Here is a 72,089-nt window from a genome sequence, read left to right as displayed (position 1 = left end):
TCGAGATGGTTGGTAACAAAGTGGTTTGGCATTGATATGAGATGGAGTTCCATATTCATGGTTTGAGAATAATGGGTTGGTATTGATTCACTGGGAATATGAAAGAGATGAATTATGAGGCACTGGTATGTGATATATGTGTGTGTGTGTATATATATATATATATATATATATATATATATATATATATATATATATATATATATATATATATATATGTATGTATGTTCTTACTTAAGCCTTCTTGATTGATTGAGTATGATTGGTCTGTGTCAGTGCGTAATTCCTTGGAATCTCTAGGTGAGATTTTCAGGGTCGTGCTTCAGTGGTCGGGACGTAATTCCATGGCCCTTGTTAGTGGGTGTCCATGGTGGTGCCCCATCTATATAACTTGGTAAGGATTCAAGGTAAGGATTGCATCCTGACACTCTAAGGAGTTAGTTAGTCTCACTTAGAGCGGACTGACTCTTGTGGTGAGAGTAGCAGGAGGCCTGAAACTCATTAAGGGCTAACCTTGTGTGTGAGGGAATTGATTCATTGTAACACTTGTAACACATAGCTCGGGGGTGAGCGGCTCGGGGGTGAGCAGAGGTATCCACCACAAGTGCAAGCATCCGCTGAATCCGACCAGGTTATATGTATCCGGATGAGTCGAGTCAGGTCTTAGTGTATTGTTTTGGAAGGTCATAACATGCTTGGGTGATGTATGTATAATTGATTGTGAAAGTATATCTGATTGCATGATAAAACCACTTTTGGCTCTAGCTTACCCTTCTGTTATTGTTGTGTGTTCTGCTGTGTGGTACTCTCTTTTGCAATGATCATCAACTTGTTGATGTGAGCATATGCGAGGAACACCCGTGGTCAACAGGGAGGTGATGGTTCCGTTGCTTAGCCTTTGGATTGACTTCTGCTTTGGGCTTTTCATTTAGGGCTAAGGCCCCTGTATTGCTTTCTCTGGGAATTTGTTTAAGTCATTATCACTCTCTTACTTTACTTTGTACCTGGCATCGTGGTGTGCCTCTTTTATTCGTCCTTTAAGTAATTGGGATAATTGTAGGAGTGACGTTATACTCTATTATTCTCGCTTCTTATATTATACTGTGTGACATATCCTTTATTTAGTTTTATTCAATAAATGGGGTGTTACATTTAATCTTTACCGTTTTTTACAAATGATGTTAAAATTAGTGTTACATGTCAATCTGTGAATTTTATGTATTTAATATTGTTTGAAAAATAATTAGATAAATCAAATTGAATTATTTTTAAAAAAAAAGACAATTTTTTTTTTGAAGAACCAATTTAACATTTTTGAGAAAAATAAAGATCAAAAGAGTAATTTGGTCAATAATTTAGGTTGCGTGAATTAAGTATTCTTTAGGTAAATGTTTCTATTTTGTTTTGAAGAGAACTTTTTACTCCCCTCACATTTTCTGATTTTGTCTAAACCCTTAAACGATTAATAAGCCTCTCTTCGTACTTAGTTAAAGGATCGTATGATGAGAAATAGAGTATATACTAAGATTGAACACACTATGCAATAAAATGAAACACACTAGTTTTCAGACAACGCAGTAACCTATCATGATAAAATGAAGGAAACACCTTATGATTATGCATAAAATTTAACGTTGTGAATCACAAATAAGCAACCTAAACCTGATTTTACTTGGCATAAACAACCTTTTTAACCAATGATTAGGTAACCCCAGAATCTGAACAAACATTTACAGTTAAAGATAAAATAAAACTCGAAAATTAGAAATAAAATTTATATCTTTAAACAATACTATAACATATTTTCACCGGTAAAAAATATTATAAATAAATAAAGAATAAAACATTTAGAATATTTCAACTCATTTCCACTCTGTAAGACTTTCAGATATTGAATTTATGAATTTTTCTTCTTGTATGGTATTTAACTTTGTTATCTTCACCTAACGTGAAACTTATAAGACTCATACTTAAGTTATTCTCTACAATCTCCTTTCAAGAGTGAATATTTCTCATATGGTATATTTTTCTTATGATGACCAACTATATTTTCCTTGTGATTTTGTTATAGCGATTTAAGTGGTCACCATGAGGAATCATCAACACTAATATCAAAATGCGTTTTTTGTTTTTTTCTTTTATATAGAAGATCATTATTAAGGTGAGGTTATATATATGTGACACAAATTAATATATAAGGTATTTGACACAATTTTTAATAAAAAATCTCAAACATTAAGTTTATAGGTATTTTCTTTTATATGATATTTAATTTTATTATTTTTATTCAATGTGAGACTTAGACTCACAATTGAATTATTTTCAATATACAAATACATTCCAGATATATAATAATAAACTTTTTGTTCTTCTTCTACACAAGTAGACACACTCACTCTTACAAATTTCTTATTCTTCTTATTGAACAAAAGGGTATAGTGTAAACACAAAAGTAAACCCAAAACAACACATAGCAATTTTGATTATGCTCGATTAGGTTATTTAGAGAGCTTTATGAGCTTAGCTAAGTCTTGTGGCTGAGAGAATGGGAAGACAGCTTCAGGACCTTCTGGACTTGTTTCCTCCAACCTATAAAAAGTGAAAAATAATAAAATAATGAAGAAAAATTTCTGACTATTGAGATATATATACTATCAAAAGGAATCTTTTTGTAAATAACTTTTTTAATTTTATATTTTATGTGATTTTTTTTGGAATTACATTACTTTTACTTTTTAATTGATTATGTATTTAAATTTAATATTTGTAAACTAAAATGATTATTTTACCGTTCTATTTTTTAAAATGTTTGTTTATTTAAATTTAACTGTTTTTTAAATTAAATTAATTATTTACAATAAAAAAAGGAGAAACATTAATTAGAAAGTAGGTTTCCATTGACTTATAAATTATGCTTTCATTAATAGTTATTGAAGAGTGCATGGTATAAATCTAAGATAAAATCATGGAAGATGTTTTTTTTAGAGTTTAGGATTTAGTGGAAGATATTATCTATGGTAAATAACAAAAAGAACTCCTTAAACCAATTTTTATTATATAATATATTATTAGGAACACCTTTTTATTTGGCTAATTAAGAAAAACTTTTAAGAAAGAGAAATTAATAATTAAGAAAAATTAATTTTTTTTCCTAATGTAATTTATAAAAGTTCCTTTTTATATATCTTTTGAACATTATTTTTTTTAATTTATACACAAACTAATTTGATCTTATAAATATTTTTTATTCTCTCTTCTTAAAAATAGGTTTTCACCTTCTGTGACTTTTCTCTTTTCTCTACATGATATTTTTATACTTCTAGTTTCATGGTGACTTGGTGACTAAGATATCTTTTATTTTCTTTTTTTCTGGTGTTTTTATTTGAATAGAAACGTATCACATATTTTTACTGTTGTGACCCTTTTTTTTTCTTTTTTTCTCTTTTGTCAATCCCATTATATACTTATTATCACTCCTTTAATTAAATAAACGTGAAAAATATACCTTTTACCTCACCATAAATAATCTTAAATAAAAGAAATAACAAGAAAATAATACTTACTTGTAATTTAGTAGAAAATAGTGTAAAAATATGGAAATTTCGTATTTGAAAATATGATTTCCTGGACAAAGCCTAGTTCCAGCTCCAAAAGGAAGGAAGGTTGCTGCCCTAGAATTGTTGCCCTGCACATTAAATAATAACTCACAAAAATAAATTATTTTATAAAATTATTTATTCAAAATCACCAAAAAATGTTTGACATAATTAATCATATATTACATCCCATCTTGATGGATTAAATTCTTCTGGATTTGGATAATATTTAGGATTCATATGAATAGCTCTTAACCAAACCAGAACTCTCCACCCTTTTGGTATAATATAACCTGAAAATATTTAGAAATGCTTTATAAAGATTTTATTATCATTTAATAAAAAATAAAATTGAAACCATTCTTTTTTAACATGTTTGAAATAAATATGAACGAACCATTGATATTAACGTCTTTAGTTGCCTCACGAAAAAGAGAAAATGCAATATTGGTACGACGTAACATTTCATCAATTACCTGCATGCAATTATTCACAAAATTCACCATCTTCTCATTTGTTTTCATATTTTTCAATAAATAAACAAGAAGAAAATAAAAAATAAAGTTATTTTGAATTAAAATGAATTGATTTTTTAGACATAAAGTTTATTTTCGTAATATACTGATACGTATATACTTACCTGGGAAAGATAAAGCATTTTCTTAAATTCCGTACGACTTAATTGTTTTTGAGACGATGGTCTTGCCTTCACAATTTCTTCTTGCTCTTTCTGCACCAAAACCATTTATCAGAATTCCATTTTTATGCACAGTCTCGCGTCAAATTTTGTTAATTAACAAAGGTAATTAATTTTTTTTACCAAAACTAAATAATTAAATTCTTAACAAAATTAATAACTATTATAAAAAAAAAAATTTCATCCTAAAAATAAATTATAATATATAATTTACATCAATAAGATACATATAAAAATTGTATTATGATAATATATTTGTACTTAATTTATTATTTGAATTTGAGTTTTTTTTTTCTTCTCAGAGAAATTTTCTACTAATCAAGCCTAACTAAAGGAATTTAACTGTAATTTTTAAACCATGTACTATGTGGTTGTTTCCACGCATGATTTTATTAAATGTTTCTTTTTGGAGAGAAAGAACATTTTCTTAAAATATACTTATTTGTATAAAATAAATGGATTTTAAATATCACTGTCAAAACAATATATATAGCCCAATATTTTAATTTGGTTCTTGTTTTAGAATGATGTATTATTTATTTTTCTTAGGTCTATCTTTAAATTCCACCAAATACAAGGCAAGTTTTATTCATACGCTCCAGCAACACTTATTAACTATATTTAAAGCTTATAAAAATACTAATTTTTCATTCATGCATTGGTTAACAGTTTTTTTTTTTTAAATATGGATTACTCATTGCACATGATTTATGTAAAATTATATGACATAAATAATGGTCCAAAAAAATAATCTTTCAGTGTTTATGAAAGTCTATTTAAAATGAAGATGTGTTAAATGTAGCTGCCATAAATATGATCATAGTTATGTTTGACAAAAAATAACTTGATGAATGTTCAGTAAATCTATTAGTTAAAGTTAAGTGTTTGGTAAATTAATTAATTAATTAAAGTAGTAGATGAAGGTAAATAGATATGTATCTGAATTATATTATGTGTCCTTTTCTATATATTGGTTTTAATTATTTTTCAACTCTTACAATATTTTATTAATAGGTACATCATTTTAATTATAATAGTTTGACTTTCGCTTTATATTAGGGATGGCAACGGGGCGGGGCGGGGACGGGTTTCACTATCCCATACCCATCCCCACAAAAAAAATTCATCCCTATCCCCATACCCAAACCCAACGGGTATCAAACTTTTGTCCCATCCCCATCCCCACCGGGTAACGGGTATAATCTCGTACCCATACCCGTACCCGTGTTCTAACAACTTCAATATTAATTTTTATAAGAGAAAAAAATTACGGTAAAGAAAACATAATATTATCAAATATTCAATATTAGGAGGATGATTGTTTCTTCCATATTTTAAATGTTTGTTTAGTTCAATTTTTTAAATTCTAATGAATCTCTTTTTTATACACTAATAAAAGTTATAATACATCATTTGATCAAAATGACACAAAGAACAAATAATAAACACAATAATAAAATTTTGACATAGATTTTGTATCTTTTAAACTTCAATATATGTTGGATAGTGACAAAAAAATATTCATAGCAATTACATTAAATTTTTATATTGTAGTAAATAAAAGTTATTTATACAATTAAAGTGAAAAAATTACAATATGATTAATAATGAGTTATAAAATAAAAAAAAATAGATAGAATATATCAAAATATTATTCTATATGATGAAAATAAACAATAAATAAAAATATTTAAAAACTAACAAATGTGTGTTTTAGAAATAATTTGAGAGACTATCGAAAGAAATCGCATAAAGGAAATCAAATGTATAATTAAGGTATGATAAGATGAAAAATATCTTAGAGAACAAATTATTAAATTATGTTTGAAGTGGTTAAAATTAAATAGAAATATCATTAGTGACCAAAAAATTTGTCACTAAATTACAAATAAATTAGTAATTAAATTGGTCACTAAATCAAGTACCGATTCAAATTGAATCGGTCACTAATTTAATCATTGATTCAGACAATAAATCAACTACTACAACCAATGACGAAAAATAGTGATTGATATGGGTTAATGACTAAATCAGTCAATATTTCATGTTTTTCTTGTAGTTAATTATCTTATATTATTCCTAAATATCATTATATATATATATATATATATATATATATATATATATAATTTTAACCACTTCAAACATAATTTAAAGTAAAAAAATTACAGTATGATTAATAATGAGTTATAAAATAAAAAATAATTAGATAGAATATATCGAAATATTATTCTACATGATGAAAATAAACAATAAATAAAAATATTAAAAAAACTAACAAATATGTGTTTTAGAAATAATTTGAGAGACTATCGAAAGAAATCACACAAAGGAAATTAAACGTATAATTAAGGTATGATAAGATGAAAAATACCTTAGAAAACAAATTATTAAATTATGTTTGAAGTGGTTAAAATTAAATAGAAATATCATTAGTGCCCAAAAAATTTGTCACTAAATTACAAATAAATTAGTAATTAAATTGGTCACTAAATCAAGTACCGATTCAATAACTAATTTAATCACTTATTCAGTCAATAAATCAACTACTACCACCAATGACGGAAAATAGTGATTCATATGGGTTATTGACTAAATCGGTCACTATTTCATGTTTTTCTTGTAGTGAATTATCATATATTATTCCTAAATATCATTATATATATATATATATATATATATAATTTTAACCACTTCAAACATAATTTAAAGTGAAAAAATTATAGTATGATTAATAATGAGTTATAAAATAAAAAATAATTAGATAAAATATATCGAAATATTATTCTACATGATGAAAATAAACAATAAATAAAAATATTAAAAAACTAACAAATGTGTGTTTTAAAAATAATTTGAGAGACTATCGAAAGAAATCGCACAAAGAAAATCAAATGTATAATTAAGGTATGATCAGATGAAAAATACCTTAGAGAACTAGGAAAACTTTTCAAATATCAACATATATACTCAATAGTTGAAAAATAACGAAAATTATTTTAATGAAACAAAAGAGTTCTTCAAATTAAACAAAAATTAATAATAATAAGTAAATAATTTTTTTTATATTACCTTAAATTGAGAGTATAAACATTCTCATGTGAAAGGAAAATATATAATAAATAAAAATATTAAAAAATAATAGAAATATTCAAATGTGAGGCATAAAAATTTTTTAATTAACATAAATCATTTTAACATAATTACATAAAAGTTATGATAAGATAAAAAATATATTGGAGATGCGAATGAGTTTCATGACAAACCAAATAATTAAAAGAAATAAAAAATAGAAAGTATATATATATATATATATATAGTTACTTAATTAATTATGAATATTTTAATAATTTAAATGGAGATGGAGATATGGCGGAGACGGGTATTATGGCGGGGATATGTACATCCTCATACTCATCCCCATACCCAATTGAAAAAGTCGGGAATTCCCCATACCCATACCCATACCCAGTCAATGCGGGGATTCCCCGTCAAAACATACCCATACCCAGTCAATGCGGGGATTCCCCGTCAAAACGGGGACGGGTTCGGGCAATACCCACGGGGACGGGTATAATTTTTAAATAAATTTTTTTAAATAAATGATAGTTTTGAGATTAATACCTTGGCTTTTGCAAACACTTGTGGATGTCTTGTAAGATGTAAAATTGAAGAAGTCAAAGCCATTGCTGTAGTTTCATGACCAGCAAAGAGAAGCATTAACAACATATCTGCAACATCTTCGTCCGTCAATTCCTCATCATTCTCTCCTTTCGCTTCCAAAACAAGTTCAATCAGATCTTTCTTATTTTCTCCCTTCTTTACCATTTTCATCATTGACCTCCTTTCACCCACAATCGATTCAATGGCCTTCAACAACTTCTTTCGTACCTAAAACCATACCATAAAAAAAAAAAAACAAAAACAAAACAAGTAAAGCTCAAATTAGCCTCCATATATCACTACAAAAAAACATCTTATTAGTAACCAATTTTAGTGATTAAACGTTGTTAGTTACTGAATAATTAAATACCAATTTACAAAGTAAACAATTATTGGTTACTAAAATAGTTATTATTATGAAAAAAATTATAGTTAGTCATTAAATTGGTTTTTAAAATTAGCGGTTTTGACTACCAAAGTAAATTAGTCACTAAAAATTAGTTATCTAGATTTTGACTGCGAAAATGATTTAGTTAGTAAATTGGTTTCTAATTAATTAGTGATCAATTATAATTTTTTATTTATAATAGTGACTATTTCATTAACCAATCATTTTTAATTTTGTAAATTGGTATCTAAATTGGTTACTATAGTGACTAATAAACATTTTGTCACTAAAATTGATTAGTAATAAAATATTTTTTTAATATATATATATATATATATATATTCTTAAAATAGATTCCTTGCATGCGTTTATATTAACATTAATGTGTCAATTAATTTCAAATCATATTAAAACTGTAAAGTTTTTTTTTTTATAAGAAAAAATATGTTTTTAGTCCCTCAAGTTTGACCCAAATTTAAAGATGGTCTCTGATCGAAACTTGATCACTGTTTGGCTGTACTTTCAAAATAATTGTTTTTAGTCCCTATTTTTGGACGGCGTTAAAAATAACAAATGGCGTGTCACGTGTTATTTAATTTTTTTTATAAACAAAAAAACTAGTGTCAGCCGACGCTTTTCACAAAAACTGGAAAAAAATATGTTTTTGGTTCCTGAAGTTTAAACTTAATTTGAAAATAGTTCCTGATTGAAACTTGGTCACTATTTAGTCCTTGCACATGCAAAATCATTATAAAATATAATAATAATACTACTATTAATAATAATAATATTATATAATAAAAATAATATTATTATTCTTTAACTGTTAATAATAATATTATCATATATTAATAATAATTAATAATATTAATATATCAATAATAATATTAATAATACTATTAATAATTATATATCAGTACTATAATTATATTTTTAATAATATTAATATTATTATTATTATATAATCTTATTAATTACTAATATTACTAATATTAAAAAATATTAATAACAAATAATAATAATATATAATAATAATAATTATTATTATATATTATTAATAATAATATTAATAAATAATAATAATCAACTGTATAATTTAATTATATAATATAATTTCTTAAGTAAATTTATAATCAATTGTTAAAAACTTATACATTGTTATGATATTCTAATTAATACTTTTTTCATATTTATTTTTATCATTGTTATTATTTTAACTGTTATTGTGCTTAATGTTATTGTTATCATAATTGTTATTGTATTTATTAGGGTTAGTTATGTTTTTTTTTTCTCTCTCTCAAAATTATGTTAAAAAATGTTGTTTTCCATCCCAAACTTAACTATATACCTATTTTATTATTGTATTTGATAAAAGTAATGTAAAACATCATATCCCGTAAAATACATACCAAATATTTACCACGTGACAAATAGAGCTCTACACAGGAATATAATATAACTTCCACGTGCTTTTGCTAGATAAGATATTTTAAATGACTTTTCGTAAAAATGCAACAACAAAACATTTATATAGGTAGTTTAAGCACGAAACACAATCTTTCAAAATAATTTAAAAATAAATATGTATAGTCCTTCTAACTTAAATGTGTGAAATTTTTTTCAGGTTGATGTTTAAATATATCATTTAATAAGTTCTAACTCAAATACAATCCAGAAATATTGTTTAATATAAAGAAAAGTTGACAATTTTGAGTTAAAATGACTATAAAAACATATTTAGCGCTTGTCATTATTGTGGTTGTCATAGTTTTTGGTGTGATTTTTGTTATGATCGTTTACAATCTTATTAATATCACTCTTAGACACTCAAAAATCCAATTTTGTTGAAATCTTTTAATTTCTCATTATTTTATTTCTTTTTATTTTAGTGAAATTGAACACTATATGTAATATATTACCAAAAAAATATAACAAATAAAAAAAAAGCATATGCAAATTAATTATTGGATCAAAATGGTAAAGTTTTAAAAATGCATAATGCATATTAATTAATAAAAAAAAAGTCAAAATCATAAATATGAAATTGGAAAATAAAATTTATAACAATAACTAGAGTTGTCAATTTAACCCATGGTCCATGGTTCTGGGCCAATAGTAGCCCACTAAGAAAAAACTTGTCCCTAAAGTCTCCTCTCAAGTGGGTTAGGGTCAGGGTTAAGGTGGATTTGACCTCACTATAAAGACTTTAATTAACTTTTAAATATAACACCTTCAGCTTGGGTCAAAGGTCCAGTTGAATCGTTTCGAATCGAAGGTCAAAACAAGTCGGCATAGGTTGAAGGTTGACACAACTTGACATGGCCCTAGGCTGAAGGTTGTGGTAGACCGACTTAATCCAAAGCGCAAGACATGTAGTCTAGGTTGAAGGACGAGAAAAGTCATCATAGATTGAAGGATTAGATGAGTTGGGTCGAGCCAAAGATTGAGACGAGCTGAGTAAGGCCAAATGACAAGACAAGTTGATTTGGGCAAAAAAATGAAACAGGATGAGTTCGATTAAAGGTCGAGATGGACAAGCACAAGTAGAAGGTCAAGACAGGTTGACCTTGGTCGAAAATTGAGATGGCCTAACTAGTCTAAGGGTCGAGATAGGCCTCTTTAGGCTAAAGGTCGAAATGGGTCATCCTGGACCGAAGGTCAAGACATGCCTGTCAAAGACGAAGGTCGAGATGGATTGACCAGAGTTGAAGGTTGAGACGAGCTGACTCGAATCAGAGGTTAAGATGGACAACCCCGAGACGATGGTCGTGAGGGGTTGGTCTAGGCCAAAGGTCGAGATGTGCTAACTAGCATAAGGTCAAGACAGGTCGACCTGGATCGAAGGTGGAGACAGGTTGACCTAGTTCGAGGGTCGAGATAGACCTCTCTAGGCTTAAGGTCGAGACGTGTTTCCTAGACCGAAGGTCAGACACGCCTGTCCAAGACGAAGGTTGAGATGGACTGACTCGAGCCGAAGGTTGAGACAGGCTAAGCCAGATCGAAGGTCGAGATGGACCACCTCGAGACTAAGGTGGTGACCTACTCGTCTAGGCTGAAGGTTGAGATAGGCCAATTGGGGAGAACATCATGATGGGTTAGCCCAAGCCGAAGCTTGAGACAAATTAACCCACGATGAAGGCCAAGACGGGCGTGCTGAATCGAAGGTCGATTCGAGCTGATGTTTTCATTTTCATACTACTTATTGCTTATATATCCAATAGTATATTTAAAAACTTAATATTTTTTCATGTTTAAGAAAAGGTCCATGGGTTGATGCTAGTCCGTAGGACTTTTGTTGATCATTTTGGTCTTGTTAAGGTTTTTAAATGGGAGACTGTTTTGTCCTATGGGCTTATTTAGCCCTAATCCATGTGAGTCGGAGCGAGCCACACGATAGGGGCCAAATTGACAACTTGACAACTTGAACAATAATAATAATGATTATATGATGAACATGGTGATAAGAGGATGAAAAAGAAAAGAAAGTAACCTTGAGTCCTTGATGGAAAGGAAAACCAGGGAAGTTAATGGGAAGAGAATAAATGGGATTGCATTTGGAGAATTGGTGAAACAACTCTGTCAACTTTTCAATGTTGGAATGAATGTGAGAACCCATCAAGATGTGAGCAATGACTTCAAAGGAAATCTTTTCCATCTCTTTGAAAACCTGAACTGGTTGTTCCATTCTGGATAACTCTTCCAGTGAATTAATCACTATCTTTTCCACAATTTCTAGGTTCATGGCTAGCACTTTCTGACCCAAAATTCCAGAACTCACCAACTCTCTTAAACCTTTGTGTTCTGTACTGCACACATTGGTCAAAGCCTTGCTTTTCAACAGCTCACTGGTGGATTTTGGATAGCCTTGCTTGAAGTTGTCATCATCATTCAACACTCTCTTGCACATCTCAGGTGTGCAAATGATGATGCTTGGTTTCCCCAGCAAATGAGTTTTGTAGATACCACTTTCTCCATATCTGAAACATAAACTTTAGTATGCTTTTAACTTTCTAAGATACACATAGAAAGAGATAAAAATAATTTTAATGAAAATTATTCATCACTCAAACTCTTTATATATTTAATATAATGGTTCTACAAGTTAATTATGTTTGGTGGGTCAAAATTATATTGTTAGTAATATATGTAAAGTTTCTCGTAAATAAAAAACTAGCAAGTTGTTTTGAATTCGTTAACTTGTTGCCACACTCAATTATTTAATAAAGGAACGTTGAATTTTTTACTAAAACGTTTACTTGAATTTAGGAAAGTTTAGATCGTCAACTCTCCGACCAAACAATGTATTGGAGAGTACTATTTCATCAGAAGATAAATAAAATATGAAAATCATACTTTTACGAAGCTAAATTCTCATAAACTGAAAACTTTTCTTCTATCAAAAGCTTTCATATAGAATAATATTTCTTAATTAAGAGAGTTACTATTGATCTTTACCTCTCTTGTTCTCCTTAATCTATTGACCACCTTATAACATTAAAATAAAATGAAAGATGAAAAAAAAACTAATGAAATTAATATGTAAAAGTTCCTTGATCCACACATTCCCATTTTATTTTCTTGTATTCTACTCGATGTGAGACTACTCACATAATTCTCATGGATGAATTTTTTAAGAAAAATTACGTAAATATAACATGAACTCAACTCACATGAAAGATTAACATTAATTTTAATTTAAAATTTCAAGACAACGAGTTTATTTTTCTTCTTTATATGATTATTAATTTTTTTCATTTCTACCAATATCAGAATTAATTTCACTTATAACTATCTAAATTGATAAAGCAAAAGAAAATGAAATATGACATTGAAGAAGAGTAAGATTTTATGATATAATGTGCATATATGCATATGTATATATAGATATAATATGAAAAAGAAAAAGAATGGAAGATAAAAGGAAAGATATGAACTTGGAGACTAAGTTGTTGATGAATGAATCAGGATGACCAGAGTTGAAATATTTGATGAAGGGAATTATGTTTCCAATAAGAGGCCAACCCATATGACCAGGAGGCAATAAGCCATGTTTGTTTCCTAATTTCATATCATAATACCACTCATTCGACTTTCTCACTATTTTCTTTACAAAAATGTAACATGCCAATAGAGTAGCAACAATCATCCAAACCCAACTTAACCCCATTTTAGAATTATAGTGATTAATTTTGTTGAATTGATGCATCAATGAATTGCTATACATATATATAGCCTTCTAATGGTTTGTGAAATTAGTTGGCTTTTGAAATGCGGATAAAAACGTTGACCTTGAAATTTGCCATAATTAACTTGCACGGAAGTGAGTTCCTTACAAATTAGTTCATTGTGAATTGTTTTGTGACTTTTAAACTATCTTATAATATCTTGCATGTGAAAAAGTATGCATATATTTTTCATAATATACTCAATGATAAAACTAATCCAACTAATTTTATTGTAAGATCCAAGAAATTATAACAATTTAAAATTAAATACACAAGGTGGTGGTTTGGGAAAATTATAATAAATTAGAAAATATATATTCACGGTGGTTTATTAATTATTGAAATGAAATGATTTATTTTCTTTAAAAATATTAAGATTTGTGTGAAAAGATTTGTTTTATTATAAGATATAAAATGGTTTTCTAAAAGATTTATTTTATTTAAAATATTTTATAAAAGATGAGATTTGGAAAATAATTATTCAATTTAAAAGATATGAGATATTATTAGATATTCAACTAAAAGATTTTATTAATTGCATTACATAGTATTGGTAAGAAAAAGATTCTATTAGAGTTGGTCAAGACGACTCTAACTCGACACAAAATAAAATATAAAAATAAAGTTGGTCAAGCTCGATCTAAACAAACACAAATTACAGGATAAATAAAATATAATAACATTAATTATTATATGGATCAAACCGTTCATTGTAAGGCTCTACATTTTATAATGCCTTTACCAAAAAGGGTTGCCCCAAAATTTGATGGGCCTAAGGGCTGGTCCAAAGGATAAAGTTGAATCCTAAGTCTATCTTAACGTTTTCACTTTCACTCTCTAAGAAAAATCAGCCGTCACCTTTCCTTGCACCTAGAACAGAGCTTTGCTAGGGTTCCAAAGTCCCCTCAGATTCACGTTTGGCTTGGCCTTATTTCTGCTCATGTAAGTGTCCTGTAACTCCTATCGCCATTTCTAGTATAGTTTTCGTGGTCACAGTTGGAGGCCCTGTAATAACTCGTTTCTGTTCGCTGTTCCCAGTCTGTGAGTCTGGTTCTAGAGCTGCTGTGCTCTGTGGTTCAGTGTCGAAGTCCCGTACAAACCCCTTTCCACGTAAGGGAAGCTAGGGTTTCGAGTTTTAAGTTATGTTTGACTTGTTCTTGAGCTTGCTTGATGTTTGTATGGATTGATCGTTGTTTTTGGTGCGTGGAATGTGTTGTGTGATTGCTTGGGTTTGAAAATGCATCTGTTGCAGGTGAGACCAGGGGCGAGAACTGGTAATCTCGCCCAGGCGAGTCAGACTCGCCTAAGCGAGTCTGGTGGAAGTTCGCCCAGGCCTTTTGCGCGAGCTGTCGCCCAGGCGAGTGATTCTGGTTTTGAGGGAAGGACTGCCTCGCTCAGGCGAGGAGAGCTCGCCTAAGCGAGCTAGCGCGTTTGGTCCTGTCCAGTTTTATCAAGCTCCCGCCTAGACGAAGGGGAGCTCGCCTGAGCGAGAGTCCCTCTCTCCTGAGCGAGACCCTTTTGGCCTGAGCGACGAGCTGGGCGAGGGTACACTCTAGTGTGGTGTTTTCTTTCTTGTTCTTTTATGTTTGGCATGTAATTGATGGGGTTATCGTATAATGGCATGAAGGGTATAATATGCATGAGTGGGAGGGTGTATGAGTTATGAATGACAAACTTGAATAAATCCTTGGCATGAAATGAGCATGAAATGGTTGGTTACGAAAGTGGCAATGGTAGTGAGATGGTTTGAGATTCTAATTCATGGATGGAGCATGATGTGCTGGTATTGGTTTGACCTAGAATATGAAAGAGGTTGGTTATGAGAGTTGACATATGTGTATGCATATATGCGCGATAATTTTTAATTAGTTGTTGATTATGTTTGGTTTGTGGTCAGTGCGTAATTCCTTGAAATCTCTAGGTGAGATTCCAGGGTCGTGCTTCAGTGGTCGGGACATAATTCTATGGCCCCTGTTAGTGGGTGTCCATGGTGGTGCCCCATCTATATAACTTGGTAAGGATTCAAGGTAAGGATTGCATCCTGACACTCTAAGGAGTCAGTTAGTCTCACTTAGAGCGGACTGACTCTTGTGGTGAGAGTAGTAGGAGGCTTGAAATTCATTAAGGGCTAACCTTGTGTGTGAGGGAAATTGATTCATTGTAACACTTGTAACACATAGCTCGGGGGTGAGCAGCTCGGGGGTGAGCAGCTCGGGGGTGAGCAGAGGTATCCACCACAAGTGCGAGCATCCGCTGAATTCGACCAAGTTATATGTATCTGGATGAGTCAAGTCAAGTCTTAGTGTATTGATTGAAAGGTCATAACATGCTTGGTTGATATGTATTGTGAAAATATATCTGATGGTATTAATGAAATCTTGTCGGCTCTAGCTTACCCTTTTGCTTGTTGATTGCTTTGTATGTTGTCCTTCTATCCTTGCGATGATAATCAATTTATTGATGGGAGCATATGAGAGAGGTATTCGCGGTCAACAGAGGAGGGATGATTCCGCTGCATAGTCTGCATAGGCTGGACTTCAATTTCGTAATGGGCTTTTTTTAGGGCTATGGCCCATGTACCTGATCGTCCTTGGATTTATATACTTTATGTTAAACTCTTTTTCTAGTTTTCTTTTGGGGCATCTTGGTGTGCCTTAGGTTGTAAGGAGTTAAGTTTAAACTCCAAGACTGCGCTATTACGTTATCTTTATGTGGGTCAAACTCACTTTAAAATGGATGCAAGTTAATCGATGAATAAAAACAATAATATTAAACATTGTGTGAAGTAGGTTGACGCTAAAAAATAAAATTAATAATAGAATGGGTTAATCCCACTTTAAAAATGATGCAAATTTAAAAATATTAACATGAAACATTGTGTGGGCTAGACCAACACTAAGGGAGTTGTATTTATGATTTAAAAATTAAATGAGGAATGCATTTGTTTCAAAATTCACAAATTTTACTTTCTTGTTACCCACGTGAAACATTTCTCTCTTCTTCTTTTTTTCAGTTTTCACGAAATTTGCCATACAAGTGGTATAACTAGGGGTGGTTCAACGATTTGGGAGGCCTAAAGTAAATTTAAAAATGTGGCATTTTATTTAAAATTTATTTTTTAAGCTTTTTATGATGCAAAATTATTTATTAAATTGACATAATTAATTTCATTAAACATTTCTTTTTAAAGTCTCAATTCTTCTTTTCTTTTGAATTTTTGAATAACCTGATTCAATTTTTCTAGTTGACATATAAATATATTTTTATATGAAATAAAAATGATAATATATAAAACACTACTAAAGATAAATATATAGAATGAATGAATTAAAACAATGAAACCTGGTTCTAGTTGTCAAGAAAATAAACTTGGTAGTAGACTTGTAGTATCTTAAAGTCTCAAGTCTCTTTTTCGTTCTTAAATCTCAACTTTTTCACAAACTTGCAAAGTTGTTTATTTTAAGATTAATCATTAATAATAATAATAATAATTAAAGAATATATATTGCTCTTCTAAGCTCGATAGTAAGTCTTTTTTTCCCAAAACTTGAATTATCTTTCTATAGAAAACTTAATTTTGAATTATGCTCAAATTAATCTATTATCCACCAAAAGACAATCATAATCTAATTAATAGTTTTGTAAAAAAAAATTCATTTTCTCCTTAAGATATATCAGAAAAAAAACTCTCGAAACTCGTAAATCTAAAAGTACTGAAAAACAAAACTAGACAAAAGAAACATATTTCTAATTCTAATACAAATCCAAAACAGAATAAAAATAACTACACAAATAAAAAGAAAAAACATACTAACCAGAAATGAGAATGAAAAAATTGGTACACACGGGCCACATGATCCAGATTGATTATAAGAGAATAAAGATGACTAATCATTCTCTTTCTTATAAACAAAATTATAATTCACTAAAAAATGTTTTAACTCATTAATTATCATTTTTACTACCAATCAAAATTAATATACACTAATAATAATTTAATTAAATTTTATTTCCAAACATAAACTTATAATTAATTTAGTAGAGCCATATTAGTAATAAAATATTTTTTGAGGCCTTTTTTTATCTTAAACATATTTTTATAATTAGTTTAATAAAGGTATATTAATTAGTATTAAAAAAATTGTGTGGCCTTTTTTTTCTTAAACATAATTTTATAATTAATTGAATAGAGAAATATTAGTAGTAAAAAACTTTTTTTTAGGGCTTCTTATTCTTGAGACCTAAAGTAAGTGCTTTACTCGCTTCACCCTTGAACCAGTCTTGGGTATAACCACCATCTCTTTCATCTTCTTCCAAATACCAACCAAACCCACTATCACTCCACCTCCATCTCCATTATCTCCTCATCTTTAGCTCTCTTCTTCTCTAATAAATCTCCCCGAAAAAACCCATTCACCCCACACACTTCTAACTATTTTCTTCCTCACATGGATCCACCCTTCTTCTTCAAAACCCCCTATCTCCATTTTTTCTCCACGTACACCTCCACACCTAACGTTGTCTTTGCACACCACCTTTCTCCTTCACGCATAACACACACTCTCCACCCTCTGCTTGTGCTTTTGATTGGACCATTAAAGCCCCACATTGCCAAATTGATTTGTTTAGTGAAGATTCCGGTGACAATCTCCCACTTGACCGACACAGGACATTACAACAATCTCCCACTTGACCGACACTATAATTAATATCTTTTTCTAAAAAAATAAATGTGACTGTCACTATCAATAATATTTTTTCTTTTAAAGAATAAAAAGTGAGCATGGGTTAAACCTATGTTAGTTTAGTTAATTACAATTTTATTTTCTTAGAACGGGTTAGGTCCATGCTAATGCCCTAATTTTTTAGGTTGACACAAACCCTTATAGCTTCTAGTTGTTTAGGATGCGTTTTTGACCCACGCAAAGATGAACACTATTCACGATTAGAGTGAATTTTATTTATTTTGCTTGGACTTTTGCTCGACTCTAACTTTAAGATTTCTATTATTGTTCTTATATATGGTTATTTATTATTAGATATTGTCAAATATTATGGGATATTCTTAGATATTGTTAGCTATTGTGAGGTGTTATTAAAGATATTCTTAGATATTAGTAAGGGAGAATAAAATATTGTACTTTTAGTACAAATAATAAAATATCCTAGTGATATGTATAGCTAGAATGAGGCCACTAAGATATAACTTTAAATGTTATTAATGCAGTAGAGTGAATATAATAGATAATAGATAAATGGTTAAGAGATTTGGTAGTAGTATTAAAATCAATGTGTAATATAATAGATAAAATATATAATATAATAGAGATGAGCTAAATAGTAAGCCAAATTAGTTTTCGTAAGTCGTTAAAAGTTGGTTGTGTCACTAACACCAAAATTGTCATCCACGTCATTGAATTTATGCCTAACATGTAGGCAATAGACGTAAAAAATGCATGATGACATTTTTATAAATGAATGATCAATATTTACGTCTGACATGTAAAGACCAAACATAAAATAGGAATTTTACATCTAACCTTTACATGTTACACGTAAATTTGTTTAAAAAAATTTGCAATGCCCATTTCCCTCTCGCTTTTCTCCCTACACAAAACTTTCTCTCAATGCCAAAGAATATTTTTTACGAGTTAAGGCTTCCATTAGAAACCATAAGATTTTCAGGTTTTGGGTTCTTATCCTTTTCCCCTTTTTTTCTCACCATTGTGCATTCCTTTGACTTTTTTGCTGGCCATGTGTTAGATTAGGGTCGTCATTGACGCTAAAAAAATTGCGATTCATAGATCTTTCATTATGTTAGGTAAAACCCCTTTTGCTTAACTTGTTGCGATTATGTTGCTTTAGGTAGAGTACTTAAATCTTGATACGCTAAAGGTTTGCATTAATGTTGCCAATAACGTAGTCATACGAAGACAAGACATCTAAGATGGGAGACCTCTTACCCCATGCGTGAAGGTACTTTCATTTTTCCATCTTTTGTGGATCCTGCACTTTTGAGTGTTTAATAATTTTTTTTGACAAGTGATTGTGTAGATTAAAAACTTAGTGGTTTTGAGTTGGCTAGTGAGGTTAAATTTTTTGGATTTCTAGATTGGTTCTCTATGTTGAAGCAATAACACTTAATCCCTTTTAGGTTTGTTATTCAACCAATAGGCATAAATTTACGTCAGGGATTTTAATATAAATAAATTTTCATCTCTCGTAATCACCTCTAATGTATAACAAATGTAAAAAGTCTTCTTTATGTTAGTGTGTAGAAGTGAATTTGTTTGATATATATTTATATATGTGTGTGTGTGTCATGTGTTAGTTTTGAAATAGTTGAAAAGCCAAGAAGGGGGGGTTGAATTGGCTAGTTAAAAATTTAGGCTATCTTTGCAAGATAAAAACCACCTTTAATTGAATCAAATAGATCACCAAGTTAGGATGCAAAAGGTGCTAGACAATATACTTTCACTCGATCAAAAACAGAGTTAACAGATTAATTTTACTAAACAGATTCTCTTATGGTATAATCAATCGATTGAAACAGGAAAATAGTCGACTGAAATACTGGGAAAAATACAGAAATGCATATTTAAGATTTAAACCAGAAACAATGCACAAGAATGATCAAGACAGATTCTAAATGATTATACAAAGATGCTCAATGGTGCAAATGTCATGAAAACATGCAAGATCGTGAAAAAGATTATTAAAGCACAAGTTCTTTAAACTTTAAAATGAAAATGCATGAGAGAAAGGTTATAGAAGAGAGGACACCACGAGATTTTTATACTGGTTCACTCAAACCTGGGCTACATCCAGTTTGTCAAGGCAACCTGAGCTTGACTTTGCATTATTTCAAAAGATTTACAAAGTATCCACCCTTACACTTCTAAAATATGCAAAAACACCACAAAAGACTCTTGAATCATATAAGAATCACACCATCACAGCAAGAACCCTCTTGCAGACTTGGAAAACCACCAAGCACACACACAAAGCTTGAGAAATATCAAACCTCAGTGGTAGCACAACCCATCCTACCACAAACCCCTTTCTCCAAGCTTCAAACCAAGCCAAAAGCTCCAAAAATTGATCCAAGATCAATATTCCACTACTGCAAACTGTATGATCACGAAGGAGAGAGTTTCCACAAGTTTCCAGAACAAAATCGTGGTCTAAAATTATCAACTAACCTCTCTTTCGAAATCACAGCTTTTATAGTCAAACTGTTACGAAATTCAACAGGTTGATTTCAAATCAATCGGTTGATTTCACTTGACTTAAGTGAAATCAGTCGATTAAAAACTAAATCAACTGATTAAATTTGTTGCAGTTTAAGACTACTACAGCCAACCTTTTAACCTGTTAAAAAACTATTCAATAGATTAAAAGAGACATTTTAACCTGTTGAAAACCATTCAACATATTAAAAGACACACCTAAGACCAAAAACATCTAATTAATGTTATAAGGTCTATAACATAAATTACAACCTTAAAATACACTTTCTAAATGATGTAACTACATGGAGAGCACACGTTCCAGCCTTGATCAACATGGTTATCATAAACTACATGAAGAATATGTCTTGAGCCACACGAGAAGAACTTCACCATGAAGAAATTTTAAGCACCAAGTTTTGGAGCTTAACCATGGAGGAAATCCACCCTTGAAGGAAACCTTGTGGGCTGAACATCACGAAGAGAGTCTTAACTATAAGCAAGCAAACCTTTTTACAAGTTGGGCACCATGTTTGGAGCTGCAACCAAAACCAAAAATTTTATAAAAACATAGCAGACCCCATATGTAAGACCTGAGAAATTTAAATAATTAAATAAATTATTATTTAATAAATGCGGGTAGTGGGAACCTTTATGGCATTTAATTTGGGGTTTATGATTTGGAATAGTACTAGCTTAAGTGGTAGAGAATATTTAGTTATGTGAGAGTTGGTTGAATGATTGTGCATTGACTTGACAATGGAGTGGTTGTGTGTTCAAACCTTAACTTAAGAAAAATAAGGTTCCTTTTTTCTAAAATTACTTTTGGCATGGATGGGAAGGGTTAGAAACCTTAGTCGTCTTGAGGAGTAGATGGAAGGGTTAGGAAACTACTTGTTAAGGGTGAGGGAAGGAATATGAGTTTGATCAATTGTGATTCAAGAGGACTCTAGCATTTTTCATTTGAGCAAGGAGAACCAGGTTAGAAGAGTTGTACCTCATGCTTAATATTTATTTATTTACGTAATTTTTCATTGTATGATAAGCCTAGATGACTAGTTGTGCATTTTTTTGGGTTATATTGCGTTTTAGGAAATTTTCCAAAATCGCCTGGCAAGCCGTCAAAGCTGCCAGGCGACTCATGTTAAAACAACACAGTTTCTGGGTTTTTGTTAAGAACCACCTAGCGGTGAAGAGTTGCCGTAAGGTGATGGGTGCTGGTGTTCTTTTCATGAAAATACTATTTTTCGTATTTTTGCGCAATAGGAATCGTCGGGCGCTGGTTTTATACTTCTAGGTGCTAGGTCCTTAATTTCTGGTCTGTGTAGTTTTCGGAAAACTGCATTTTCCTGTTTCCTTAACTATTCGATTTAGGTGAAATTTTGGCAGGTGATCCCTAACATGTTGTTCTTTACTTTGAATGGTGGAGATTTGATTTGGAGTTATGTAGCTAGAGATATATGTTACTCATGATTGTTGGTTTGGAAGTCTTTAAAATGCATGAATAATTTCTTGATAATTTAAAGTAACTACTAATGTGGCATGAGTTGGAAGTAGGGATGTCAACGAGGCAGGTAAGATACGAGTAGTAGCTCACCCATACCTTACTTGTTGGATAAATATCTATCTCGTACCTGTCCCCATATCCATTGGGTATCCGTTATGTGGGTACCTGTATATTTTTTTCATATCCGTAGGTATCCACGGGTACTCACGGGTATTTACAAAATTATTTAAAAAATAAATATTTAATCATAAATTCAAATAAAATAAAATAAAATACATCAGTGTCATAAATTTTAAATAAAGTTCAAATAAACTCAAGTTCATACAAGTCCAAATAATTATAAAAATAAATATAAAATAACATTCAATACAATGAAAATTCTTTAATTAGTGGTTTGATCAATAAGCTCATTTTCTTCGATTGATTCCTGAAAATAAACAAATAATAAACCTTAACTGTCACGTGCCAAGTATTCTTATAAAGAAAGGAAAGAGAAGAATGTCAAGGGGTGTACTTGGAAGAAGACAACGTACCAATACTTGAAGCTGGAAGAATGAAGACAGAAGACAAGATAAAATGTGCAACTTAGAAAAAATTAGGTCAGAATGTTTTTTACTAATATATATATATATATATATATATATATATATATATATATATAAAGGTATTTTGTGAATTAAAATTTAGTGGGTACGAGTATCAACGGGCACAGATACTACGACACCCATACTCGCCCCGTTAACATGCGGGTATCAAAAATACCTGTACCCGTGAGTATCCATTTTTAATATTCGTTTCCTACCCATTGCGGGTTTTATCCGCAAATACCCGCGAGTACGAATTTTTTTGACATCCCTAGTAGGAAGCATGATTTGGTTATGTTGTAAGTCTTTTTGAATGTTCCTTTGGGTTAGTCATATGTTGAGAATTAGTTTATTGGTGAATGCATGTGTATCAATATAAATTAAATTGTTGCATAGGAGGTGTGAAGTGCTATATTAATTGGCATTGGTGCATAGAATCATGTGCTTAAGTTGTTAGAGTGTTGTTGCTTTATATTTGATTTGCGCATGCATTATTCATAAGTTGGAACTGAATGCTAGCATGGTTTTAAATGGTGTAGTATATATATGAATATGTAGGGATTGATGCATATGATATATGGTGAAACTTGTGTATGTGTATGCTAAAGCCATCTAAATTGAGATTCTTCATGAGTCATGTTGATTTCTGGAAGCCAATATTCTTGATTATGGATATGCATAATTATAAGAGTAGGATTGATTTTACTTTGTTTTGGGTGATAAAACTAGTAAAGTTTCGCTACTAGTATAGCTCCTAGCGACACATAGGGGCCACCAAGCGATAGGACAATCAGGGATATCCCTGGAGCGCGTGGTGTCGGGCGGAGAGGGGTGACCCGCCAGGCGATAGCCTTAAAAATAGTGGGTCAGGATCTTATTGGCACCTGGCGGTGAGAGGTCTCCGCCAAGTGGTTTGCATTGGAATGTCACCTGGCAGTGCTTAGGTAGTGCTTGGCTTGTGTTTTGCGTGTTTGTGATGTTGGACTTGAACCAGGAGATGCTTGACTATGTCATGAGCAAGTAGGTCCATAATTGGTGGTGAACACATGATAATATGAGTGGAGAGGTTTATATTATGATGCTCTCGTGTGAGGATACGAATGGGGAGGTTTGTATGTTCCTTGATCACACTTGAGGGCTACTACGAGTAGGAAGGTTCATAGTTGTTTGATCACATCAGTTGGACTACGGGTGGGGAGGTCCGTAGAGTTGGGCTATGAGCGGGGAGGTTTGTAGAGGCAAGACCACAAGCGGGCATGTTCATGGAAGCATGTATATCTTGGATCCATGGTCAAGTATTAGTATGGTGTGCTTGGAATAGTAGTTCCAGGTGCATAATGAGACTTAGAGTTTTACACGTCTTGTGGCTTATTTCTTTGGATGTGCGTGGTTTACAAGGCTTTTGGTGATACCTTAATGATGGACTTTGCTGTTGTATCCCTGGAGTTGTGGCTCCGGATAGAGGGTAAACACGTGGCATTCCTTGAGTTATGGTTCGGAATGACTTCCCTTGAGTTGTGGCTCGGGATGGCGGATGGACACGAGCATTCCTTGAGTTGTGGCTCGGATTGGCGAGTATTGCTGGTGTGAGTGTGCGAGTTATGGGTCGTACAAATGGGTCTAGGAAAGATTACTCTCTTTGGAATTAGTTGGCGAGTTTGGTAGTCTTGGGATAAATACGAACTATGGTTCGTATTAGTAACTCCACTTGGTGTTACAGAGTGTGGTCCATAGCAGGTTTCTCACACGTGTTCTACAAGTTGTGACTTGTAGGTGGAGGCAATAAAGGGTATCTTGAGGTTATCATCTAAAGACGTAGAACATGGATAACATGGTGATCGTCGTGTGGTATAGAATCAAAGGATAAATTTCCTTTGATGAGTGTATTCATATATATATATATATATATATATATATATATATATATATATATATTTGAATTGTATTTATAATTTGATACTGTTAGCTCGTCCTATCTGCTTGTGTTTGGCGATGATCGTGTAACGCGTTACACAAGAGCATATGATGTTGCAGGTGGTGCCGGTGAGGCATAAAGCCAGAGCAGGGATGCTTGGGGATTTGATTTTATTGTTTGCTTGATTTACTTTGTAACTTAGATTTTGATTTCCCAGTTTTGGAAATGTAAGCACTTGAAAATAAATTATATTTATTATGAATGACGATTAAGAAGGATTTAATTTTCCGCATTTTGAGAAAGACATTTAAATAAATGTGACTTTATTATTTCTTTTATTTTATATTATTTAAAATTAGTAATATCCGACTAGGATGTTACACCCTGGCTTAGACATCAGATTCCTAGACTTCTCTTTAGGACTTATCTTCCACTTTCACTTGTAATATTTCCTAGATTAGAAGAGACATGGATGAAATGCAGTAACTCCTATGATCCATTATTAGAATCAATATGAGGTTCTAAATTTCCTAGTGTTGAGATTTGATGTAGCTCTCTGAACTTATGTATTAGTACTGTTTTACTATTTTATTTAAGTGTTCTTTAATCTGGTGGTGATTTAATTTGCTTGTTTCTTGATAAAAAAATCATTCATCTACTTCATCTAACTTAAATTTGGTGAAAGCTAGTTTGAGTTATAGATCAAATTAGATCATCTAATGTTTTCAGGTAGCAAATAGGCATATGTATACTTTATTTGGTGATATAGTTTGATCACTAATGCAAAAGTTCTTTCATCAGGAATGGAGAAATCTCACTATGTTTGAATACTTTAGGTCCTAGGGTACAAACATGGGTCTAGGATTACATTAGTGTACTTCCAGGAACAATGAATTAACCTTGGTAATTAGATAAAACAATAATTGTGTTTAAGATCAAAGTAGCAAAATTTGTTCTCAACATGTTTTATTGGAGTTTATTGTTAGAAATGAGTTTTAAGCCTAACTCAACCCCACAAAACCGGCTTGTAAGGTGAGGATTGCTCCCACTTATATATTGTGAATTAGTCTTATCTCTAGTCGATGTAGGACTTCCAACACACCCCCTCACGTCGAGGTATATTCATCTCGTGCGTGGGACAAGAAATTAGCGGGTGGTCCGTTAGCGGCCTGATATCGAGTGGAACAGAATGTCCAAGAAAGTTCGCTAGGATAGACTTTAACTTGGCTCTGATACCATGTTAGAAGTGAGTTTTAAGCCTAACTCAACCCCACAAAATCGGCTTGTAAGGTGAGGATTGCTCCCACTTATATATTGTGAATTAGTCTTATCTCTAATCGATGTGGGACTTCCAACATTTATGGATCAACACTTTTATTCACAACCAATTTGTTTTAATCACAAATCCAAATAAAGTTATAGTTTTTGACAAAGATCGATGAAATCCATATGGATACTTGGTATTACAATTGAACTAGTGCACTTGCTTGTATCATTGCTCGGAGGTCATTATATTAGTAATATACTTGTATTTAGTATTTGTGAATGTATATTTTGAAGTGTCGAATCATGTTAATTTTTTTGTGTGCTTTTATCTAAATTTTATATTTTTAGATGTGAGTATGTTTCCGATTAAAGATATTATTTTCTTATTGTATATTTACAACAATATATATATATATATATATATATATATATATATATATATATATATATATATTATTGTAACTTTAATTATGTTTAAGTTACTGAATTAAATTAAACATATTATTATATCATCTAACTTGATAAAACAACTCTTAACATATTATTAGAAGGTATGTAATCAACTTGGAGATATTTTAATACTAATTTATATGTACTATAGTCAAAACTTTCTACTTATAGATCTTGTATACCTGGCCATTAAATGATTCAGGTTTTGACTAACGCAAACCATATTGTATTTGGTTTAAAGATAGTAAGACCTCTAATCAGCACGTCTTCTGCAATATTAAATAATACAAGCGAAAGTGGGTTTCAATGGTTTGACTTTGGATTGCAGGAAAGATATCCAATAAATAATTACCATTAATGAAGAAGGACATTTTAATAGAATTTAAGAATTTTTATTCTAGGAGAAAAATAAATCTCCAAAACCAAAGGCTTTAAGATTAGAGATGTGAGGAAGTTCTAATCGAGTACGTCAAAGACTTCACACAGCTTCTTTACTTTAATAACAATCTAGCTAAACTTTGTTCAAATTCACGTACGAGTTCGTCATCTCTGATTTCAAGCGGGGCGTCCTCACCACATACATTTTCAATGATGCCCAAACCATGATGAAACAAAACAAATAAGAAATAATAATGGGGACAGAGTAAAATCAATAAAACTACTCACCTACGAGCTATGATAATGAAATAGAAGGCATACCTTTAATCTATCACTTGATATAAACTTGTAATAATGCATGCCTTTTGACTATATAAGCTTATCAGCAAGGATTTCCTTGTCGATAATTGTAGCCTACACGGCTGGTAACTTAATATTTGACTTTGCAAATTACATTCTAATTAATCGGTGATCATACAGAACACCAGTTAGCGATAACAAATAAATCTATTATCGATAACAAATAAATCTATTATCGTGGATATTTCTTGAAATCGTTTCAGTTTAAACTGAGAATCGCCACATTGACTAGGTATGGATATGGGTAAGAGTATGGTAAATACTCGACTTTTTCAATTAGGTATGAGAATGAGGATGTACATATCGTTCCCATTCCCATACCTACCGTAATACTCATCCCTGCCCTATCCGGTTCCCATTTAAATTATTAAAATACTCATAGTCTATTAAGTAACCATATATATATATATATATATATATATATATAATAAACTTTCTATTTTATATTTCTTCTAATTGTTTGACTTGTCATAAAATTCATTCGCAACTCCAAGATATTTTTCTCTTACCACACTTTCTAAATATTTTTTATTTCTCACATTTGAATATTTATACTCTTTTTTAATATTTTTATTTATTTTATTTTATTTGCACATGAGAATGTTTAACACTGTCAATTTAAGTGTTTAATAACATAAATCTTTCATTTACTAGGTAATATAAAAAACTTATCTTTTTTATTATATTATTATTAATTTTTCATTCATTTGGAGAACTATTTTGTTTTGCTAAAACACATTTTATTATCTCTCATTTGTTCGACTATGTTGATATTTGAAAAGTTTTATCAGATCTCTAAGGTCTTTTTCATTTTATCACACCCTTTGTAAGGCCCACTTTTTTTGCATTGTGATATAAGGGCCTAGCCTTGTCTGTTGGGCCTAGGGCCATCCCACCAGCCCTTGTCCAAAGGGAAGGAGACCTTTCATTCCAGCCCTAATTCACTTTTAGTGTCTCATTTTCTAGAAACGGTCCAACTTCCTCCTCCCTCTTAGAACTGCAGCGTGAGGTTTGCTAGGGCACAATCGAAACACCCACTGTTTCACTCGAACGTCCCCTCCAGGTAAGTTGAGCTTGGACTTTACCCCTTCCTTTCCATTCCAGTGTCTGGGTTCTACCTTGGGTTGAATTTGCAACCTTATGCTAGCCTCTATGCGTCTGTTTTCCAGTTTCTTGCACCAGTTGGAGTTACAGTACTCCTTTATTCTCCTAAGACCGCTTTTCTTACGATTTAGCTCCACTCCAGGTAAGGAAACTTAGGGTTTCGTGTTTCTATGCTATTTTGTCTGCTATTGGAATGTTTTGTACTCTTGAATGCTTGTGTGGTGTTGTTGACGATATGGAAAATCTATGGTGTGCTTCTGGTTGTGACGGCATGCGTGAGAGTAGGTGGGTTCTGCTGAACTCGCCCAGGCGAGCTGGGTGATCGCCCAAACGAAAAGCTCTCACTTAAGCGAGGAGCTCTCGCCTGCGCTCACCCTCCTCTATTTTGAGGGCTCGCTTAAGCGAAGGCCCTTCGCCTAAGCGAGAGTGATCTCGCTTGAGCGAGGTGGGCTAGCTTGAGCGAGACCTCATCGTGCCCTCTGTTTGCAACCTCGCCCAGGTAAGAGCTGGTAGCTTGAGCTAGGGGTTCCTCTCGCCTAAGCGAGAGCCTCTTAGCTCAAGTGAGATTGACAGAGTGCTTGCATATCTATGTGTTTCTAATGATTGGTTGGTTTATTGCTTTAAAAAGTTTAAGTATGATGCCTTGTATGTTCTATATGATATAATGGGATTGGAATTGATGAGCTTGATGTGAATAAAGTCATGAATCATGGCTGATTGGTTGGTTGGATATTCGCATGAGATTGTTATGCATAATAAACTCGTGGTTGGTTGGAGAGACATGGTTGTGGTATGAGTTGGATGTAATTCCATGAATCTCTTAGTGAGATTTTAGGGTCGTGCCGTAGTGTATATAATTAGGTAAGGATTCAAGTAAGGATTGCATCCTGAAACTCTAAAGAGTCGGTTAGTCTCACGTAGAGCAGATTGACTCAAGTGGTGAGAGGAGCAAGAGGCCCTAGTCTTTGGTAGGATAATGACCTTAGATATTTGAAGGCTAACCTTGTGCGTGGTAGGGTGAAACCCATTAGCAATGACTCTATAGAGTAGTAGAGGCCACCACAAGCATAGGCATCCGGTGAATCTAACCTATTATATGTATCCGGATAAATTGAGTCTTAGAGTCTTATTGTTTGCTATCACATGCTTGGATGATTGATGTGTTCTTGACTGTAAGTTGCATGCTTAATGGTATGATAAGTCTTTTTACTCTAGCTTACCCTTCTTGCTTTTGTTTGTCTTCTTGTGTGGTTTTCATTTTTGCAATGATCACCAATTCCTTGGTCTGAGTAGATATGGGAACCCTTGGTGATTGTAGTGATGATGGGCACGCTACAGCGTAGTTGGTCATGAGTTGAAGTTTTGCTCACTATTGAGCTGAAGAACCTTTGTTATTTTGTAATATCTTGTTTTATGAGCAATCTTTATGGACATCTGTTGAACTTTTATATTTTGTTCCTGGCATTGTGTAGTGTCTTTGCTTTCCTTTTTGGTATATTTGGATGACTGTAAAATCCTTTATACTATAAGCCTCGTGCTCTTTGGATATTATAAAGTATGCGATGTTTTATTTAATTAGATTTATCTATTAAATGGGATGTTACACCCTTAGCTATCTATTTCTTTTCCTTTGTACGATTTCATTTAACATCTATCAAATTGTTTCCATTTGATCATTTTTTTAATATTTTTATTTGTTGTTTATTTTTATCGTGTAGAATACTATTGTCATCTTATCATACCCTTAACTATAATTTGTTTTCTTTATGTGATTTCATTCAACGGTCTATCAAAATTGTTTCCATTTGATCATTTTTTTAATATTTTTATTTGTTGTTTATTTTTATGATGTAGAATACTATTTTGATGCTTTTTATATAATTATTTTTTATTTTCTAACTCATCATCATTCTTGTAATTTTATACTATAATTATGTAAATAAATTGTATTTATTATAAAATAATAATATAATGTAATTGCCATGAACTTTTTTATCACCATCATATACATAATGAAGTCCAAAAGATGAAAGATCTATGTTAAATTTCAATTATTGTTAGTTTAATATTTGTTGTTCTCTGTGTGATTTTGATCAAGTGATGTATTATAATTTTTATTAGTGTATAAAACAAGATATTTTGTTCCTGCAGAAACAATAACAGAATGTTAGGGAACACAAATCACATCTTACCCCAATCAATAACTTCTTAAACTGGTTTCTCCTTGACTTGGATGCGCCTTCTCCTAGTGTTGGCGGTCTGGACCCTTAAGGGGTTACCTACGGAAAGGGCTTCGACGATCAAGTCAGCAAGGGCTCTTAAAAGTCAAATCTTAGATTAATGAATTAATGAAAGTATACCCCTTAATTGTTGGGGTCCACGTGTAGTTATAGAGTCATTAATTATGTCTGCCTTTTCTTATGGGCTTGACCCCCTTAGTTGCACTAGGCCAATATTCAGATTCTGGATGGGTCTGGGCCAAGCCCAAGTCCTGTGTTAGTGAGTGGACACTAGGACCTCGCTTGCGATTTCCTAAGTTTGGAGTTAGCGACTCTTCATTATGCACTACCCTTTATAGTAGGCAGTCTGAGCCGTCATGTGTGTTATGTTGTCTAGTTAACCATCTGTCTATTCTTTTTATAATAGGACTATACGTAGGCGGTTTAGTCCGGGTAGTTGTATGGGTTTGTCTAGGTATAGTACATATTTCATTATAATATAATAATTTAATGTAATTGTCATGAATCTTTTTTATCACCATCCAACATATATTCAAGTTCAAAATATGAAAGATCTATATTAAATTTCAATTATTATTAGTTTAATCTATTTTTTTTAGTGATTTCGACTAAGTGATGTATTATAATGTTTATTAATGTACAACACAATAGATTTCGTTAGAATTTAACAAATTTAAGTAAACATACATTTTAAATAATTTTTCATTTAAATATTTATTTTCCTTTTATACTATTTTAGAAATATTTGAAAATTTTATCAACTATGCAAATTTAATAAATGTTTTGCCTCTTATAAAATTCTATCTTGTATTTTAATTTGAAATGTATACAATTATAATTTCTTTTTAGTTGTTTGATATTGAAGAAACAATAAATACCCTCCTTTTAATATTGAATATTTGATAATATTACGTTTCCTTTACCATAATTTTGTATTATTTTATAAATTTTAATTAATTTATATTGAAACAGTAAGAAAACAGGTACAAGTACGAGACCCGTTACTCGGTGTGGGGATGATAAAAAATTAATGATATTCAAAGATTAAAGTTAATGATAAAAAGTTAATGATAAGAGTTACTAATCAAATATTAAAGTTAATGATAAAAAGTAGTATATTATACCCAATATATATATAGAAATTGTAGTTGCACCTAGCCATGCATAATCAATAACTTCTCCAATAATTTCTACATTAAGGATTACTTTATGTTCATGTAGTCGAAATATGTCGTTCTCCATTTCTACTAGGGAAAGTGACTCTGTAGGCTTTAATTTCATGTATGAAGAGAGGTAGTTGCACCATTGAGGAAGATTGGGATGAATCACTTTACAAGGAGTATGTTGAATGATCATTTTCCCTTGACATTTTCTTTTAGGTGTAACAAATTAATTTGCATTATTGATCTTTTTCTTTTTAGATAGAGTGAAATTCTAAAACATCATCATGTAAACAAGTTAGGTAATAGATAAAATATTTTCATAAATAATTATGAATTAATATAGTTGTAAACATACCACATCAATAACCTATAAGAGATTGATTGGCCATGCCATAAATGTACCTATTATCTATCCTATTTGTAAGCACAAATGGCCTTGGTTCATGAATTTGATGAAGCAAGTGCATCAAATCATATGAGGTTGATGAAGAATTGATGAAGATGCATTGATGATCAAGCTTCTGGTTTGTTGAATCTGGAAAGGACATGAAGATCAAGAATTTTAAATGTTGTATTATATTTGTAGACTATATGACATAGGTTAGATGTCGTTTTGTCTTAGTTGTGTCCTTTTTTAATCTGTTAAAAAGGTTTTTAACATGTTAAAATGTTTGTTGCATATAGTTTTGGTATGAATGTATTCAATCTGTTGAATTGTTATTCAATCGATTGATTTCACTTAAGTTAAGTGAAATCAACAGATTGTACGGACAAATCAACCTGTTGAATTCACTTATGACCAAGCTATATAAGTTGGTTTTCAGAGAGAAAAGGTACAAATTGAAATTTTGGAGCGCCAAAACAGTCACACGTATTTGGAAAACTCTCTCTCTCTTTCTCTCTGAATCACATAATTGCAGTTGTAGATTGAAGATCTTGGTTGATATTGGAAGCATTTTGGCTTGGTTAAAGTTTGAAGAACATGTGTTTGGTTGGCTAGGGAGAGCCTCCATCAGGTTTTGTTGTTCATGTGTTTCTATATTGCTCCTGGTGTGATTCCAGGTTTGGAAATGGGATTCTTACAGTGTTGGGGATAAGATTCTTATGGGATTCATGAATCTTGGTGTTTTTACTTTGATCAAAAGTGTAATATGGGAGGGATTGTGTAAAACTTTTGATTTAGTGCATGATCAGGCTCAGGTTGTCCTGATAAGCTGAATGTAGCTCAGTTATTGAGTGAACTAGTATAAAATTGTTTGTGTGATCTTCTTTTCCCTATCTTGTGCATCATCTAAATCTCAAGAAAACCAACCAAATCAATCTTTCTTAAGTATGCATGTGTTTTTGTGTTATCTGGTATCATAACTAAGTTGAATATATTGATTGGAACGCATCTTGGTTGAGAATATATTGAGTGAGTTTCGTGCATTTCGTGTTTCTACATAATTTCCCAAAATATTAGCCGATTGATTTCATATTTTAATTTGTTAATTCATATTGTATGAACAAATTAATCTGCTGTTTTTGGTTTTAATCGGTTGAAAGTGTACTGTTCTGCAATACTTGCATTCTGATTGTGGTCAGTTTGATTCATTGAAAAAGGGTTTTTTAGTTTTCAAAAAGTCACCCCCCTTTCTTGGCTAAACTAACCATTTCAACACTTACACCATTGTAATTATGTCATTATCAACATTAGGTATAGGCAAGGATACATTTGACTCCACAACAATATCTACACTAACTTTTACATGTCCATTAGGTAGAGATCTACCATGCAGTGTATCACTTTTAATATTATATAATTTCCTATAGACAACCAAGCAAAAGTAATGATGATACAAACAATTTATAACTTGAGACCCCCTACATTATAAAATATAATTATAAGATAAAATATTTAAAGTGAGCAAATGTAGAGAGTTATTGCAAATTTAAAGTAAGCAAGTTACACTAACATTGAAGCTAATGTAGAAAAGTTAGTTACCTCGAGAAAACTATTTGGTGAAAGTTTGGAACTCCCTTGGCCACTATTGACACCAATATTAGGTTCTTCTATATTATTTGATGTGTCCTCTTTTTGAATTGAAATAATCTCATTCTCCATCTGTGCCATTCTTTTAGTCGTATCTTTCATTTGAGCAGTCAATGTATCATGCTTTTGTTGTGTATAACGCCTTTTGGACAGGAAATAATCTTTGTGACTAACTCCAAATCATGTTGCCCTAACACGACCTGGATACTCTGGGAGAAATAATGCTTGAGGATGAATGTCTAAGCGAGCATTACTCATCTCTTCTGAATATATAGTTTGTGACAATATCAAACATATCACACTTACTCTCATGCATACAAATATAATATGAAAATATATTAGTTACACATTTGTTCCAAACTTGTTGAACATCTTCATTTTCAATTTTCCCAGCCTTGTTCACACGAGTCTAGTCTAGTCTCAACAACATTCATCACTCTCTCTTATCTTATATAGAAAAGGATGTACTCCAAAGTGCAATCATTAATCCAATGGTCAATCTCCAAAATCCTCATGTGTCATCTCTCTTGAGATTTCTCTCAAGTATCAAAAGTTGAAGAACTAAAAAATGAAAAGAGAAAGTATCAAATTTTTCTTTGTGTGCATTCAATTTTATTTTACTTTTATCAAGCACTTTTATTTTATTCTATAAGTCAAATTAAATCATTTTAATGGAGTAAAGTGAATAATTAATTATATTATTTTTATTTTAAGATAAATAAGATTTTACAAAGAAATATCCCAAAATATATTATAAATAACATTAAAAATTATATGAACATGTCTACTTTAACTCATAAATTAATCAAACACTTCCAATATAATAAATTATCTTAAAAAGTTTCAATTAGTTGATACTTCTATATATGTCATGAGTAGCATTGTTTTTTCAAAATATGATTTATCATTGGTTATCTAAAGAGTATTGTTCAATTAATTATTATCTTAGATTTTCTAATTAGTTAATGCAAAGTGTCAATTAGTTTGTTGAAATTCTTACAATTAACCAAAGTATAGTCTCAATTAAAAGTAAGAACTTTTTAGATTATTTATTCTAAATTCAACAAAAGTACAATCTCAATCAAATTTTACTATGCCTAATCATGTCTATTTTAATTTTTATCTATTTATCAAGTAAGAAGTTAATTAACCAAAGTAAAGTCTTGATTACTTATTGTTATGTTAAAGTTCTTGTTAGTTTTGAAATGGTGATTTAAGTCAAGAAGGGCGGGGAGGGGGGGTTGAATTGATTGTTTAAAACTTTTTCGAAAGCATAAAACCCCTTTCAATTGAATCAAATAGACCGAAGAATTAGAATGTAAAAGCTACAGACTAGTACGCTTTCAATTGGTCAAAAAATGAAAAAACTGACTAATTTGTTTTTGAGCTATGAAACAATATTTAGAACTAAAAGGGTTGTTTTACCTACAATTGTAATCAATTAATGCATGATAAGTGTCAAATTAATATGAAATTTTAAAGTATTCTAGACACTTATCACATTATTAGTTTGTAGTTCAACAAAACTTTTAAATTGAACAAAAATATTTGAGATTTAAGACTTAGAATTCAGCCGATAAAGTACAGGGAGAATAAGAAAAAAAAAAAAAAAAAACAACATAGTATCTAGTACCACTTGTAGCATTGATTGGAGCAGGATCCCAAAAATATCAAAAGATGAGCAAAATATGTTATATTAGAATAACAAAAAAAGGCAATTGATGTAGTTTTTCCTGAATACATGTATATCATAGAAATTGGAAGAATTGTTACTGTGAGGTATTTTACACAAATTCAAAACTTTCTTTAAACCTTGTAAAGAGGCACGACCAAGTTGAATGCCATATGTTCAGATTTGATAGAGTGTTGGTAGCAGCCACATTAGAAGAGTACTCAGATTTAGTGGAAAAATGAGGGAAAACATATAAACCATCCTTTTAAATTGTGTTATCACACTATGCAATAAAACTGAACAGACTATTTTTCAGACAATACAAGACCATATCATAATATAAAAGATAAGATGAAGGAAACATTTTAAGATGATGCATAAAATTTAAAGTTGTAAATCACAAATAAGCAAACTAAAACTTTTAACTTAGGAATGTTGTTTGATATCATTTTACACTTATGTATTCATAAAATGGTTATAAGAAAAAAACCTTTTGATTTTATAAAGAGAAAAAGAAATTGAAAAGTAGTGCAGTCCCGAGTAAAACAATTTTATGATTAGGTAATCCAGAGATCTGAACAAACATTTAAAATTAAAGATAAAATTAAACTCCACAATTCAAAACAAAAATACTGTCTTTAAACAGTCCTCTATTTTTAGCAGTGAAAAGATATTTAATAAAATGTAGAACAGAATATTTGGAATTCTTTCCGTATATTTCAAACTTGTTGGAAATTTAAGTGTAAGTCTAAGTTTCACATTGAGTAAAAATAGGATAATTGAGCACCATACAAGGGTGAAAATCCATAAACTCATCGCCTTAAGATTTTGGATTAAAGATTTTGGATTAAAGAGTGATGTCAATCCCTTATGTATGGATTGAGCTCATATCTCATTAATATTAAATTTCCTCAGTAATTCTCTCTCGAAATACCCACACAATTATACAATTACAAACTTTGTATTCTTCTTCTATGAAAGTATATTCCACATATATAGTTACAAATTTCTTATTCTTGTTCTTGAACAAAAAAAAGTAGTATTATTTTGCTGAATTAGGTTTATTTAGAGAGCTTTATGAGCTTAGCTAAGTCTTTTGGCTGAGAGAAAGGGAACACAGCTTCAGGACCTTCTGGACTTGTTTCCTCCAACCTATAAAAGGTGAAGGATAGTAAAATAATAAATAAAATTTATTCATATTCCTTCGTGAAGAATCTAAATTAATAAAAGGAAATTTTTTGAGTGCATATCTTTTTTTCTTCTAAGTTTATTCTTTAAGTATTTTTTTTAAATTAAAATAATTATTTTACTATTTTTACTTTTTAAGTGATTATTTATTTAAATTTAATATTTTTAAACTAAAATAATTATTTTACCATTTTATTGTTTTAAATGATTTTTGTTTTTTTTAAATTAAATCATTTATTTATAATAAAAAAAGGAGAAACATACGCCTAAACTTGTGTTTTTCCTAGTAAATTAGAAAGTAAATCATGCATTAAAAGATGAAAATAGGTTTCCATTAACCTATAAATTAAGCTTTCATTAATAGTTCTTGAAGAGTGCATGGTATGCATGAGGTAACTTCAGGAATCCCTCATATATATCGTCTCCAAAATTTCCTGAATTTATACTTATTTTATGCTGAAGTTAATTTAATTTAATATTTTTATTTCTTAAAATTCTTTCTTAATTTAATCACGTTATCAATTTCATAGTCCCATTTTGACGGCTAGCAGTCAGTCAATCAGGTTAAAATAGATCAAATTTTTGTCATTCTTAATTGAAGTTCTTTTATATAAATATTTTAAAAATTACTTTTTAAGTTATATTATATACAAACTAATTTTATCTTTTAAACATTTTTATTCTCTTTCCTTAAAATTAGGTTTTCACTTTTTTTACCTTTTTTTCTTTTCTCTGCATGATATTTTTATAATTCTAGTTTCATTGAAAAAGATAAAATAACTTCTTTTATTTATTTATTTTTTGTCAGATGTTTTTATTTGCATAGAAACATATCACATGTTGTCACTTTTTTTTTCTCTTTTTTTTTAATCCCATCTTATATTTATTATCACTTTTTAATTAAAGAAAAAAATTCGTTAATAATAATAAACATTTATTGATAAAATTTGTCCGACAAATTTTATTTTATCAACAAATTTTTTTATCAATAAAATTAATATCATTAGTATGATATTTTCTTATAGTATTACTTCACAATGAATAATTCATAATAAAAGAAAAGATAACAAGAAAATAATACTTACTTGTAATTTAGTAGAAAATAGTGTAAAAATATGGAAATTTCGTATTTGAAAATGTTATTTCCAGGACAAAGCCTAGATCCTGCTCCAAAAGGAAGGAAGGTTGCTGCCCTAACATTGTTTTCCTACACATAGAATAATAACACACAAATTAATAGAATTATTTTATAAAATTATTTATTCAAAATCACCAAAAAATAACATAATTAATCATATATTACATCCCATCTTGATGGATTAAATTCTTCTGGGTTTGGATAATATTTAGGATTCATATGAATAGCTCTTAACCAAACCAGAACTCTCCACCCTTTTGGTATGATATAACCTGAAAATATTTAGAAATGCTTTACAAAGATTTTATTATCATTTAATAAAAAATAAAATTTAAACCAATCTTTTTTAACATGTTTGAAATAAATATGAACGAACCATTAATATTGACATCTTTAGTTGCCTCACGAAAAAGAGAAAATGCAATATTGGTACGACGTAACATTTCATCAATTACCTGCATGCAATTATTCACAAAATTCACCATCTTCTCATTTGTTTTCATATTTTTCAATAAATACACAAGAAAAAAATAAAAAACTATATTATTTTGAATTTAAATGAATTGAGTTTTTAGCAATTAAAATTAATTTATGGAAAATATTTAATAGTTTTAGACATAAAGTTTATTTTCGTAATATACTGATACATATAGGGATGGCAAAAATACCCGTGCCCGCAGATATCCGCGGATAAAATCCGCGACGGATAGTTACTACCCGCGGGTATTTATTACCCGCGGGTAGCGGGTAACGGGTATTTTAATACCCGGTTATAAACGGGTCGGGTACGGGTATCATATTATCCGTACCCGCGGGTACCCGTTACCCGCAAAAAATTAAAATTAATATTTTATTTATATTTTATTAAGTTAAATTTAATTAAAATTAGAAGTAACAGTATATTTTATTATGTCAAATTTAATTATAATTATAATTATAATTATAATTTAATTTAATTTATATTTTATTTTTATAATTTTATATTAAAAAATTTATAAAATTCATATTTTTTTAAATATTTGCGGGTATCAGGTATCCACGGGTACCCGCGGGTTTTAAAAATATCCGCGGGTATTTTTTAAGCGGATACCCGGCGGATAAACGGGCGGGTAACGGGCGGATTTTTTTTTAGCGGGTCGGGTACGGGTATCATACTATCCGTGCCCGACCCGACCCGTTGCCATCCCTATACATATATACTTACCTGGGAAAGATAAAGCATTTTCTTAAATTCCGTACGACTTAATTGTTTTTGAGACGATGGTCTTTCCTTCACAATTTCTTCTTGCTCTTTCTGCATCAAAACCGTTTATCAGAACTCCATTTTTATGCAAAGTCTCGCATCAATTTTTCTTAGTTAACAAAGGTAATTAAAAAATTTACTAAAAATAAATGATTAAATTCTTAGCCAAAATTAATAAAAATTAAATATATTTCTCATCCCTAAATTATTTTAAAAGTGTGTGTTTCATTCCTAAATTACGTTTTAGAAAACTAAGGTAAAATATCATCCGAACAAACAACATGTGAATGTTTATGTTAGTCCAATTAATGTGAATGCGAACTCCATATTTACCCCTCTTTGTCATATAATAAAACAATTTATCGGATAGAAAATTTTACATGATTGTCATATAAAATACAGAAACTAAATACTTCATAATTTAATCTAGAAAAGAAATACAAAATTTTATAATTATTTCGTAACAAACAACGTATTTAACCTAATTAATAAATGCTCTATATCAAGAACATAAATTAATTATAATGTGATAATATATTCGTACTTAATTTATTGTTGAAGTTGAATTTTTTTTTCTTAGAGAAATTTTCTACTAGGCCTAATTAAAGGAATTTAAGTGTAATTTTTAATCTTGTATTATGTGGTTGTTTCCATGCATGAATGTATTAAATGTTATTTCCTTTTTTCTTATCGAGAGAAAGAACATTTTCATAAAATAATTGGATTTTAAAATCACTGTAAAAACAATATATATAACCCAAAATATTTTAATTTGAGTCTTATTTTTGTAGGTAGTTTTAAATTTTACCAAATAAAAGGTAAGTTTTCTTCATACGCTTAGGCAACATTTATTCATATTTAAAGCTTACGAAAATGCTAATTTTTCATTCTTGCATTGGTAAACAGTTTTTGTTTTCTTTTTTTTCTAATATGGATTTCTCATTGCACGTGATTACTGTAAAATTATATGATATACATAATGGTCCACAAAAATAATCTTTCAGTGTCTCTGAAAGTCAATTTAAAATGTAGCTGCCATAGATAGGATCGTAGTTAGTTTGACAAAACAGAGCTTCATAAATGTAAGTAAATCTATTAGTTAAAGTTATTGATGAGTATTTGGTAAATTAATTAATTAAAGTAGTAGATGAAGGTAAATTATGGAATTATATATGTTTTTGAATTATACTATGTAATCTCTTATGCGTATATGTGCTTTATTATTTTAATTTAAAAAATAATTAAATTTAAATTAATATTACAAGAAAACTTTTAAATAGTAACCAATTTTGTGACTAATAATTATTTGTAATTATAGTGACTATTTTATATACTAATTTAAAAAACTAAAAGTTATTGATTACTAAAATAGTCACTTTTATAAATAAAAAATTATAATTAGTCACTAAATTGGTCTTTAAAATTAGCTACTATAGTTTTAGTTATCAAAAAAAATTGGTTACTAAAAATTAACTACTTAGATTTTGGCTACCAAAATGAGTTAATTTATAAATTAGTCTCTAATTAATTAGTGACCAATAAAGTGATTAATTAAATATATTTTTTATTTATAATAGTGACTATCTTAGTAACCAATAATTTTTAATTTTATAAATTAGTATCTAAATTTGTCAATGACTAACTATTTTTTATTTTTAAAATTGATTTTTAATAGAATTTTCTTGTAGTGTAACAATTTAAAAGTAAAATTAGTAAGGTAATTACTTTAGTTAAAGGGTTACTTAAAATATTAAATTGAAAAGTAGTAAATTTAAATTAATTATTATTTAAAATTTAAAAATATAAGATAATTATTTTGATTTAAAAAGAAGGTTAATAAAGAATAAAATTGGAAAAAAAATGTAGGAGTCAAAAGGGAACAATCCACTTTATAAAATGGTGTATATAAAAAACTTATGAAAAAAATGATTAGGAGTTAATAAAAAGTTGTTGGTGAAATATTAGAGAGTTAATCCACCTTCAATCTCTGAGATAAATGATTGAATTCGTGATAAGTGAGTCAAATTCAATTTGAGTGATATTAAAAAAAAAAAAACTTCTTTTAACTCAACTCATGATAAGTCACATAAATATGTCTCAACTCAACTCACAAATTTAATTCTATTTTTATATCTTTAAAATAAACATTATATATTTAAAAGAATATGTTAAAATAATAAAATACAACAAACCTACTATATATAACTATCAACACATCGAACTACAATTTAAAATAGTACATTTTATTTAAAAAAAAAATCATAATAGTTAAAATAAATGATAGTTTTGAGGTTAATACCTTGGCTTTTGCAAACACTTGTGGATGTCTTGTGAGATATAAAATTGAGGAAGTGAAAGCCATTGCAGTGGTTTCGTGGCCAGCAAAGAGAAGCATTAGCAACATATCTGCAACATCTTTGTCCTTCAATTCTTCATCATTCTCCCATTTCGCTTCCAAAATAAGCTCAATAAGATCTTTCTTATTTTCTCCATTGTTTACCATTTTCATTGTTGACCTTCTTTCACCCACAATCGATTCGATTACTATCAACAACTTCTTCCGCACCTAATACAATACCATAAAAAAACCAAATAAAGCTCAAATTAGCCTCAATATTTTTTCTTAAAAGAAATTCGTTTTTATTCATCATATCACGTGTATCATATAACTTTTATGTGCCCTTTGCTAGACAAAATGTTTTACATGACTTTTCATAAAATGCAAGAACGAAACATGTGTATATTTATTTAGTTTAAGCACGAAACAAAAATCATTTAAAATAATTTAGAACGAAAAACATATTTAATCTTAATTATTATAATTAAGGTTAGATATTTTTTTTAGTCCTTAAATTTGGATATACAATTTAAATTTGTTATTGTTCCAAACTTTGATACAATTTGATCATCAAACTTTAAAAATGAATACATATAGTCCTTCTAACTCAACTACATATAATTTCTTTAACGTGTTAAACAATAATAATAATTCAGGCTTGTGTTTGAGTTGTTTACAACATTTTACACGTACCAACTCAAATGCAATCTAGAAATATTGTTTAGCACGTAAAAAAAAGTTGATGCCCTTGATGACTATATATATTTATTTTTTAAGTTTGGAGACAAAAATGTATCGAAATATGAGAAATGGATGATAAGATGAACATGGTGATAAGATAATGAGAAAGAAAAGAAAGTAACCTTGAGTCCTTGATGGAAAGCAAAACCAGGGAAGTTAATAGGAAGAGAATAAATGGGATTGCATTTGGAGAATTGGTGAAACAACTCTCTCAACTTTCCAATGTTGGAATGAGTGTAAGAACCCATCAAGATATGAACAATGACTTCAAAGGAAACCTTTTCCATCTCTTTGAATACCTGAATTGGCTGCTTCATTCTGGATAATTCTTCCAGTGAATTAATCACTATCTTCTCCACAAGTTCTAGGTTCATGGCCAACACTTTGTGACCCAAAATTCCAGAACTCACCAGCTCTCTCAAACCCTTGTGTTCTGCATTACATGTATTGATCAAAGGCTTGTTTCTCAACAACTCAGTGGTGGATTTTGGATAACCATGCTTGAAGTTTTCATCATCATTCAACACTCTCTTGCACATCTCAGGTGTGCAAATGATGATGCTTGGTTTTCCAATCAAATGAGTTTTGTAGATACCACTTTCTCCATATCTGAAACATATCACAAAGATGAACTTTAATATGTTTTTAACTTTCAAATATATCAGAAGATAAATAAAGTATGGGAAACATACTTTTTCAAAGCTAATAAATTGAAAGTTTTTCTTCTATCAAAAGTTTTCATAGAATAACAATCTTTAACTAAGAGAGTTACTATAGATCCTTACCTTTATTTTTCTTCTTCTTAATCTAACTATGACCCTATAACATTTAAAAAAAATTAAAGATGAAGAAAAAGTCTCATGGAATTACTTTTCAAAAATGACTTGATCTACTGGATCTATCAAGAGAGGAGATGTTCATTCGTGAGACACAATACCATATAAGGGATTGACATGCTTAAGACAATGAATTTATGAGTCTTCTACATTATATAGTGCTCAAATTTCTTATTTTTACCTAATGTAAAACTTAGACTCATACTTAAAACCCAACAATCTCTCTCTCAAGGATGAGTGTCTTCTATGTTGGTACACTCTCCCTCGAGTAGGCCTTTTTGTACCATCATTCATCTTAACGGGACACACTTGCTTAAAATATTTGTTAGGAAAACTTTTGATATAGTATTCAACTTTCTTATTTCTACACAAAGTATGACATAGACACACTTGAAACCCAACATGATACTCATATATTCCTCATCTTATTTCTAATTTTCTTGTATTCTACCTCTTTCTTCAAAAGAGCCAACTAAATTGTTAAAGCAAAAGAAAATAAAATATGACATTGAAGAAGAGTAAGATTTTATGATATAATGTGCATATGTATACATAGATATAATATGAAAAAGAAAAAGAATGGAAGATAAAAGGAAAGATTTGAACTTAGAGTGTAAGTTGTTGATGAATGAATCAGGATGACCAGAGTTGAAATCTTTGATGAAGGGAATTATGTTTCCAATAAGAGGCCAACCCATATCACCAGGAGGCAATAAGCCATGTTTGTTTCCTAATTTCATATCATAATACCACTCATTCGACTTTCTCACTATTTTCTTTACAAAAATGTAACATGCCAAGAAAGTAGCAACAATCATCCAAACCCAACTTAACTCCATTTTAGAATTATAGTGATCAATGTTGTTGAACTGATGCCTCAATGAATTGCTATACATATAGTTTGTGACATTAATTGACTTTTGAAATGCTGATAATTAAAAAAATTGATTTTGAAAGACTGATAAAAAAGTTTGACTTTGAAATTTGCCATAACGTGCAAGGCAGTGAGTTCACAATTAATTGATATTTGTTTTCTGAGAACTTTTAGATTCTCTTGGAATATATTTATATGTAAAAAAAACATGTATATTCTTTTATAACAGACTCAATAAAATAAATAATCTAGCTCATTTTTATAATGAGGTTTTTTTCTATTTTTTTATAATTTTTTCAAGTAATAGTTTAAAACTTGTTTTAAAAAATATAATACTTTGGTCCTATATCAGTAAAAAATGGAAAGAGGGCTATTTTTTTCCTTGATATGAGAAAAATATTTCATAGTTTATTAATTCACCGTTCCTGTTGAAAGTTCATTTATTAGACCATTCTTCCTGGTTGAAAATTTATTTATTAAATTATATTTGTTATTGTTAAATATAATATTATCACTTAAATCTTTCATTTTCAGGATTATGTATTTGAAACAAATTGAAATTTATGACCGTGTAAATTGGGATTATTCAATCTGACTACTTTAATTAGTTTTCATGAATAAAATAATTAGTTCTTATATGTAATTTATATCAATTTTATAAATAGATTAAATATTTTAAAAGACTACATCTTTTGAGTTGTTTGATTTCTTAAATAATAGACAAGTAATTTTCATAAGCTTTTGTTTTTCTTTTCATTAGTGTAAAACTAATTATCTATGATGACTTATCATGTCAGTTATAATCCACTCAACATAATAAATGATATAGTGACAAAATTATAAATTTGATAAGACTTTCTATCTAGCATCCCATTTAATAGTATAAACCATTAAATGAAACATTCCATAAAAGAAAAACTAGAGTATGCTATTAGAGTTATCCCAACAGTATAACAACATATAATATGTATACAACTCAAGGGAACTATAAACAAGATAAAGAGACTGAAAGTCTTTCAAAAAGACCATATCAACAAGAACTACAATGCTAGAATTACACAACCGCATCACCGTCTCCCTCTAGAGGTAGATTAACTCCTATTTCCTTATTTACTAACACCAATAAAGGTGATCATTGCAAAAGAAGAACACAAGCACAAAATAGATCGACAAAGAGGAAATGGTAAGCTAATATATATAAAAGAGGTACCATATATCAGATAGTCAACACAAGCCACACAATTAAAGACTCTTCTAAACTCAATTATCCGGATACATGCATTGAGGTCGGATTCACTAGAGATGTTCACTTATGGTGGTCTCTACTACTCTGCAGAGCCATTGCCAATAGATTTCACCATACCAAACACAAGGTTAGTCCTTCCCTCATCTTAGCTAAGAAAAGGCCCCAAGACTAGGACCTCATACTACTCTCACCACATAATCCATTATACTTTATATGAGTATGAATGGTTATTAAGTGCTAAGATATCTCCCTTCTTGAATACATTAAAGAAATTCTCCACAACTAGGATTTTCTCCATGGAAATTCCTACATCATACCAACTCATACTTTAATTAATCTTTTTTTACCATCACACATACAATCATATATTAATCATACTTCATCATTTATAAAAGTTCGTATCATCAACATATATACTTTATACTTCATATCACACTCTCTCAAGTATATTGCACACCAACTTAACAACACATATACAAATTGTTTGGGATTTAAAAAACAAAATTGCAACTTCCAAAAAACATAGAAAATTATGTTCTTACATTTAAATTAAATATAATTAAATCAAGAATGCAAGAAAAAAAAAATATTCAATCGGGTAACTTTGGAAAACGTTGTGCACCAAACAAGCAATAGAGGTTAAAGTTGTCAACCACCTAAACTACGAGAATCTTATGGGAAAAAGTGCTCTAACTACAAATTTACAATCAAAGATCCCAAAGGTCAAAATGAATAATCATATGTATAGGACTTACTGTATTATTTCAGCTCGATCTCATGGTTAATGAAGTAGGAATCTCATATTTCCTAAGATGACTTACACTAGGAAAATAGGTAGTTCCTAACAGTATTAGTGGCAACTGACACTATACCAGAATCTCACACTCTCTCTTTTAAGCTTTGATTAAGTAACTTGACCCTTCTCGAGTTAATCCCCACTTATAAAATGTCCCACTACTTAAAAATTTCAAGTCCTTCACCCAATTAGAGTCATATTACTTAATCAAAGGATCTTAGATAGGCAACACCAACCATAACAAAACAAAAAGTTCATGATTTTAACAACTCAATTGTAGAATTTACTAACACATACAACAAATTTAACGAAAAACAAAATTAGTAAGGACTAGAGAAATCAAAGTTTTCCAAGCTTAAGATTTTACAACACTCAATTTACTGCAAACAACAATTAAGACAACTTGCAACATGACCAAACCACAATATTAGCTTCCCTCACCTGTCAAACAATCCTAAGAACTCTTTAACACACCAAAATGCCACTAGCTTCACATGGTGCTCTATCTACACTAAGAAACATTACAAGGATGACCATACCATACCATTATGATCACTATCAATAGAGACTCACAAAGAATACTCATATGACACAAGCAAGCAGAGAAAACCCCAATGCAAGAAGGAAAACATATTGGACCAAGAAAAGGGACAAAAAATCAACTTACTCAAACTAAGAAATTGGTTTGTCCAAAATTAAAGGCTCACTGTGAAGATCATTCCTATACGGTCTAAGATCTTCAATCAAATAAACAAGGAGTGAGAAATAGAAGAGAGAAGTTAGAAAACTCTAGAAAAGTGGTTTCTAGAGATATGATGTGTTTTAAAATAATGAAACTCGTTTAGGAAAAAACAATTTATACTAAATCCTTTTAATATTAAAATAATTGAGTCTCACAATTTTTAAACAACTATCAATTCTAAAATACTATTAGGTACTTATATTCTGTGTCGATTATCATTGGAACCGAGGTAGAAAATGAGCGTGATGGCAATTTCTAATAAAATAGAAGACTTATTATGCCGGTTATACATAGAACCGATATTGGTAGTGAGAGCGGGGACAATTTCGTAATAACGCAGAAGACTTTCTATGTCGGTTATACCTAAAACCGACAAAGAAAGTGGGCCTATGCATTATTATACATTTAAAAAATAGATACTATGCTAGTTCGTCATTATAACCTACATTAAATCTTTAGTTTTCTTCTTCCCCCTTCTACTCTTCCCACTACATATCATTGTCCTACTCACATTGCACTCCTCCTTTGCATTAATCTCTTCCTTGCACTACTCTTCTCAGTTGCATTGAGTCTCATCTTCTCCCTCTTGCTAGTGGCTCTAGTCTTCTCCCTCTCGCTACACTTGCTTGTATCTCTTATCTTCTCCCTCTCACTAGTGGTCGTTTTCGTTCTCGCAGAGGTCGTTTTTGCTAGTGTCATTATCCCTTTAGTCAACCTTGAAACCTAATCTATTATTGTGTTTATTGGGTCTCTTATTAGTGTTTATTGTGATTATTGGGATAACATCACAATGTGTTTATTGTGTTTGCTATGCTAACATCAGAGTCCTAGACCTCCTTAGCGAAGTAGTGTGCGACGAGAGTGGTATGAGAGGCAAAGAAAAGGATGGTAAGAACGTAAACCTTGTGGATGTTAATGAATAGGCGGAGGAAGCAAAGTATTAAGTCAATGACAACGGTAATGAGCATGAGGGTGGGGTAAAGTGTGCCGCCTATGGTGGAATTAGGTTTTCATGGAGAATTTAGGAATGAAATGAGAATGGGACTTTCTGTAAGACCCGAGGAATTTAAATAATTAAATAAATAATTATTTAATAAATGCGGGTAGTGGAAGCCTTTATGGAAATTAATGTTAACCTTTATGATGTGGAAAAGTACTAGCTTAAATTGTTAAGAGTACTTGGTTGTGTGAAAGAACTTGTGTTTGAGTCTTATGTATGACAATTATGTAAATTAATTAATTTTATTATTTTTATTATATGTTGGGCGTGATAAGAGAGTATACATTTATAGATTTATAGAAATTATCACGAAACAGGAATTGGTTGAGTTAATTGTGCATTAACTTGAGTGGTTGTGTGTTCGAACCTTGTCTAGAGCAAAATCATAATATTTAATTTTTGCCTTCTTAGGGAAGAATTTGAGTAGGTGAAGAGTTAGAGGTGAGATTCTACGAATCAGGAGACCAACAAGGGAGTTATGAGTCTTAATTAGACTTTAAGGACAAAAATTAAGTAGAGGATTTCAATTATTTTATTTTAGGACTAAAAAGAGAATGGGGACTAGTTTAATTTGGTGTGGCTATTATAAGAGAGTTTAGAACCCTAAAAGATTTGAGTTAGGAAGGCGTTAGAAGGCTGGGAGAAGGTCTCAAGGGCGGAGATTAAAGTTGGCGCAAAGAAGAGTGTCCGTGGATTAATTTTTAGCAGGAATTACGGGTTAGGGGAAGTTATACATGTTTTCGTTTTTTTACCTTTTATTTTCCGATGAACGTTGTGAATCTTATGCATGATGGTATGGTTCTTATGGGTTTGATAAGGTGTTTTTCTTTGGTTTATGGGGTACGTAACATCCTTACGTATGGGGTAATGGGTTCTCCTTGAACCTGTTGGGGCAGCTTTATTGTTTGCTTTGGTTATTCGCGTTTCTGTCAGACTCTCACTTAAGGTATCTCTTGGTTCATTCACACTACTGCAGAGTTGCGGTGCAGCCATAGTTTAAATTGGTTTATTAATTTTTCTTGCCTTTTCTTTCTCAATGTGGGGCAACGGGGGAACATTAAAGAGTGCAAGGTCGTGGTGTTTTGTTGGATTGGTTGTTGGAATCGCGTGCGGGTGTGCATGCGTGAGTTGTTTGTTCGGGTTTCAACAATTACATTAGATATTGTGGCTTTGAATGATAAAACCGTGCAGGGGTAGCGAGAGTCATATTGTTTGTAGTCCTTATTTTCTTTATTCTGCCATAGTGGTTGTTAAATGCAGGGTTGTTTTTGGGTGGTCATGCTTTTCTTCCTTTTTCCATACATTGACAGTGGTTCATTCACGGGAGTTTATTATGATTTGTTTCACTTTCTTTTAGTTAGACTTATGTTGGTGCTTTGACGTTAGCATGGTGGAAGACAATCATTGGTTCATGCTCCCAATATAAGGCTATGACAGTGGGGTTTCAAATTAATAGGATTTTGGTTAGTTGTGTGTTGTAGAAATCCTTAGCATGCAGGGGTATTATTTCTGTGGCAATGTTGGGAACGTAAGTGGTGGAGCCTTTCTCTTCAAATGTTTTGGTCCATACAATTATTTGTTTCTGGTTAGCGTCAGGGTTAGTGGATGTGCATTCTGTGATTGTTTAACTTTTATTTAACTATATAAAAGCTTATTGGTTGGTAAGAAATGAAGGCAAAGTTCCATTAACTTTTTCTATTGGCCGCGGGTCCCACATATAAAGCATTTTGGTTTCATTTTTTTATACGTACATGGTGTGCTAAAAGCTTAATGGTTGGTGAAGAAATGTAGGCAAGGTTTCCTTAACTTTTTCTATTGGCTGTGGGTCCCACACAAAGTAATTTTCTTGGTTTCCTTCTTTCCTTATACGTATATGGTGTATATAAAAGGATTATTGGTTGGTGAAAGAAAAAAAAAGAGATACCAAGTTTCTTAAAAATTTTCTCTTGGCCGGGGGTCCCATATGAAACCTTTTGATCTTCTTCTTTCCTTATACGGATGTGATGTGATAACCGTATCCATGCCTCGCTTGCGTTTTTTTCTCTTTTATTAAATATCTATATGGTTTTAGTTAGTGAATATATATCGGTGTAGTTATGATTAACGTATTGAAGGGTGATGTTGCATTTGGAGTCATGTTATAATAAGTGAATATGTGTTCTTGTAATCTGGATTATGTGTCTTGAGTGTTGGTTCATCTGGACCTGTGTTTTGGAGATGCATAAACCAGTAATTTTGCGTTACTGGTGTAGCGTCTGGCGATGTGGATTGAACTGCCACGCAATAGCTACCAACAGGCGAGGCGATAGATACTTAAAATAGTGGCAGGGGCCACTGGACGAGCATGGCTCCTGGCGGCAAGGTTGGTTCTGCCGGGCGGAAGCGGAGTGGCAAGAGAACTGTAAGGCGTTGGCGCCTAGCGGCGCGAGAGGTGCTCCAGGCGGCGCGAGAGGTACGTCAGGCGGTCTGGAACCAAGTTCTGCCTAATGACACGAGAGGCGCGCCAGGCAGTTTTGGGTGCAGAGTTGGATCGTGAGGAGGATTTCTACATAGCTTTGGATGAAGATCACGATACGATGCTTTGGCTGGGGACCCAGTTACGAGTGTAACTTGTATTGGGGTAACGCGTGACCACTCTAGGTTGTAGCCTAGTGGTTTAGGAAGTCTAGTGGAGTGTGCGAGTTGTGGCTCGTACGGCGAGGTTTCGGGTGATTGCCTTCTTCAGTGCATCTGATAGAGTTTTGGTAGTCTGGGAACAACTACGAACATTATGTTTGTTTCAAGGAGCTCCACTTGGTGTCACGGTGAGATGTTGTGGCAAAGTTATTCCCACGTGTGGACTATTAGGTGGTGGCTTGTAGTCGGAGGGGCGAGTAGACACTCATGCAGCAAAGACCGATCATTGATCTCACCTAAAGGGTATAGAAATGATAGACAGTCTAATGCAAGTTTTGGAAATGGAGATCTAAGGAATAAAAAGGAAAGGATTATACTAACCCGAGTTATGATATGGAGATGATGTAATTTATATTTATTATGATATGTGTTTGATTTATTTAAATGAGTTCACCCTATTTGTGTGTGTTTGGCGATGATCATGTAACTCGTTACATGGGAGCAGATGTTGATGCAAGTGAACATGCAAATGCATAGAGACGGAGTGGGGATCACTATGGGACAATGTTCTTAGATTTCATTATGGATTTTTCTTTTGTAACTTTTATTTTGGAGGAGTTGGTTTTGTAATAACTGAATACTGCAATTTTAATTACTACTTATGCAACATTTGAAGATTTAATTTTCCCGCGTTTTTGGGAAATTGCGATAATAAATGTGATGTTTTATAAATCTTATTTCTTTTTTTTTTTTAATAAGTAATTTTCGGCTAGGACGTTACACTTTCTATATCGATTGTAGCATAACCGACATGGAAAGTAGAAACTTTCTATACTGACTCTATCTAGGCTTGTTCCAGAACCGACATAGAAACCTTTTCTAACTGGCATAAAAACCTTCATCGCACTAGTGTTTCATTTTGTTTTTCAAGAACGTCTAGCATATGTGTTGTTATCAATAAGAATGTCAACCAAGCATAAACTTAGTTTGTAAGATGTTGATATGTATTGATAAATTTGTTACTTTTACTTGAGATAGTGTAAGTATTTGAGATAAGAGAAAAAAATTCATAAAACTTCATGACATCTTTTAATAACTAAATGTAGGTTAGAAAACTTTTCCTTGTCATCAAAGTCTTCTGATGATAGTTCAAACAATATATTAATATATTGGTCATTAAAAAAATGTTAGCCATTTCTTTAACTTTTTTCACTATTGTAAAAATAGGCTTTGAAAACCCCAATAACAAAAATTAACAAGCCACCATTGTCATAAAAGATGTGGTGGCCTTTATGCAATTTTAACGAGCTTTTTAACAACGGTCTCTCAAATATATGTCTTCATATGTTGGCAAGGGAGAAATCACGATAGTTGCCTAGTGTTAATCGTCATCGAAAATCTATGTTTGAGAAATCACGACGGTTATGCACAAAACCGTCATCGATTTTTGGTTTAATTTTTTCAGCCTTCCATTTCCTCGCACATGCTCATTTTTTCTCTTCTATTTCACTTTGCTATTCTCTTTCCTCATGCGCGAACACTCTTAGTATTGTTGTTGGTGACTCCGACGAGCATTGTGCCCATTTGGTGCCACTATCGCCAAAAAAGTATGGGTTTTCCTCACCTAGTGCATTTTACCTTGCATTTTTTCCTCCCTATTTTCGCTGCTGTCTCAATTCCCACGCCATGGAACACTCTTGGCAACGTTGTTGGCAACTTCAGCAAACTTCTTGCCCCTTTTGTGCCACCACTGCCGAAAGGTGTGTGCTTTCCTCACTTGGTCCATTTTACTGCACATTTTTCCCTTCCCATTTCTTCCATTACCATTCCTACACTACCATCGTAACTTCATGATGACACCGCTACCACCTTTTTCTTGTCTTGCCACTACAATGCACTTTGGTAGTCTTGTCACTGCTGCATTGTGCTTTGTCTTCTCCCTCCCCATGATTCACCATCATATTTTCTCTCCATGTAGTCAAAAGTATGTAGATAAGGTTCGTCGACAATTAAAGGAGGAACTAAAAAAGGAGGTTATATAGGAGGTTAATAAATGGTTGTTGCCTTAGCACAGTCGCAACAATAACCCATTATACCACATAAATTAACTCTTGTTAAAAGGGTTAGCATTAAAGGTAATTATTCAGCTGTAGATCCATCGGGGCATGACATTGGCTCAACTAGCCAATGTGAGTTTTTTGTTTATTCTTCCACTCGATTAGTAGCCATTTGAAAGTGCTATGACCATGTTACACAGTTTGCCTCTTCCTTAGCATTATAAAGGTTATGGTAGAAAACTTCCAATGTTGACATCACAAGTTGTTATTGTAGCACATGCATTACAAGCATTCGATATCATAGCCTTCGATATATTTCTACTCCAATATTGTTACATATTAAATATTTTGTCTGATAACTAATTTAAATGTTTATTTTTGTGTGACAACAAATCAAAAGAACCTAGCTATGAAGCAAAATAAAATAATATCAACTGAAGATCCTTTAGTCGCATTGGTGGAGGTTGCTAAGGCCATAGCTACAAATCTTATAAAGATTCCATGGAACGCTAATGTTTTTGGCAGGGACAGGGATGTACCTTTCCACATGTACATGTTTGATTTGTTGGAGAATTCATTAGACATGAAGGAGATAAACATATTGTTGGTATCGCGCAGCAGAATGTTTGAGCGTGTGGACAAAAAAACCAAGAGGAGGGTGAATTGGGTTCTTAATAAAAATTGTGCTTTTAATATTTTCCCTTTTAATATCAAAGATCAATTAAAATTATTTCCTTTATTTTCTAATAAACACAATAAAATAAAGAGAGTAGAGAAGAGAAAATTGCACAAAGTATTTATACTGGTTCGGATCAAAAGACCCTACGTCCAGTTGTTAATCTTTTAAAAATGAGATTAACTAAATCACTAAAATAAACCAAACTTACAATCAATGATAAGAAAGATTAGGGTTTAGAAAACACCTCTCTTGAATCACACAAGAGATGAAGACACCTCCCTTGAAATCCACAAGGGATGAAAACACCTTCCTTGAATCACACAAGGAATGAACACCTCCTTTGAATCCCACAAAGGATGATCGGCTTCTCCTAGCAACAGCAGCAGCACTCAATCACTCAAGATCCCACTTGATGAAAGTTATCGCTCTACCTACACTAGGTTTTTCAAAGCCTTCCCACAGAGAGTTCTCAAGTACTCAGACTTCTCTAACTTCTGTGTATTTACAATGGAAGCCTACCACTCTATTTATAGAAGCCTATTTAGAAATTAGGTTAAGAATATGAAAGGTTAAGTCACAACTGCCATAGATAATCGATTATCATAACTGATAATCGATTATTCCAGAGCAGTTTCTGAAAAACATTGTTTCGCATTGATAATCGATTATCCTCTGAAATAATCGATTATTTCAGAGCAATTTCTGAAAAATTTAAAAGAAAACTTATGATAATCGATTATCATAAGTGATAATCGATTATCACAGTGCATTTTGTAAAAATAAGACTTTCTCTCAGTGCTCTGTTGTTTGGGTTCTGCCTTTTGACTCTTGACCTACTATTTTAACTATCTTAAATAATGTACACATATTACAAGACTTTAAACAACTAAACTCTTAAGTCTTCAATTAATCTCTTGAATCGAAGCATTCTTTTAAGTCTTCAACATTTTTCCATGCATCATCATCAAGTCTTCCATACTTCTACATAAGTCATCATCATCATCAAAACTCCTTTTTGGGGGAAGATGTTCATCTTCTTCTTTTTGTCAACACATATTTGTTCTCTAGTTATGGTTGATGTAAGTTCAATGTTCTCTAGTGTAACGTCCTAGCCGGAAATTACTTATTAAAATAAATAAGGATATAAATAAAATAACAACCTCATTTATTTATCATCAATTCCCAAAAACGCGGGAAAATTTAAATAAAGATAACCAACGCGCCATTACAATTAATAAAAAGACGAGTCGCATCATTCATATTACTATCAAAAGTGTCTAAAAATTATTACAAGTAAATCCTTAGACATCATAGAAACTAGTAATAAAATCCCAGAGATATCCCCACTCCATCTCTAAGCATCTGCCTGCTCGCCTGCATCAACATCTGCTCCCATGTAACAAGTTACATGATCATCGCCACACACACACAGATAGGGTGAGCTCATTTAAATAAAATCAACAATATAATATTTAATAAGGTATTAACAAATGTAAACCCAGAATAGTGCACTTTGCCCCTTTTTCCTTTCATCATTTTACTTCCACCACTTGCCTTTAGACGTCTATCCATTCTATACCCTTTAAGTGAGAACAATGATCGATCTTCGCTGCATGAGTGTCCACTCGCCCCTCCGACTACAGGCCACCACCTGATAGTCCACACGTGGGAATAACATTGCCATAGCATCTCACCGTGACCCCAAGTGGAGCTCCCCGAAACAAACATAAAGTTTGTAGTTGTTCCAGACTACCAAAACTCTACCAGAATCACTCTGAAGAGGGCAATCATCTGAACCTCGCCGTACGAGCCACAACTCGCACACTCCACTGGACTTCCTAAACCACCAGGCTACAACCTGCAATGGTCACGTGTTATTCCAATACGGGTTACACTTGTAACTGGACCCCCAGCCAAAGTCTCGCATCATGTACCTCACCTAAAGCTATGTAGAAAACTTTTCATCGTGCACTATCACTGAACCAAAATCACCTGGCGCGCATCACACGCCGCTAGGCGAAACTTAGCTCCAGACCGCCTGGCGGGCATCACACACCGCCAGACGCCACGTGCCAGCAGTACCCTCACAGTACCGCCACCGCCTGGCGGACACCACCACACCGCCAGGCTCCTTGTCTCGGCGTCATCGCCTGGCGCCTCCATCGCCCTCTGCCAGGCGTCCAGCCCCCACTGTCACTGCTGGCTTTGTTTCGCCTCCCGTCCGCCTGGCGGCTCGCTCACGCCGCCAGGCGCTACACCAGTAGCACAATGCTACTGGTTTTTGGACACTTAAGCGGATACCCAAATGGTCTCAAAACACACACCCATCAAAATATAGCACACTTATGATACCTTAGATATAGACCTTTAATTGTATTACAAATCCACCACAATTTAACACATCAACAATTTCCAATGCAACCAACACATTACATATTGTAAACAGCGAAGCATGTAATATAGACCACTTCCAAATGTCAAACTCATTCATTCAAGCATGTACCCCAATCAACCAGATTACACATCCCACTGCATTTTCATTATTTTACTATAGGCTAATACCAAGTCATCCAATTAGATTCACCCAGTATTCTGCATACATGGTTCGCCTAAACACAATTCTTATCCCATTCCCTGTGCGACCTTATTAATTCATTTCAAACCTCTCAAACATCATATTGGCATACAATCTGAATTTTTTTGCTTATCACATACCACCACAATTAATGACAGCTACTACTCTGTTTTCCCTTCTTTACAAACATTCAAAAATGTCCAGCATAACACTCCAAAACGTGAAGTCACCAGCAGCCACAATATCCATCCGACTGAGGTGTCGCCTGGCGGCAATCTACACGCCGCCAGGCGGTGCTTATGAAAATGGTTTCTGCCCAATCGATTCTCGCACCAGTCGCGATCCAGATAGTCCAATTTCAACAGATGCAAACATATTGACGTAAACTCCATTACAAACATTACACAGAAACACACTGAATTCATATGGACACCTTTTTATATATTACAACTCATCCAAAATCACCAATTCAATAATTATTCATCCGTAACCCCAACAGAAATCCAAGTACCCCAAATTCATTCAAGAATTCATACATTTGTTGACCATAACATACACAAACATTTATATTCCTTAATTTCTCAAGTAAGCATATGAACATTACGATAGTACCACAGACACCCCCAAATAAATTCAAAATAGCCAAAAACAGCGTCACAGCGTTCGTGTCGCCTGGCGGTTCATCCTCTGCTGCCAGGCGGTTCATATTAAAAACCCCAAAACTGGTTCTATCACTTGTGTCGCCTGGCGGGTCGTGCGAGACCGCCAGGCGATTTCTGGAAAATTTCCAGAAACCCGATTTTAGCTCTAGTTTTCAGATACGATGCAATCCCCACCCCGCATACATCACTGTTCAATCAAAATTCAATAAAAATAACATCAAACAATTAATAGGAACTCCCCTAACCTGGAATTCCTTCGCTTAAATGACACGCTAGCGTTCCTTCCTTTAATTCCAACAATTCCTCAAGCTCTCCCGCTGTCCAGCCCTTCAATCCCACTCTCTACTCACTGTTTCTCTGTATAGTAAATTTTAGCAAAAAGGAAATACTTTGTTCAAACCAAGGTTTGAACCCATCACCACACAATTCCACTTCAAATGTACAACCAATTCAACCAAGTCATATTACATGATGATATTCACACATCAAACATTATATCCTTACCTATCACACCCAAGCATCCCAAAAAAAATTACTAAAAATTAAATAACAATAAACAACAACACATAATTGGCATACATAGGACTCAAACCCAAGTCCTTTCACACAATCAAAGTACTCTCAACCATTTGAGCTAGTACTTTTCCACATCATGAAGATTAGTATTTAATGCCATAAAGGCTTCTCCTACCCGCATTTATTAAATAATTATTTATTTAATTATTTAAATTTCGTGGGTCTTACACCTAAACTTTGTATTTATTACCTATTATAAATGTTGTTAATTAATTTATTACTAATTAGGTACATGAATGGTGTGTGTTTGGATGAGAGGAATCATAACACATGAAATTTTGGACTCTCAAATGATTAATTTGATTGGTAACAAAAGACAAGGCACATAAATGTACATCAACAATGACATAATGAAGAAAAAAAATGTTTACTTTGCTCTATACATCTACGAGTAAGTTCATATTTATAATAACCTATATAGTAAACCATTTAAATAGGTTGTAGTATAAGAACTTTTCAATTCATACATCATTAGCAGCTACTAGTTCTATCACTTCATGATCATACTCTTGTATGGTTTTTCTCCTTGCATAAGAAGTCCCATACCTACTTCAAACAAATAGTAGACTAGTAAGCCAATTTCATTTAGCCTTTATTATTACATCAATCTTGCATAATGACATTTACAATGCATATCAATTACATATTATTAATAGACAATTAATATTAGTTATGTTAAATTCAATTTATAGATGTTGTAGATTTTCAGTAACCAACAATCATTGATCCCAAAAGCAATAGAATATGTCAGAACAACTTGGGCCAAATATTTTATAAACTTATATAACACCTTAGGATAGATGGCAAACTAGTTTATAGAACTTTAGCTTTGTTTTTTGACTTTGTATAAATTTACTATATCTATTTTAATATGCATTTACATTAGATTATTGATCGGTTGTTTGAGTGCTTGTTTAATTGAACAAGGGGTAAATTATGAACAACTGAATTAGTTATTTAAGGAAAAAAAACTTCACTTTTAACAACGGTTCTGGTTAGAACTTTCTTCGTTTTTGTAATTTCAATGATTATTCTTACCAAAATCGTTGTTGTGTCCCCAATTTTTTTTTTCAAATCGGACACTTTCAACAATGGTTCCAACCATTACCTTTTTTGTCTCTTCCTTTTCTTTTATTTTTTTAAAATTAATTAACAACTACAATTTTGTCTTCTTTATCTTTGCTAAAAAGGTGACTTAATCTTTGTCTTCCAACCGTTTTTCAAGGCATATTCTATAGTAGTGTTTGTTTTAAGATTCACACTTGTTTAGGTATTTTTGTGTGAATATAAGAACCTTTTTGACATTCTTATTGAAGAAATGTATTTGTTCGTCTTGAACCTTTGTATTTTTTGAACACTCTGATTGAAAGTCACTAGGTTTCTTACATTCGCAATAGACAACTTGTGTTTTCTTGTCATTTGATCTTGTAGCTTGTTTAGGTGGAGCTCTTCACCCCTTTAGCCACCTTTCTTTTTTCATATTAGAGGTTTTTGTTTCTTGAAATAAAGGATATATCCTTTTTTACTCACTATATGAGGGTTTTCTTATGATTCTTTTGCCTTTATGCTTTCATAGGGGTGTTTTTCCTATTATGAGCTTCAAATAAAAGTGTCCTTTTTTAGTAGCCTATGTTGCTAAGGTTCTACCTCGTGCACTTTGAGGATGCGTATGAGTTCTTCAAATGGCATGTCATGATGGTTGATATACATTCCCAACATTGTTACATGTGATAATGTTAATTTTTACTATTATCTATGTTACATTTTATTAGCAAAATCAAATCTTCCATAGCTTTCAACCTACTTAAAGCTCAATTTTACCTTGTTTTTGTAAATAAATACATTTTGGGTTACATTGATATAATTTTACCTAATCCCTATTTTGTTTACATTGGAAGTTTTGTTCCAAAAACCCAACCAAATAAATGACTTTGAATGGCAAGGAGAAGATAAAAAATGTTATAAAAATGAAGCAAAAGCCACCACCTAGCGGTTCAAGAGCAACGCCAAGCGCTATCCTGATTCTAGGGAGTCAACGCCTGGCGGGAAAGGCTTAGCGTCAAGTGCCAGAGTGTTCCAAATAACCATCGCCTGACGCCATTTGGAGTCCATTGGGCGACTCATGTAGGACTTCACTCTTTTTCTTCTTTGCTTGCGCCTAGCGATGGAAAGCTTCAACTAGGCACCACTTTCTCTGATGTGGCAAGTTGGCCCTATTTCTTCATGTTTTCACAAGGGAAACTCATCTTTAGACGTGGGAAGCGCGAGAAAACTCATTTTGGAGAGCTTGGAAGTATGCTAGAACTTGTTGGAACGACTCATTCTTCCTCTTTGTATCTCCTTTCTCTTTCATTCTTCCATTTGTAAGCTTAGGCTCTCCATGAAAATGGAAAGCTAAACCCATTTTTGTTACGGTTAGATGTAGCCTCTAAACTCTTATGTAAATATAAATGTTTTGAATATATATATATATATATATATATATATATATATATATATATGTGTGTGTGTGTGTGTGTGTGTGTGTGTATGTATATGCCTCTATCATTAAATGCTAGTCTTCTTGTTTCTTCACTTAATGCCTACATTGATTTGGCCATCCATTGCATGATATTTGGTTCATTGGGTGTGGAAATATCTTTTGAAACCTTGATTTGGAACAAGAAAACTCAATGGAGCTTGTATCTAGGAATGAGGCTTGACTCATTGGTTGTCTTAAACCCTAATGCATAAAGCAGGTTTGCTTATTAAGAGTTCAAGGGATTGACTATTAGTAAGGAAATTTAGCCTCATTCCAATAAGGAATTACGGTTTGAGTAGATCTATGGGTTGACATTAGCATATTGATGTAGAGGATGTAAAATTGTATCTGCATGAGAGTGAAGTAGGTGAATTCTAACCCCGACAATATCAATTCATATCATTTCTAATCTCTTCCATTGACTAAGTGCCTTTAACTTCTAAAGTTCATCTTTAATCATTTATGAACAAATTTACTTTCTTACATGAAACTCAAAATGATGGATTGATTCTTTAGTTTAAATTAGTTATAAATTGCACTATCAGTTAGTATTACACGAGTCTCTTTGGAAACGATAACCCGGTCTTACTGGTTACTACTTGCGAGATCTGGTACGCTTGCCAGAGTCTTAACAACATGTAATCTCCATTACATATGAACAAACTTATTAGGATATTTTTTATTTCATCACAATAATCATAATGTTTGTCCATATAATAAAGCTCATTCAAGATTGTATGAAATATATTGAACATACTTTGAATATTCTTAGTTATTTCCATGTTGAAAAACTCATATTGGCAAAGAAGTAAATCGAGTTTATTTTGCTTTATGAATGTACAACTCTCATACGTCAATATAAATCCCATATTTCTTTGACTCATTTAGAGAGATGAACCTTCAAGTATTCTTCTTTAAAGATAACACACATGAGAGTGTTGAGTGCTTTGAAATTAAGTAGATATCTTTATTTTTTTTCTCATATGCACAAAATTTTAGGCATGGAAACTATGTTGTTGTAAGACCCACAAAGTTTAAATAATTAAATAAATTATTATTTAATAAATGCTGGTAAGAGAAGCCTTTATGGCATTAATTGTAAACCTTAATGACGTGGAAAAGTGCTAGCTCATATGGTTGAGAGTACTTGATTGTGTGAAAGGACTTGGGTTTGAGTCCTATTTATGCCAATAATGTGTATTTATTTGTTATTATTTTAAATATATGTGTTAGTCGTGATGCAACATAATATAATACTTGAATTTTATTAGTTAACAAGAAATAAGAATTGGCTTAGTGGTTTAGCATTGATTTGGCATTAGCAAGGCGGTGGGTTCGAACCTTAGGGAAACTCAAATTAAACTTCATTTTGGCTATTTTTTTTAGCTTTAGCTTAGAATTTGAAGGGTTAAAGGAAGACCCTAATAGACATGGCAGCCAAGGGTGGCTGAAAAATAGTCATAATGGGACAATGAATGGCACTTAATCACCAATTAAGTCACATTTTCGTTTCTCATTATTGACCTAACTTTAAATCACCATTTAAAAGGCAAAATTAGGGTATTAGGAAAAGTTTTGGCAATGCTGAAATCATATCAGAAAGATAGCACGAATTTGAGAGTTTTAGTGAGTTTTGAGTGAGGTTTTGGGGGGCTGAGTTGAGGGAAAGGCAAAGGAGGGCATTGGTGTCAAGGGAGAGCTTGCAAGAGTCACGGTTAGGCGAAGGAAATCCAGGTTAGGGGCGTTCCTTCGTTGTTTTAAATTATGGTTGTTGCGTGTTTTATCTATATATAATATGATGATGTGTTCTGAGTCATGTTTGACATGAAAAATCTGTGAGTCCTTGTTCTGTTTGCATTTTCTGGATTTTTCCAGAAACCGCCTGGCAGCGCAAGGACTGCCGCCAGGCAGCACATGCGTTTGCGTCAGTTTCTGGGTTCTTTATATGAACCGTCGGGCAGCCGAAGGAGACCCGCCAGGCGGTGTACACTGTATTGCCAGTTTTACACTGATTTTTGATGGTTTCGTGACGTGATGATGTTGGAATTGAAATTCTACGGTGTGTGAATAATTGCATGGTGAATTGGATATTATAACTGTGTAGTTTCGAAAATTACATGAACCTTAAGTTGTTTGGGTATAGGAGGTTATACGGGAATGAGAAGATGAGATAATACGCATTACATATGTTGATTTGTATTCTGTGGGATAATAATAAAGAAATGGAATTTGATATTTATTTGAACAATTTGGTGGCCAAGAACGAGGTATCAAATCTTGTAGAAGTGTGGTAATTGAGGGAATGGGGCATGTAATACGCAAATGAGGAGAAGGTAAGATGTGAAGGCAGCCTAGTGGATCGTAAATCGAGTGGAATCAGAATTGTAGGGGTTGGAATAAGGTTCGTAGGTGTTGAGGAAAATTCTGGGTTCCTGGAACTGCAGGAACCGCCTGGCGGCACCATATTGGCCGCCAGGCGCCACACCAGAGGTGCGTGGTGTGTTGATTCACGAAAAACGCTGTTTTTTGTACTTTTCGCGTAACAGTAACCGTCGGGCGGTCTTTTAGTCCCGCCGGGCGCCAGTCGTCTGATTCTAGGCGCTAGGCGCCACCAAATTTTCTAGTTCACGCTGTTTTCGTAAAACCGTCCGATTTAGATGAAATTTTGACAGGTTGTCCATAACATGTGGTTCTTCACTTTGAACGGTGGAGATTGGATTTGGAGGTCAGTAGCTAGAGATATACATTACTTAATATTGCGGATTTTGGAGTTTGTAAAATACATGAATAAGCCTTTGATGAGTTCAAGTAACTTCTAATGAAGCATAATTGGGTGCATGTGGTAAGTTAAACTCAGAATGTATGTTAATTGGGTACAAGTGAGATAATTATGTGAGATATGGTATGAATGGTGAAACTTTACCCTAGTTGTGGTTTTGTTCTTGTGAATTTTATTGAGGTACATATGCAATATTGACAAAAATGTGGTGTCATGAGTTTATAAAAAATATCAGCCTGTATGATCCTAAGAGGGGTGTATGTGGAATGTATGTGGCATGTTTAAAGGGGTAAGTGAAGGAGAGTATGGGTGCATGACAATACTTGATTTGATGGCATGTTTGAATGGGTGTGGTGTAATCTTATTATAGTTGTATGACTGGAAAACCAGGCTGTGTTGTAAATTGTTATGTTGTATGATTGGGATCCCTTGGGGATCTGTTTAAGTGCCAAGGAACCAATAACAGTGTGTTACTGGTATGGCGCCTGGCGGCGCGAGGCAGGTGCGCCAGGCGGTGACGGTGAGTGGCGCCTACAGCATGGTGGAGTCCGCCCGACGGTGACGATGCAGTGATGATGTTGCAGGCGCGTGGCACCTGGCAGTGTGTGATGCCCGTCAGGTGGTCTGAACCTAGTGTGTGCCTGGCGACGTGGGATACACGTCAAGCGGTTTTGGTTCAGTGATGGTGCGTGAGGAAAGGTTTCTACACAGCTTTAGGGGATGTTCATGATGCGATGCTTTGGCTGGGGGCCCAGTTACGAGTGTAATCTTGTATTGGGGTAACACGTGACCAGTCTAGGTTGTAGCCTGGTGGTTTAGGAAGTCCAGTGGAGTGTGCGAGTTGTGGCTCATACGGCGAGGTTCGGGTGATTGCCCTCTTCAGAGTGATTCTGATAGAGCTTTGATAGTCTGGAACAGCTACAAACTTCATGTTTGTTTCGGGGAACTCCACTTGGTGTCACGGTGAGATGTTGTGGCAATGTTATTCCCACGTGTGGACTATCAGGTGGTGGCCTGTAGTCGGAGGGGCGAGTAGACACTCGTGCAGCAAAGATCGATCATCGTTCTCACCTAAAGGGTATAAAAATGATAGACGTCTAATGAAAGTATTGGAAGTGGAGAAGTAAGGAACAAGGGAGAAGAATACTAACTCGGGGTTTTAAGGTTGCGATGTTGTATTTAATATTTTATGTGTTTGGTTTTATTTAAATGAGCTCACCCTATCTGTGTATGTGTGTGGCGATGATCATGTGACTTGTTACATGGGAGCATATGATAATGCAGGTGAGCAGGCGGATACGTAGAGACGGAGTGGAGATCTTTCAGGGATTTTGTTATCACCAGTTTTCATGTTGGACCATGGTTTTTCTTTGTAATAATTGTACAAGCAATCTTAATCGTATTACGCATTTTACGAATATTTTTATTTATGTTAGCGCGTTGAACATCGATACTTAAATTTTTCCCGCGTGTTTTGGGAAATCGCGCTTAATAATTGAGGCTGTGACATAATTTATTTTCTTATTAATTTTTAAAAAAAGTAATTTCCGGCTAGGACGTTACAGTTGTCATTTATTGAGATAAACAATTTTCATTCTCTATTTCATCTATAATATCTATATAACATGATTTAAAAAATGCAGCCCTTTGTTACTTCCAATGGTCAAACTTCCAATGATCACATATAATATATAACTAGTGACAAATTTTATATCTATCACTATTGATTTTATATTTATTGTGACAATTTTTTAATTTTGTTACTATTGTTAATGTTATTTGTGACAAATATGAAATTAGTCACTAATGAAGTATAATTATTGATAAAATTTATATTTATCACTAAAATTTTATCACAAAAGATCCTATTTCTTGTAGTGTTAGTCTTCATTCTCCATTTATAGTGTTGAATATTTCCTTCCGTTTTAAAAAAAATAACCCAAATAGAATAAGTTTGATACCAACTAAAATTAACATGTCAACTCTAGAAGAAAGATTGAATAAAGATTTAAAAAATGCTTTAAATCGTTTTGCAAGAAACATGGACAAACAATACCATCTAGTAGTTTAAAATACAACTTCCAAAATGTTTTCATAGCATTTGTTAAGGATAAAAAAAATTGATAAAGTATAATAACATGGAAAAAGACACTTGATTTTTATATTAGTTCACTCAAACTAAGTTATATTCAATTCTATTTTAAGAAACTTTTAAAGAGTTCTCATGCAATCAAACTGATTAAAAAAGAATATAATTTTACTTTTATATTATAACGAGTACATAAAGTTACTTTTAGGAATTAATGCCACAAGTTAATTTTTACTTTCATAAGTATTTTATAATTATCATTGTTGTCTACAACAATAAAAACATGTTGTTAAAAGAGTATAGAAATATGCTAACCAAGAAATAATAAATAAATGAAAAAACAAAGGGTAAAAGAGTCAAAAGAATATGAAATGAGATAAAGAGAAAGCTTTCAACAAACACCATCATAGCAAACTGTGTGAATTGTTAGCACACAGCACACATGTTTCTAACTCAATACATAATACAATATGCTACAGACAACATACAAAGAAGTATCAAGCAATTGAAAATTGTTAAGATATTTTATTATATTATAAGTATTTTCTTAAATTACGAGTTAAAATAAGCATGTTCATACATTTTTAAACAATTTTAATTTAATTTTATTGAATAAAATATATTTTGAGGTATTTCTTTGTGACATCTTGTTTATCTTAAAATAAAAATAATATAATATAATTATTCATTTGAATTAATTAAAATGATTTAATTTCATAAGAGTAAAATGAAGTTGCACAAAAAAATAAATAAAAGTTTAATCATTAGAAGTTCAATTTTAGGTCACTCATGATTGTATAAATAAGAGGTCTGAAATATTCCTTTTTTAATTTTACATTATTTCAATTCTAATACTTGAGAGATATGTTAAGATAGAAGACACAGGAAGGGTTTTGGAGAATTAATACTAGGTTACTGATTTACATTTTGGAGTATGTTCTATTGGAATTTATGGTAAAAGAGAGATTCATGAATGTCTCATGTATATAAGAATTGTGGGTAAAAAGGAAACTCATAATCACAAATAATGTTAAGAGCACGACACTTAACTTTGTTATTTTAAGCGTTAGATTAAAAATTTTCTTCATGGAATTTCAAGATTTCAATAAGCTTTTCTAAAGTAAGCGTCTTGGGATCCTTAGATGCTCATATGGGTATTTCATAAGACCTCCATTGAGTAGGAAGTGCTCTCAAGATTTTGTCAATGAGATCACAATTTTGAAGGTGGATGATGTTCTTGGGTTTCTTTGAGAACAACAAGGGTGTCGTTAGGGTGTGAGAAGATTGGTATTGAGATTTCTTTTGGGTTTTGGTTGATTCCTTGTAAGCTTAGTAGATGGAGAGACTAGGGATGTAAGCATGGCATGATACAAATGGAAACAAACAAGAAAGGGAATGGAAAAGATGGATGACATGCCGAAAATATGAATTGAAAAGCGGATAAGGTAGGAAGATTGTTTCCTTATAAAGAGTTCATAACCCTAAGTTGGCAATGACCTTTGGTGGATCTCTTGAAACTCTTGTTGGTGCTTCAAGGAAACAGAAGAAAAGTTCACTTAAAACAAGTCAACTAACTAAGCAAGAAACACTTTCATTGAAAGAGATCACAAGATTTTCAAAAGCTCAAATGAATTGTATTTCTCAAAGGTGTTTTTACATGAAAGGAAGACTACCTTATATGGTCTTAAGGAGATTCACATTTCCCCCCTAAATGATAACTTCAAACTTCTCTTAACACATAGTCTCATAAGGTTTTGGTATTCCAACATAGAATAGTCTATTCTAGAATCTAAACAAGTTTTACATTCTTCAAATTAACCTCAAACTATGATAAAAAAAAGTGTGTACATCAAAGATAGAACTATTATTTAGATAGACTACATGATGCCTCTTGTAACTATTCCTTCTTGGGTGTTTGTACTTGAATCTATGATCTCATCGGAGATTGAGCATGACTCTCACAACTACTTTAAACTTTACAGGATCAGACTTGTTGCTAAGGATTTCACTAAAAAAATGGTATTGTTCAAACATTCAATTAATCTAAGTCTATTACGATTTACTATAAAACATTTTTTGATAAAATGTGAGAATGACTTAAACAAGGCAGTAAAATATTAAAACAATCAATGATAATAGTGTTTTGAGATTGAGGTTCACTTACCTTCATCAACTGTACTTTAACTATTTTATCAAATAATAGAATAATCATTCATTGTCAATAAAAGTTTACTATGTACATTCTCCAGCCTGTGACAATTCTAAAAGGGATCAATTCATTCTTCTCATTATATACCACTACCATCCCTCCTTTCCTTGGTACAACTTGGATGGGGTTAACTCAAGTGTTGTTAGAGATTGAATAGATCATTCCTACTTTGAGCAATGTTTCCACTTCTTTACTAACTACCTCCTTCATTGTGGGGTGGATACGTCTCTGAGTTTGAGCTATAGGTTTGTAGCTTTCCTCCATGAGATTTTTTTGCATATAATAGGAGGGACTAATTCCTTTCAGATCAGAAAAAGTCCATCCTATAGCTCCCTCATTGGCTTATAATACCTTCACCAATCTTTGCTCTTCCTTTTCTAGTAATGAGTTGTTAAGAATAATAGGTTCACCACCCCCTTCTTCTAGAAAAAAAAAAAACATATTTTAGATGAGGTGGTAACTATTTAAGCTCTATTTTCCTTTGTTGTGATTCTACTCCCTCTTTAATAAAATCTTGTCTTTGAGGTGGAAATATCTCTAGCCTTGTCCTTCTCTTGCCCCAAATTATCCCTAGAGTAGTTGGTTATAACCTTTTTTATAAGCTTAACAGTGGAGAATTCTTATTGAGCCTTCCGATAGATCTTATCCATGACATCCATTCTAAAACAATCTTTCTTATCATGTGGATGTTTCATTACTTCAAAAAAAAAAAATCACCTCATAATCCTGAACTCATACCCTTAATTTTCCATTATCCACATCAATAATGACCTTTGCAGTTTTCTTAAAAGGTCTCCTCAAGATTAGAGGAACTTCGACATCCTCTTCCTTATCCATGATAACAAAATCAACTAGAAAATATAATTTATCAACTTTTATCAAAAGATCTTCAATTATCCCATATGGATATTTAATTTTTTGTTATTCAGCTGCAAGGTCATCCTTGTAGGTTGAATCACTACATCACCAATTCTCTTCAACATAAATAAAGGTATAATATTGATGTTTGCTCTAAGGTCAAGCAATGCCTTTCCTAATGTCAGATTTCCTTTTGCAACAAGCAAAGTGAAACTATTTAAATCTATTGATTTTTAAGGCAAAGGCTTCTATATAATTGCACTGCATCCAACCTCTAGTTCAATTGTTTCTTATTCTTGGTTTGTCTTTTTCTTGGTCAACAAATCCTTCATGACCTTAGTGTATGTTTGCATTTGTTGCATTGCTTTAGTGAATGTAATGTTGATCTACAACCACTTGATTATATCCAAGAACCTTTTAAATTTCCTTTCCTTATCTTTTTTGGAAAGAACATAAAGACAAGGAAAATTCAATATGAAGGAGTCACTACTTCTTTTCTTTCTTCTTTTTCTTATTTTCCTTCCTCTATTTATCTTTTTTTTCATTTTTTTTCTTTTTCTTTATTTACATTATCTTTATTCACCTCCACTTCTTTCTCATTTTCACTCTCAAGTTCAACTCCATCATTATTCTCATGTTCTACTTTTTCTTCCCTTGATTTTTCTATGTTGTCTCCATCATTTTCTTTTTCAGTCTCCTTCTCCAAATTATCACTTGTCCCTCTATCAATCACATTTCCTTGTCTCGTTGTGATGGCCTTGCAATGTTCTTTTGGATTGACCTTTGTGTTGGCTGAAATGTGACTTTCTTGTTGATCAACCAGTTGCTTAGCTTATTGGCCTAATTGCATTTCCAATCTTCTGATAGAAGCTTCAATATTTTTTTTTCCTGATTGTGGATGCTTGTATGAATTGAGTTAGTGTTTCCTCCTTTTTGGAAAGCCTTTCACGTTGATATGGTTGTCGGTCTTGGTAGGGGCTTGTGGTTGTCTTTGAGAAGGCCTTAGCTAGAGTGTGAAATCCTTTATTCATAACTAATTTAAACCTTATTGTTATATCATTTTTTTTCTAAAATATGAATATAGTTTTAATAACATAATTTCTTATATATCTATATATTATAACTTTACACAAGATAACTCACAACAACCTTATATATATATATTACAATACTTCCCACATCCTATATCTTACATCATATATTTTAGATTCTACATTTTTTTATACTAGAAGGAAAAAGAATGTTATTTATTTAGAACTTCTTTTTTTATCCACTAATATTGATACTATTCTTCAAGATGTTGATGGGAAGAGGTTAAAGAGAGGATTGATGTGGACAGTTGGAGGCATATAGAAAGTAACCACTATTGGTCCTTCCAAAAGAATTTAGGCATTAGAGGCGTTCACAAACATGAGTGTCAATAAAATTGTCCCATGAAAGGTTATAGAACTGTTAACCACGTTAGTTTACCAACTGGTTGTGGGAAAAATGACGATAATGTCTGCTGTGAAGGGATTTGGAACATTTGGTGTTGCCATCTTTAATATAAGATTTTCAAATTTCTATTTTCCATATACAAACAACAAAATAGGGAAGTGAGACAAATATCATATACAATTATAATATATCCAAATAAAGTAAAAAGAAAAACTCTTTGAAATTCATAAACTTAATTTTTATGATACTTTATAAGACTTGGATTAATTTTGCAATGACTAGTCAAGATAAATGAGTCTCATCATGACTAAAAAAGTAACCAAAAAAGTATCTTATCTTGAGCAATACTTGCTCATTTAAATATCCAAGGTCATACCTTCAACTACAGTAATCAAATATTTATTTATCATAAATTTAATTTTGATATAATTGTATAAATAAATAAATAAATGGGATCAATGCATAATTGGAGATAAATAAAAATAAATAAATAAATAGGACCAATATAAATAAATAAATAAGAATATATTCCATATTTTAGGTTTTTGATGGAGTCGAGCCACTGGATAAAGATAAAGTTGAAGAAATTCGCAAGGAATGGGCAAGTTATTTTTTGAGGCTAAAACATTAGTTTTGATAGCCATTAGAAATGTTTTATTTTGGATATTTTAGGTATTTTGTGGCCTTAACATTTAGCCTAATAGTTTTGATAGGCTTTATTAAATGATTGTTTTAGGTATTTTGTGGCCTTAACATTTAGCCTAATAGTTTTGACAGGCTTTAGTAAATGATTGTATCTTAGAAAACGAAAATTTGAATTGTCTGAAATCTGGATTTTTTTGTGACTTTTGCAGGTTATTGGATAGTTCCCAAAACATATCAACTTTTCAAAAAAAAAAACACGTCCCTATTACATTGGTTGTGACCATAACCGATGTAATAGCACCCATATTACAATGGTTTTATACAATAACCGATATAATAGGTTAAGGTTCTGTTTTTTTAAGCGCTTACAGCGGTTATAGTGCACTGAGGTAATATGTTATAGATATTACATCGGGTCCTGGGACTGATGTAATATATCAAACATTTATTACATCGGGCACTACCACATCGGTCGGATGACCGATGTAATAAGCCAAAAATAACCGATGTAAAGATTTTTTCTGCACTAGTGATATGAAGTAAATAAAAATTGAATAAATAAGATCAGTGCACAACAAGAAATGAATATAAATAAATAAATAAGAATGGGAACTAAATATGATTAGAAAGATGTTATGGACACCTTACTTAATATAAATATAAAAATAAAAATAAAAATAAAAAATAAAATGATAGATGTCTTATTTCTTTACCTTAATTGTTATGGAGAATATGCTTGTATAAAAATTTAAAGATACTATCTCTATGTTCTTTTTCCTCTTTCACACTCCTTGTATAAGGACTGCCTTTTGTTTTACCGCCTCTCTTTTCACCCTTCCCTTCATTAACCTCCCCCATTTCTGTTTATACTACTTATTGGTAATCATTACTTTAGTTTGATTTCAATTAAATTGTTCAAACACTATTCAAATTTCAATACATCCCAACCTTTCCTTCCTAGATTTTTTTTTTTTTTCGTGAGTGACAAACAATGGAGATAAGGTTCTGCACTTCCCATGTGAAACCTTATCTCATTCTTTTTTTTTAACTATTATGTAATGGTTATATTATATTTGAATGGAGTGTTATATAACTTATAGTATTAAATGATGTTTTTTGTAATATTATTCTATAAAAAATAAAATTTATAATATATATATATATATATATATATATATTAAATTCTTTTATCAATATAGTAAGGATATTTATATCTTTCTTATCATCCTATAATATTATTATTATTATAATTGTTAGTATTTAATTTTATTAAATTATGCTATTATAATACTAGTTTTAATAAAATTAACTCTAATATATTGTATATGAAAAGTGTTGAATGATAAAACTTTGGATGTTAAAATATTGAAAACATTGTATTATAAAATTTGAGATGTTACATGGAGTGTTAAGTTTGGTAATTTCTATAGTTTTGATTTTGGTTGAAGTTATTGGAGTAGTCATCTGACCTCCTCCCATTGTTCATGTAGTTGATTTCCTCTTCCTTAAGAGCTTCAACTGCATTGCAATGACCATTTGGATGATTCCCTTACACAAAAATCATAAGGATTTGAAATTTCTATTATAATTTTATTTTTTAAAATAAAAAAAAAAGTATTTAAATTGTTTTTATTATCAACTTTTTAAAAAAATATAAAACTATTAAATATACCATAACAATATTAACATTTTTAAATTAAAAATAAATAAATAACTATAGTGCAAAATATTATTATTTTTAATTGTTATATTTTTTTAATGATGTCAACATATTATCATTCTTATTCCATTTTTTATACTATAGGACTTTTTCCGGTGGTCCTTTGAAGAATTGGTTCACTATAGAATCCATCATCTCAACCTTGAGAACGAACTCGTGACTCTTGCATGTTTCCTAATATTTGACAAAAAGAAAAATATAATACCTTTTGGCTACTTCTTTTTCATGACACGTTTTGTCAAATTTCGTGCATACTAGGTTACGTTAGGTTGAAATTCAAACATAATTTTTACAAATTTTAATACGTAATTGGGAATTTCAATAAAAGAATGAAAATATGTTGTTTTCTAAATGCAAAAAACCAACGCATTTTAATACATATACTAATTTATTGTGAATTTGAAAAAGTATTGATTAGATTCTAACTATGTGGCATTATCAATTTTTTTTCTCATATGGACCGCGGAATTAGGCACGTTAGTTATTAATGTTGGACCACAATTAATTTTATTGTAGTTGGGCAGTTCATTGATTATCCAAATTAATAATTGATGGTGCAATACAGTTGGCATGTCATTGAAACAGAAAAAGGATTAATATTAATTTATTTATAAATTAATTTCTACAATTTTTTTATAGTTATTTTATTTTATTTTTAATTTTGGATCCTTTAATTATTACTTTCTGTTAATATAATTGATTTAATTTTAAGAAGGTTGGAGAATTCGCGTTTAAAGATAAGACATATATATATATATATATATATATATATATATATATATATATATATATATATATATATATATATATATATATTAATTAGTATGAATCTCGTTTTGCAAACTCAGTTTCGTTTCACAAAATTAAGTTAGGTTTAAAATTAATCTTTTGACAAAAGAAAAAATTTAATTACATATAATACTTGTACGTGTGTCTTTTTTTTTTTTATATTTAGAATATCAATTTAATAATATGCATTTTATTATATACATCATATATTATTATAAGGAAAATTTTGTCTTTGATTTTAATTAAAAAAATATTATAATCAATCT

At 31.6% G+C, this 72,089-nt stretch overlaps 2 protein-coding genes across 3 annotated transcripts; both read right to left on the bottom strand.

Moving 5' to 3' along the window:
- Positions 1-2,352: 2,352 nt before the first annotated feature.
- On the bottom strand, positions 2,353-13,511 carry LOC114166656 (beta-amyrin 11-oxidase-like). Its single transcript, XM_028051418.1, has 8 exons — positions 13,279-13,511; positions 11,835-12,321; positions 7,918-8,184; positions 4,237-4,326; positions 3,994-4,072; positions 3,783-3,889; positions 3,564-3,685; positions 2,353-2,589 (listed from the first exon to the last, which is right to left on the bottom strand). The coding sequence occupies exons 1-8, from the start codon at positions 13,509-13,511 to the stop codon at positions 2,499-2,501; spliced, it is 1,476 nt and encodes a 491-aa protein (XP_027907219.1). The 3' UTR covers positions 2,353-2,498.
- A 22,829-nt stretch (positions 13,512-36,340) lies between these two features.
- Positions 36,341-43,798, bottom strand: LOC114166655 (beta-amyrin 11-oxidase-like). Of its 2 annotated transcripts, XM_028051416.1 has the most exons (8): positions 43,560-43,798; positions 42,240-42,726; positions 41,338-41,604; positions 39,000-39,089; positions 38,172-38,250; positions 37,961-38,067; positions 37,743-37,864; positions 36,341-36,621 (listed from the first exon to the last, which is right to left on the bottom strand). In XM_028051416.1, the coding sequence occupies exons 1-8, from the start codon at positions 43,790-43,792 to the stop codon at positions 36,531-36,533; spliced, it is 1,476 nt and encodes a 491-aa protein (XP_027907217.1). In that variant the 5' UTR covers positions 43,793-43,798; the 3' UTR covers positions 36,341-36,530. The 2 variants fall into 2 exon arrangements, with proteins under 2 accessions (XP_027907217.1, XP_027907218.1); XM_028051417.1 differs by lacking the exon at positions 39,000-39,089.
- Between the last annotated feature and the right edge of the window lie 28,291 nt (positions 43,799-72,089).

The sequence above is a fragment of the Vigna unguiculata genome, chromosome 10 (genome assembly GCF_004118075.2).
Source record: "Vigna unguiculata cultivar IT97K-499-35 chromosome 10, ASM411807v1, whole genome shotgun sequence".
In the NCBI taxonomy this organism is placed as follows: domain Eukaryota; kingdom Viridiplantae; phylum Streptophyta; class Magnoliopsida; order Fabales; family Fabaceae; genus Vigna; species Vigna unguiculata.
The sequence above is the reverse complement of the archived record's forward strand: the minus strand, read 5'-3'. Positions and strand labels throughout refer to the sequence as shown.

Excerpts from the sequence above, each read along its gene's own strand:
- LOC114166656 (XM_028051418.1), bottom strand. The coding sequence starts at position 13,511 with ATGGGGTTAAGTTGGGTTTGGATGATTGTTGCTACTCTATTGGCATGT. Across the intron at positions 8,185-11,834 it reads CTTTCCATCAAGGACTCAAG|GTACGAAAGAAGTTGTTGAA; the intron begins GTTACTTTCTTT and ends GTATGGTTTTAG. Across the intron at positions 3,686-3,782 it reads TTAATCCATCAAGATGGGAT|GGCAACAATTCTAGGGCAGC; the intron begins GTAATATATGAT and ends TTTAATGTGCAG.
- LOC114166655 (XM_028051416.1), bottom strand. The coding sequence starts at position 43,792 with ATGGAGTTAAGTTGGGTTTGGATGATTGTTGCTACTTTCTTGGCATGT. Across the intron at positions 37,865-37,960 it reads TTAATCCATCAAGATGGGAT|GAAAACAATGTTAGGGCAGC; the intron begins GTAATATATGAT and ends TTCTATGTGTAG. Across the intron at positions 36,622-37,742 it reads TATTTTCTACTAAATTACAA|GTTGGAGGAAACAAGTCCAG; the intron begins GTAAGTATTATT and ends CACCTTTTATAG.